This window comes from Candoia aspera, chromosome 3 (assembly GCF_035149785.1).
Source record: "Candoia aspera isolate rCanAsp1 chromosome 3, rCanAsp1.hap2, whole genome shotgun sequence".
Lineage (NCBI taxonomy): Eukaryota > Metazoa > Chordata > Lepidosauria > Squamata > Boidae > Candoia > Candoia aspera.
This window is the reverse complement of record NC_086155.1, coordinates 2,312,707-2,373,654: the sequence shown is the minus strand read 5'-3', so window position 1 is coordinate 2,373,654 and position 60,948 is coordinate 2,312,707. Positions and strand designations below refer to the sequence as shown.

General features: G+C 50.2%; 1 protein-coding gene across 1 annotated transcript; it reads left to right on the top strand.

Annotated features, from left to right (window-relative positions):
- The first annotated feature begins 23,524 nt into the window (after positions 1-23,524).
- Positions 23,525-49,695, top strand: XKR7 (XK related 7). Its single transcript, XM_063300021.1, has 3 exons — positions 23,525-24,159; positions 47,083-47,282; positions 48,588-49,695. The coding sequence occupies exons 1-3, from the start codon at positions 23,603-23,605 to the stop codon at positions 49,547-49,549; spliced, it is 1,719 nt and encodes a 572-aa protein (XP_063156091.1). The 5' UTR covers positions 23,525-23,602; the 3' UTR covers positions 49,550-49,695.
- Positions 49,696-60,948: the final 11,253 nt, after the last annotated feature.

The following is a 60,948-nucleotide window of genomic DNA, read 5'->3' as shown; positions in this document are numbered from 1 at the left end:
ATCAAGGCTTTCCGGTGGACAATGTCCTAGACCACATCCTTTGACAGAAGAAGGGGACAGCATGCCTCCTGTGCCCGCAGCTCCTCCATGCCCCTGCCCTTCGTTGTCCCTTGCGGTGCTTCCAAGGCTGTCCTCACTCCCATGTGGAGCAGTAGAAAGGGATCTTGGTCCCATAGAGCGTACTGGGAGCCATTCTATCGTGTCCTGATTCTGTGCCCCAGGAAGGATTCACGCTTCTCTTGACCAACTAGGCAGCAAACAGACTTTGGCTGGGATCTAATCACCACCACCCACCTCTTCAGGAATCCTTCCTGTACCCCAGTGTTCCTCAACCTTTAAGATGGGTGGACTTCAACCCCCAGAATTCCCCAGCCAGCTTTGCTTTGCTTTGCTTTGCTTTGCATGCTGGCTGGGGGAATTCTGGAAGCTGAAGTCCACCCATCTTAAAGTCCCTGAGGTTGAGAAACACTGCCCTGCCCTGCCCTGTCCAACAGCTACAGAAAACTGCTGGGAGAGGTTCTCTCTTGGTGTGGGCTGAGATATCATCAATATGCAGATGACACTCAGGTACATATCTCCACCCTGGATCCTTTGACAGATGCTGCAGAAGTCCCAGCCGGTTACCTGGAGGCTGTCAGAGGCTGGGTAGGGAAACGGACTCAGCTGGAGCGGCTGCTGATTCAGAGGCCGACTGATCTTAGGACTGTGCCACCTTTAGCTCTTGATGGGGTGTGCCCCCCCCCAAAGAAAAGAACCCTATAGCTAGAGAACTTCTGCATGGTTTGGGCTGGTGCACCAGCTCATGATTCACCGAAGATGCTCATACGTGCCCTCGCTGTCTCTCGCTTAGACTGCTGCAGTTTGCTCAGCGTGGGGCTGCCCTTGGATACCACCCAGAAACTTCAGCTAGTCCAGAATGCAGTGGCACGTGGGCTCAGTGGATGGTGGTGGGGTTGCACCGGCTACCAGTCGGTTTCCAAATGGAATTTTTATAGCCACATGGATTCGATATTTATTTGCACTGTATTTTATATTTGTAATTTAATGGATCTGCCGCCTTGTTTGGGGTGGGAGGGGCACCAGTTCATCTTGGGGGTGGCTAGTATCATGGATCTCTCCCCAACTTTTTCACCGCTTGGATTTTATATCTATTTTATCTTGATTTTTTGGTCTATTTATATTGTAATTTATATGTTGAATTCTGATTTTATTGTAAACCTCCCAGAGTCCCCTTCTGGGAGAGATGGGCGGTGATAGAAATTTGAAGAATGAATGAATGAATGAATGAATGAATGAATGAATGAATAAATAAATGCGTTTATTTTTTATGGGATTTTAACATTTATTGTTATAGTACTGATTTTATTGTAAACCTCCCAGAGTCCCTCTTTTGGGGGAGATGGGTGGTAACAAAATTTGAATAATAAATAAATAAACTAAATAAACTCAAGGTGCTGGTCACTACTTATAAAGCCCTACATCAGTGTTTCTCAGCCTTAGCAGCTTGAAGATGTCTGGACTTCAACTCTGGAAGCTGCCTAGAGTCCAGCTGGTTTCAGGTGCTCAGGCCAATTTTTCAGGTCAATCAACTTTGCAAATGAAGTGTTGCCTCCCAGAAGGTAGAAGGAAGCTGGGGGAGAGCGGGGAGACCGTAAGATGGGGGACCACGCTATAAAAGCCCAAGCTGTGATTTATTTTCCTGAGCTGAAGAACGGTTTCCAGCCAGGACCCACCCGTTTCTGCAGCCCGCATCACGCCCTGCATCCAGCAATGTTTGGTCCCAGCAGCCTGGGGGAGGTGGGAGCCGAAACCCAACACCCCTGAAAGGTCTGGGATTGGGGGAGGCTGGCCAAGCAACCCAGGAGCCATTTGCTCCTTGCACAGAAGGAGCCTGGGCTGGCTCTTATTACCAATCCCCTGAGCCCCCCCCCCCCCCCCGCTTCCTCTTTAGCAGCTGTTGACTGCCTGGGAGTTTGTCAGAGGCAATTCAGCATTCCAGAAGGGCCTCGTGAGCCTTTCCACAGAAAGCCACTCTGGGGGCACCATTAGTACCCGCTCGGCCGCGGTGCCACCTCTGCATTGAGGTCCGATATTGAGATCACGCTGCTCCCAGTCACCCATGGATCTCCAAGGGTCCAGGGGAAAAGGGGCGGTGGCAGGAGGGGGAGGCCAGCTCCTTTGGGGAAGATGCTCCGGTCTCCAAGCATTATTGGGGTGCCTGGGGCAGGAAATGCCAAACCGTTTGAAAACCTACCCACCCACCCCGATATCGGAAGCCTCAATCGTCCACTTGCTGGGTTTAAAGTTCTCAATGCTCCAAAATAAGAACTTTTCAGAGTGGCAACATCCCATAATCAGGGTGATGCTTGAGATCTGCTCAGCATGCAGAGTGCGGATTGTCTGTTGGTCATCATGAGACGGCTGAATAACAAAAGGGAAGCTGGGTAAACAGGAGCAATGCTTTCTCAACCATGGAGGTCCTGAGCACCCATCACCTAGAGCAGGGTTTTTCAACCTTGGCTACTTGAGGATGGGTGGACCTCAACTCCCAGAATTCCCCAGCCAGCATGGAATTCTGGGAGTTGAAGTCCACCCTTCTTAAAGTTGCCAAGGTTGAGAAACAGTGACCTAGAGGACAGGGGTCTCAGCTGAACCAATGCCCTGAAGCGTTGCCTGGGCCAAAGCAGATCACCAAGGGCCTCTTCTGCCTGCAGTTTCTCCCCCTAAAAGAGCCAGATCTAAGTGCTGAATTGGAGCAGCGGGAGAGAGGTGTTCTCCAGCTGAGATCCATCGCAGGCAAGAAGATCCAAAGATCTCCTCCTAGTTGGATTACTGAACCTGCCCTGCATGAGGATCCCCACTCCAGCTGGTGCCCCCAGTATCTGCCCACCTATTAATGAATGAGAGCCCTTTCAGCTGGTAACTCCACTATTATGGGAGCTGTGTTGGTTGCACTTGGCTTCCAGGCACAGTTCAAGATGCTGGTCCTCACCTCTGAAGTCCTTTCCGGCTTGGCTTCTTCTCACTTCGTCACTCACCATCCCAAGTAATCCGCCCACTTACAGGTTAGCTGAGAGAATATGCTACAGCAGGGTTCCTCAACCTTGGCAACTCCAAGCTGTGTGGACTTCAACTCCCAGAATTCCCCAGCCATTGTCATTCCAGAAGGCCATTAAGTCACCTTCCAAAGGGGCTTCGGAGCAGGGGGTGCCCTTTAATTGGCCACAGCCACAGGAGCCAGGATGTGATGGTGCAATGCCCTGTTTCTTGTGTAAAGGTTGCCTTATGAGTTTTCAAGATATAAGTCTGAAGGAAAGCTAACATTGAGAATAAATGAAAAAACGAGCAAGCCATTAGGGGGACCTGTGAAGAGACGGCTCAGCCCTGAGAAACGGGGGGGCCTGACCGAAGGCTCTCCCAGACCTCTGCTTCGATCTTGTTTAGTATAAGATGCAACAGAGAGAAACCTGGATGGGCTTTTCCAGATGCTGTTATTCCGTGGAGGCCCTGCCGTGCCTGGTCCTCGCCCTGCCCAACCTCCAGAGGCTGACCGTAGGAAACCTAGAGTTGTTCCTGGATAATCTGAAGGGCCAGGACGGGGACAGATTCTCCTGGAGAAAATCCCTCTACGCGGTTGCTGAGAGTCGACACCGACTTGAGGGCATATAATCGATAATCAGAGTTGTTACAAGTAGGCAATGTGTAAATTAGGGCCAGTAATAAATAAGGGGGAGAGGGGAACAGGTAGCAACTGAATTCGTGGGTCAAGGTGGAGCTGAGGCTGTAAATGGTCCAAAGACTCGTTGGGCTGAGGTAGGATTGGTTGAATACACAGACTTTTTCTGGAAACTGAAAAAGATGAAGCTTTAATTTTGGGATTTGACAGTTAGGATGGTATAAGGATATAGAAACAATGTGTTTTATAGTTAAAATAGGAGGTTAATGTGTTTTTATGTTATGTTATTTTTATATTTGTATCTGTACTGAAGATGGTTGGAAGTTAGGGTCCCTTTTTTTTCTATGTGTCTTTTTATTTCTGCACTTTTAAGTTTGTCTGTCCTTCTCTCTCTCTCTCTCTCTCTCTTTCTTTCTTCAAGCTCTTTCTATTCTTATATGTTTTACTTATATTCTGAAATTTAATTTCTGAATATTTCTTAAAAAAAAAAAGACGGCAGTGGGCTGGGTTCACACAACACACTACGCCAAAGCAAACAGAATGTGGGACTCCAGGCAAAGGTGAAAGCTGAGTGCTGCACCCAGATGGTGCCCTGGTTGCACCGGCTGTGGGCTGAACAGGTGGGCTGTGACAAGGCGTGATTTTCTCGAATGTAAAAAGTGGCTATTGGAGGAAGGGTGTGTGTGTGCGTGCCTTCGTTTCAGCATTGACTCCTGGCGACTGCCTGGACTACTCCCTGCAGCTTTCTTGGCAAGAGGAAGGAAGAACGCCAGAGAAATTTTCCCCAAACCTGGGGTGATCGTGGGAGAGGGTCAAAAGAGTCAAAAAGGTGGCACAACCATGTCAGCACATGTAAATATCAGGACTTTGATTGCACAGTTGTGGCCTCCATCTTGCCTTTTCTGACCCCCTCCCATAGATGCCCCTGCTGGTAGCATTTGCACAATTACAACCCATCTTCCTGAAGCTCCTTTGCCCACTCTGCTGGAGCCCTCTGCAAATGTTCAGGCCAAGAACAATTTTAATCTGGAAAACTGATGCCTGCAGGGCCCACTGCATGATCTAGGCTGGTGTTTTTTCAGCCTTGGCGATTTTAAGGTGGGTGGACTCCAACTCCCAGAATTCCCCAGCCAGCATCCATTCCCCACTGCTCAGCAAGCACCAGACCAGCTAGCAGATGCATCGTGAGTGGTAATGATCATTGTTTTGCCTACGGATAATAATGTCTTATGAAAGATGGCTCCCTAAATTTGGAAGTCAGAGAAGATCATAATCAGAGGAGGTCTGTTCTAGTTCACAAGAGATGCCATCCTTGGGGACCAGGAGCTGCACCTGGGAAGCCAATCTGAATCCTCTGCAGTGATTGGAACTGCAGTTCTGGCAGAGAGATTTTATTTTATTTTTTCCTTGTTTGTTTATGCATTGATATAGCCACCCAATTCAAACTGTGAGACTCTGGGCAGTCTGCAAAAGGGACTCCCCCATAATGAAGTAACACAAAGTAACAGAATCCATTAAAGCATGCTAAACAATGAAATAGAGAACAGAACTGGTAACTACTTCTTTTACATATAATTTTTATTGACACTTTTCAACAAGAAGATAAAAACTAACACAAAGTTAATATAAAGCAGGGAAAAGAAAGAAGAAGGAGGAAATAAAAGAAAAAGAAAAAAGTGCAAGAAAAGAAAAAAAATGGAAGAAAAATAGAAAAGGAAGAAAAACGAGAGGGAGAAGTGGCTTCCGATATTCTTCACCACAGTTATAATGAAGTTATAATGAAATATATATTTATATATTAACCTCTCTCTGTAATACATCATATTACTCTTCTTCTTATAATCTATCCCAGTGTTTCTCAACCATGGGAACTTTAAGATGTGTGGACTTCAACTCCCAGAATTCCCCAGCCAGCTATGCTGGCTGGGGAATTCTGGGAATTGAGGTCCACACATCTTAAAGTTCCCATGGTTGAGAAACGCTGATCTATCCTATCTAATGATCAAAACCATAAATTACAAGTTCATTTGTTTTTTTTCAAAAAACAAATTTTTGAGAAAAAAAAAGTTCTCTCTGACCGGAGAACCTGGAGAACAGCCTAAAGGCGTTTTGGTCAAGGAATGGTCCCACAAAAGCAGCCTTTCTCAACCTTTTGACCCGAGGGGAACCCTTGAAATATTTTTCAGGCCCCGGGGGAACCCCTGCACATTCAGGCTCAAAGATAGCCTGGAAATTACAAAATTATTATATTCGTTTCATGGGTAGGCCTGTATAGATGCATTAACAGTGTTCCTAAACTAAAAAATAAAGAGTGAAACTTGCCTCTTTAATATGAAGTTGCCTGAATTGGAAATATTTTTTTTAAATAAATCATGATCTCCCAGGCAACCCCTAGTGGCCCCTCACGGAACCCAAGGGTGCCACGGAACCCTGGTGGAGAAACTCAGTCTGAAGGTTTTGCTAGAATCTCTTTTCTTCTTCCTGGCTGGGGACAAGTGCAAAATCAGGGCCAGACAGCCTCATCTGAATCTTTCCCACCAGAGCTGGAGAGCAAGAGGGAACATTTGCACAGCGCACTCAGCACACATTATTTATTTATTTATCAATCAAATTTTTATCACCGCCCATCTCCCCCACACGGGGGACTCTGGGCGGTTCACAATAAAAACAGTTAAAATTCAATAAAATCATAAATAGTGTCAATAAGCAATAGATATACATATAAAATATAATAAAGTCCAAGTGATGGCAGATCTAATTCCACCCAAAGGGGACCGGAGCCGGTCCTGGAAGGACTAGGGAACCAACCAGCCCCAAGAGTGGCTTTTTCTCTCCCCGCTCCAGGCATGGTGACAAAACCAGGTTTTCAGCCGTTTCCTGAAGTCCAGAAGCAAGGAGGCCAACCTCACTTCCGGGGGAAGGATGTTCCAAAGGGCGGGAGCTGCTGCAGAGAAGGCCCGCCTCCTGGACCCCGCCAGATGGAGTTCTCTTGCAGACGGGGTCCACAGCATGCCCTCTCCGCATGACCACAATTAGTCTACTGATCACACTGTTACCCGGTGTGTTGAATTCACCCATGTGGTTAGTCAGTTAAAAAGTTCAGTGGGTCACAAAAACCCAGGCAATTGGGTTAATGGTGTAAACCATGGTTAAATGTACATTGCACACACAAGGGAGGGGAAAAAATCCATTAGCTATCGGAAAAAATGTCTTTATTTCTATAGCCCAACGCATTTGGAACTGAATTGGTCCTTCAGGAGCACTATAAACATACAGTATAAATAATAAATGCACGCATACGTAGGAACAGGATGAGAAGAAAAGCAAACAGTATTAGTGTACCATATTAAAAAAATACACACATGCGTCCTCTAAAAATTAGGGTTGTAAATGGTTTGAAAACAATTCGGAAAAGTGATTTGGGCCTCTCGTGAGCACAGCATCTCTGCTGTTCACTAAAGTAGCCATGGATTTTTTCAGTTTTTTCAAGGGGTAGCTTGGCTCATATAGAATGCTAAGGTCTTACTGCTGTGTTCACACAACACATTTAACCTGGTTCCTGAATTTCTTTGGTTTCGGAATGCATTGAACCATAAGCTGAGCCAAGGGGGTACGTTGGCACAACACACTATGCCGTGAACCAACTCACTGTGGTTAAAACCAGCCAAGCTTAGCAAGCTGCATCTTTAGCAGCTGATTCCTATTCCCACCAGGATCGCGAGATTGGGGCAGAAATGAAATCAGGCCAATAAATAATAAAATAAGGGTGTGGATGCTGCTACTCAAGTTGAACTAACTTGGTTAAGATTGTCACTTGAACACATGTAATGGGGCCTTAGATAGATGATAGAGATAGATGATTAGAGAGAGAGAGAGATGGATGGATGGATGGATGGATGGATGGATGAAAGGTTAAGTTGCACTACAGGATTCCTATTCTATGTGTGGGATATTAGGCTGAGGAAAAATTGTTTGGGAGGCTTGCTGGGAGAACTGGTAGCTGTGGAGGGGCCAGGAGATGTCATTTTTCCCTTTCCAAGTCTAATTGCAGGAGTGTCTGCAAGGAGGAGGTCAAATAAGTCAAGACTGCAGCCCCATCCATACAATTGAAGCCCCTCCCCTTTTCTGTGTGCATTATGCCACACATTAAAAAAGGGTGGGGCTTCAATCACAAGGCTGGAAGCAAGAGCTGGAAGTTCAAACATTTCCATTTCACAGGGGTGAGGGTGGGGGTGGGGGTGTCATGTACCTGCTTCCAGACTTTCTCTAATAACCTGCCCCTTTATTCTTTTTAATTTGGATATTTTAGTGATGAGGGTGAGTCAGCTTGCAAGGAAAACTTGCCATGTTAATGGTGATTTAAATATTTCAGCAGATGCATTGGGAAATTGTCAACAGGAAATGAGTACTTAGCCCAACAGCGTTTCAATCCCCCGGCCATTAGTTTTGCCAGAGCAAGCCTGGCCGGTCCTTTTGCATAAAATTCCCCTCCTGATTTTGCTTCCAGCATTAGTTTTCAGCAATTTAATGTGGGGAGGGGGGAAAGCTTTGTAGGGATTATTCTTACCCCATGGGGCTCAGATAAACTTGCTAATCTACCCCAAATCCACCCCAAATCAACAGCAGAGTACTGCACCCCCTCAAGGGATCTGCAAAGGGGTCAAAAAAGCCTCCATGGCTGTTTCTCCACTCCTTCTTCATGTGTGCCAAGCATGCAACACATGTGAAAAAAGGTGGGTGCTGTCACAGCCACTACCTTGACCTTTTTGACCCCCCTGCACATCCCTGATTCCCCGACGGGCGACCCCCTCTGTTGAGAAAGCTGAAACAGCTCTTGACCCCAGATTCTGAACACTCCTGAAGTGCCTTTCTTTACCCCTCCAGAGATGAAATAAAGTACACCGTTTATGGTGCTACAGTTACATTCACCCCCATCTCCAGCTGCTCGTTCATCAAGATGCATATCACAGGCGGGGCGCGCCGGTATCTAACCTTGAAGATGCCAAAAATGACAAAGTGACCCTGTTACACAGACTTGACCCTTTTGTCCTTGCATTGCAACATCGCACACAAGAACATCAGGAACTGAAGTTGTCTGCAAAATCAAGATTTTGCCTCTCTCCCCACTGACCCCCGTACGGAGAAGCATCTGGCATGAGCTGCAATGATGTCACAGGCATCGTGATGTCACTGCACAAACAGTGCAAAACAGAGCATTTGTGCCAGTCACTCTGATCTGACACAAACGGGATAATTCAGGAGAGGTGTGCAATGTTTCAGGAGGCAGCCATGTCATTCTCCCTCCTGGGGACATCATGATGCCCAGCAGCTCTTGACAACTACTCCACATTTAACCTGGAGAATATTCTCTTTTTCTCTCATGCACAAGACACAACTTCATGCCCCGCAAAGACTTTGTGTGGACCCTCCCTCTTGCTTTATGGTAGACAACTACAGAGGCGACTTGAGAGAAGGAATGTGAAGTGAAAAGTCCCCTGTGCAAGCACCGAGTCATGTCTGGCCCTTTGGGGGGACGCCGCTTTCGCGACACTTCCTTGGCAGACTATAGAGCAGGGTGGTTTGCCGTTGCCATCCCCGGCCGTCACCTTCCCCAGCGAGCTGGGCGCTCATTTGACCGACCTCGGAAGGATGGAAGGCTGAGTTGACCTGAGCCGGCCACCCGAGAGAGAATCCGGCTTCCGCTGGGATCAAACTCAGGTCGTAGGGAGTTTTCAGTTGCCATACTGTGGCCTACCACTGCGCCACACGAGGCAGTTACCAAACCATGAACTGAGCCCCTGAAGGGAAGGAAGAGTTAGAAAGAAACTCAAGACTGCCCTGCGTTGATTCCCTTGCACTGATTCTCTTGAGGGAGGGAAGGAGAAACATTACCAGGCTTTCAAGGTCGATTACTAGACCAGCCTTTCTCAACCTTTTGATCTTGGAGGAACCCTTGAAATATTTTCCAGGCCTCAGGGACCCCTGCACATTCAGGCTCAAATATAAGCCAGAAGTTACAAAATTATGATATTTGTTTCCTGTCTAGGCCTCTCTAGACACACTAACAGTGTTCTTAAACTGAAAATAAAGAATGAAACTTGCCTCTTTAATGTGAAGTTGTCCAAATTTGAAATGATTTTTTAAATAAATGGTGATCTCCCAGGGAACCCCTAGTGACCTCTCATGGAACCCGAGGGTGCCACGGAACCCTGGTTGAGAAACCCTGGACTAGAGGCTAAATCAGTATTTCTTCTGTTTCCTGACCTGGCCTACCTCGAAGGGCTGACACTTATTATGCTTTGCTAACAATATGAGAGAGAGAGATGGCTTTCTCTCCAACAGGTCCTGCCACACTTCCCAAGTGAGATAGCCAGAGATGAGGGTGAGATATGCCATTGCCTCCAAAACGGGGCTACAAAAAGTGGAACCTCCCAACCAGCCTTCCTTTGGGGTCTGGTGGGAGCAAAGATGTGGCCCTTGTTTGCCTTCTGAGAGGTTGGGTGGGCTTTGGGGCAACACTCTGGTGGATGTTTTGCAGAAGCTTCGGGTCCCTCTTTCACCAGGAACATGCCGGAAAGGTCTGCCCCAAAGGCAGAAAGAAGGGGGACAGGAGTGCCTGCAGGGGGGATCAAAACAGTCAAGATGGTAGCCGTGTGTACATGATCAAAGCCACCATCTGGCCTTTGTTGTCCCCCGACCCCATGCCCCTGACTGGGGACACCAGATCCCTGTGTCAGCTGGAGGGAACCAGCCCAGCCCCGAATGGCCCATCTCTTCTGGGGAAAATGCCAACAAATCTGCCCCAGGGTGGAGTATTCCAGGCAGAGGCTCTGGCTCATAGGTGGCCTTTCCAGCCTTGCAATTTGAATTTCCTGAGCAAAAGCTGCAGCAGGTTGAATTGGGTGCTGTCATGAGTGAGGATGGCGAGCAGGGGGCTCCCATCCAGGCTGTCAAGCGCATGCGTAGCACTGAGGAATTGGGCAGCCATTCAAAGAGACACAGATCGGGCCCGCCTTAGTCTTTGGGGTTTATATGTCTGGGTTTTCCCACGCTTCTTCAGTTTGTTAGGATTCTCTGTTATGTAGCAGTAATAAAACACTAGAGACCTATTCCTTGTCTCAGCGTGGTTCCTGGTTGTTAGGACAGGTGCCTTTCAAAAGCAGGGCTGTGCCCCATCATGGCTGTGACAGTCCCTTCACCGGGTTTCTCCTATCCCTTCTCTACTTTTTTTACTGCTTCTGTTTTGCTTTGGAGGACTTGAGTCTGCAGAGCAGGCCAGGAAACATGTTTGTGTCGCTGGTTCACATCTTCCCCCTTGTTTACTGCACGGCCAGCCCCTTCTTTCCTTGCCGGTGCCAGTCTCCCCCACTGCTGGCACCGGCTCCTCCATTTGGCAGTGCTCCTTGGCTGCCCCCTTGGCCGAGGAAAGAGCTCGCGGTGAGTCAGAGGCGCCCGCCTGCCTACGAGCATCTGACCTGAGCATTTCGCACACCGGTGCCAGTGAAGCCTTTGCACAAAAGCAGAACAACCTTCCAAACAAGAGATCTGGGAACTGGCACTCTCCACCCTTACCTCGAGCTCTCCTTACTCACTGGCAGAGCGGGCAGGGGAACAAGAGCTCACAAACTGCTCGGGGTTACCTTGTCGAACAACGCAGCTGCCAGAAGAGAAAGAAAAATGGGTTTGGCCAGGAGGAAGAAGAATCTCAGGCAAGCCCTGGACCGCCAAGAAGGATGGGATGGGCAGGAAGAAGTGGACGAGCAAAAGAAGAGGGGGAGGGAGGGAGGGAGGGGGGGAGGGAGGGAATGCCTGGCTTGGCACAACACCGTTACTGCAATAACTAGGGCTACCGGATCTGCTAGATCGGTGTTTCTCAGTCGTGGCAACTTTAAGATGTCTTGACTTCAACTCCCAGAATTCCCCAGCCAGCATGGCTGGCTGGGGAAATCTAGGAATTGAAGTCCACACATCTTCAGGTTGCCAAGGCTGAGAAACACTGTGCTAGACACTATCACTGATGACAAAAGCAGGAGTCTACAAGGGGGTCCTGAAAATTAATTCTGACAAAATGATGTCTGCTGGCCAATCTGAAGGCAACCAATTTTTCTGTATCTCTTTGCTGACATTCCTTTTTTTTGTTGTCGTTTAGATTTTTTATCCCGCCTTTATTATTTTTATAAATACAGGTAGTCCTTGACTTACGACCATTCATTTAACGACCATTCGAAGTTACAATAGCACTGGAAAAGTGACTTGTGACCAGTTCTCACACAATCCTTGCAGCATCCCCCTGGTCATGTGATCAAAATTCAGGCACCTGGCAACCAGTGTGCATTAATGATGGTTGCAGCATCCCATGGTCACGTGATCACCATTTGCAACCTTCCCAGGGGACTTCTGACAAGCAAAGTCAACGGGGGAAGCCAGATTTGCTTAATGACTGTGCGATTTGGTTAACTACTGCAGTGATCTGCTTAACAACCACAGCAAAAAAGCTCATAAAATTGGGTGTGACTCACTTAATGACCACATCACTTAGCAACAGAAGTTCCAGTCCCAACTGTGATCCTAAGTCAAGGACTGCCTGTAACTCAAGGCAGGGAACATCTAATGCCCCTTCCTCCTCCTATTTTCCCCACAACAACTACCCTGTGAGGTGAGTTGGGCTGAGAGAGAGGGACTGGCCCAAGGTCACCCAGCCAGCTTTCATGCCTAAGGTGGGACTAGAACTCAGTCTCCTGGTTTCTAGCCCAGTGCCTTAACCACTAGACCAAACTGGCTCTCTTTTATAAGAATTTATAGGAATTGTAACCAGTCCATACTCCAGGAAATAAAGCCAGACTGCTCACTTGAGGGAATGATATTAAAGGCAAAACTGAAATACTTTGGCCACATCATGAGAAGACAGGACACCCTGGAGAAGATGCTGATGCCGGGGAGAGTGGAGGGCAAAAGGAAGAGGGGCCGACCAAGGGCAAGGTGGATGGATGACATTCTGGAGGTGACGGACTCGTCCCTGGGGGAGCTGGGGGTGTTGACGACCGACAGGAAGCTCTGGCGTGGGCTGGTCCATGAAGTCACGAAGAGTTGGAAGCGACTAAACGAATAAACAACAATAGGAATTGTCTGGATTTTTGCAGCCAAGATTTGGTAGCTGTCAAAGGAAGTATTTGGACTTTGCAAAATACGTTGAATCAGAAACCAGCTAAATGAACTATTGGTTTGGACCTCACTACCTGAGGGACCACTTCTCCTGCCCTGTACTGTGATATGACCATTGTACGTGATTTTTGACCATTTATCAAAAATTGGGGCTGTGCAAAAGAACCCAGAACAATCCAAAAAACCCTTGGAAGTGTGCAAAAGTAGAAAGTCTGGCTGGCTGGACAACATCCTTAGAAACGATTAGCTTATGCTCCCTTGATGAAATGAGGGGCAACTGGAGGAGGAGCACCACTGAGCTGCGGGCACGGCTTGTCCAGGCCTTGCTGAAATACAAGGCAAAGTGGAAATTAATGCAAATAGGAACGTTAATTCATTTGGTTTTATGAAATAGCTTTCGTAGCCCTTTGCTAATGCTTCAATTGCAGCAATAATGTACAGGTGGTCCTCACTTAATGACCATTTGTTTAGTGATGGTTCAGACTTACGATGGTGCTGAAAAAACTGACTTACAACCAGTGCTCACACTTAGGACCATCACAGCATCCCATGGTCGTGTGATCACCATTTTCAACCTTCCTGGCCAGCTCCTGGCAAGCAAAATCAACGGGGAACCACATGATTCGCTTAACGACCATGTGGTTCACTTAATGATGTGGTGATTCGCTTAATGGCTGCCACAAAAAAGGTCATAAAATTGGGTTGGATTTGCTTAATGGCTGCTCCAGTCTCAGTTGTGGTCATTAAGCAAGGACTGCCTATATACGTCTGTGTATGTATGTATGTATGTATTTATTTATTATTCAAATTTTGCTACCGCCCATCTCCCCCAAAAGAGGGACTCTGGGACCATCTTTAAGAACCATCTTTGCCACATACAGTACATAGTGCTGCCCATAGTACAGATCCCATATTAAGAGAGAATGACTAGGTTCACACACTGTGCTAAAGCAAGGGTTTTTTTAACCAGAGTTTATTGAACAAATTTCAGGGACCTGGTTTTGCAACATACTACATCTTAAAACGTGGCTTATAAACAACGCAATCCATACATCTTTTTGCGCCAAACCAAAACCAAACAAATCTCATGAATTACTGGCCGTACCCACGTGTAACTGAACCATAGTTTATTTAATTGAGCTTTCTAGATTAACACAGCACACTAAGCCATACTAACCGCCAGGTGCTGTGTTCTCTATCTTAAAATATGTCTGGCAAGTTTGTAGCTCATTGTGTCATCGAAACACAGCCATCGTCTGTGTCCACCCAATTCAAACCAGTTCAGGAACAAGGGTAAAAAACTCATATATGCAACATGCTAAGACTTGCGCAGTGTCAACCTTTGGTTAGCGTTTTTTTTAGCATGTTGGACAATCCCACAAGTGGGTTAATTCAGGAAGTTGTGCGACGCCAGCCACACTCAGGCTGTCAGGCTACTGGAAACTCCTCAGAACTATCCATCCACCCGTTGGGTATCTTCCCCTTCTCCTTCTCTCAGTCTTGTGAAGTGGGGTGATTCTTTCTGGGCCCTTATCCACTCACATCCCATGCCCAAAGTGTGTGAGTTTCTTCTGCTGATCATGGCTGGAGGGAACAGTCTGCCTTGATTTGGCCCAGGAGTGATTGCTTCCTCTGCAACTCTTGGTATTCATCTTCAGGTCCATGATGCGAAGGTCTTTTTCTGTCTCAGGGTCCAGCTTTCAGAATTGTATCGTGCCATGGAAAGGTAATTACTACAGGTAGTCCTCACCTAACAACCATTAATTTAGCAATGGTTCGGACTTACGACGGTACTGAAAGAAAACAACTTACGACCTGTCCTCGCACTTATGACCATCACAGTGTCCCTGTGGTCATGTGATTGCAATTCAGGCGCTTGGCAACCAGTTCACATTTATGAATGTCACAGCATCCCACGGTCACATGATCACCATTTTTGACCTTCCCAGTTGGCTTCCGGCAAGCAAAATCAATGGGGAACTGTGTGATTCACTTAATGACCACATGGTTCACTTAACGCTCACAGTGATTCCCTTAATGACCACCACAAAAAAGTTCGTAAAATCAGGTCAGAGTCAATTAATGACTGCTTCACTTAGCAACAGAAATTCTGGTCCCAGTTGTGGTCATTAAGCGAGGACTACCTGTATTCTGATCTTCGTTGTCATAGAGATGTCTTTATCCTTCATAATCTTGCCTACATTTTTCGCTGCCATCCTCCCTAGGATTAATTGCTTCTTTACTTTTCCAGCACATGCTGTCCATCCTTATCTCTTCTTGAGCCCAGGTGTCATGCGCTGCCTACCTCTGAATAACGTTCAGACACTGGTTTGCAAAGCAGGCTCTGGTTTATCTCAGGGTAGGTACAACGTTGGTAGAAAAAAGCTGAGAGTGACAGGAGCGCGCCGGTGCGGGGTTTAAATACCCCGCGCCGGTCAGCGCCCCCTCGCTCTCGGTCACGTCACCCCCCTTTGTCCCATGCGTTGCCCTGCCATTGGTTGAGGGTTTCCAGGATCGCCCATCCTCAGGTTTTCATTCTTCTGCTGATTGCTTTCAGCTGGGCGATCCCCGTTGTATTGCCGCTGATGGCTTAGGTGGCTCCGTGATCCGTTTAGCTATTGTTTGTTAGCCGTTAGTCGTTGTGGGTTGATGGCTACTTAACTTGTACCCCTTCACCTATTTCCTTGTCATTGTCATGAGTGCCATTGCGCTGATGACTTTAGCTCAACGGCACTCATGACATACTGCCCCCTTTCCGAATAGTGTTCTCCCCCGGGTTTCTGGGTTTTCCCCATGGAGCTGTCAAAATGCCACATTTTTTTTTTTTTTTTTTTTTCAAAGTTCCCGCCGGAGTAGTTGTCGCCCCTCCCTTTGCTCCTCCCTCTACCACGTGCCTTCCCAGGGTGTGTCCATGGTGCGCATGCTCGGGTTCTGACCTGGCGTGCGCATGCTCCAGCCACACCCTGTTTGTTTGGCTCAGTTCGGCGAGGCGAGAGGCGTGGCTGGTCGGGTGCTTCTCAGCTCCAGGTAGGGCCCTTCTTTTCTTATTTAGAGTGCGTCGCCTTTGTTGTGTCTCTTGGGCGTTGCCCCCAGGTTGCCCTGTTGACTTGCTTGCCACTCCCCCGCGGCCGGGGGGCGGGGGGAGGGTGCTGGCGATCGTTTGTCACCACCCCGTGGGCCCGGGGCGGGGGGAGTGAGTCCCGGGGGGGGGAAGGTCCACCCAAGTCGCGGGCTTGGGGGGGGCCCTTTCCCTTGGGGCACGGGAGGCGGGGGGAGGCCTGCGGGGGGGGGTTTGGTTTTGCTGACCTTGGTTGCGGTTTGTCGGGGTATGCCCGGTGAAATGCTCTGGTCAGGTCAGGCGCGTTAACGTTGTGCGCCGCCACCCATTCCGGGTGGGGGAAGTGTTTCCACCTGACCAGATAGTGTAGGGTTCCTCGTTGCTTGCGGGAGTCGAGGATGTCCCTTATCTCGAAGTGGTGTTGCCCGTCGATCATGAGCGGTGCGGGCTGTGGCGTGCTTGGGTGCCATCGGGAGGTGGTTGCCGGTTTTAGGAGGCTGGTGTGGAACACCGGGTGGAGCCTCCGGAGGTTGTGTGGCAGGTCCAGGCGTATTGCTACCGGGTTCACTATTTGCGTGACTCGGAACGGCCCGATGTACTTAGGCCCCAGTTTTTTCGAGGGTTGGGTTGACTTTAGGAACTTGGTGGAGAGATAGGCCATATCCCCCGCCTGGAACGTCGGTTGTAGGCGCCGGTGCTTGTCGGCCTGCTCTTTGTAAGCAGCCTGTGCCTCCTTTAGCGCCGCCGTGATTACTGGCCATGCTTCCGCGATCTTCCGTCCCCAGTCGCTGGCGTCCACCTGGGGTTCCGGGGGTTGAGGTAGCTCCGGGATGGGGACGAAGTCGCGCCCCGAGACTACTTCGAACGGGGTTTTCCCCGTGCTCGTGTGGACGGCGTTATTGTATGCGACTTCGGCGAACGGGAGCAGGTCAGCCCAGTCGTCTTGGTGGTAGTTCGTATATGATCGTATAAATTGCTCTAAGGTGGCATTAAGAACCTCAGTGGCTCCGTCCGTCTGCGGATGCCAAGCCGTAGATAGGGCCTGTTGGGTCCCCGTCAGCTTCAGGAAGGCCCGCCAGAATTTGGAGGTGAACTGTGTGCCCCTGTCGGTCACCACACGTGCGGGACATCCGTGTAGCCTGTACACGTGGATGAGGAAGAGTTTGGCTAGTTGTTGTGAGGATGGGACCGACGTGCAGGGGATGAAGTGGGCCTGCTTTGAGAAGTAGTCCTTCACCACCCAAATGGCCGTTTTCTTCTGGCTGGGTGGGAGGTCCACTATAAAATCCATAGAGATTTCCTCCCATGGGCGGGAGGGTTCTGCCACCCGTTGCAGTAGCCCCGCGGGTTTGCCTGGTGCCCGTTTGGCCCTAGCGCACGTTGGGCAGGACGCCACGTAGGTTTTTACGTCTCGCCTGAGCGCGGGCCACCAGAATTGGCGCCGTGTTAGGTGTAGGGTCTTGAGGAACCCAAAGTGTCCCGCTTGCTTGGCGTCGTGTGACCTATGCAAGATCGCCTGGCGTTGCGAGTCCGGGACGTAGATTCTGCCTTCCCCCCATGCCAGGTCTTGCGCCATCGTTACCTTGTCGGGGTTTGCCAGGAACCAGGGGTCGGTTTTGAGGGCGGCGGCGAGGTCCTTGCGCATTCCCCCTGGTAGTTGCGGTTGGCTTCTTTCCGTCGCCGGTTGTCCCGCCGTCGGCTGCGCCGTAGCGTCGAGCTGCCTCCGTGCGCCGCTTCGGGTGGTCACGGCCATCCCCAGTTGCGAGGCGGATAGGACCGTCCCAATGGTGTCTGGGGCGGGCTCTTCGTCTTGGGGCAGCCGGGAGAGGGCGTCGGCCAGGAAGTTCTTCTTGCCCGGCATGAACTTCAGCTGGAAATCAAAGCGGCTGAAGAATTGGGCCCATCGGACCTGTTTTGGGCTAAGGCGTCTAGGCGTTCGTAGGGCCTCGAGGTTCCGGTGGTCCGTCCAGACCTCGAATGGTTGGGTGGCTCCCTCGAGTAGGTGTCGCCATGTCTCTAGTGCCGATTTCACCGCGAAGGCTTCTTTCTCCCAGACGTGCCATCGCCTCTCTGTCTCGGAGAACTTCCTTGACAGGTAGGCGCATGGTTTCAGGAGCCCCGTGGAGTCTTTTTGTAGCAGGATGGCTCCCAGGGAGAAGTCTGAGGCGTCGGCTTGGACCACGAACGGCCGTTCTGGGTCCGGGTGCGCGAGGATTGGCTCCGTCGTGAACAGCGCTTTCAGCTTGTCGAATGCGGTCTGGCACGCGGGAGTCCAATTCAGCACTGTGCCTGGGTTCTTGGCGCGTCGGGTGTCCCCCACCCCTTTGGTTTTGAGGAGGTCCGTTAAGGGGAGGGCTATCTCAGCGAACCCCCGGGCGAATGACCTGTAGAAATTCGCGAATCCCAGGAAGCTCTGTAGTTGCCGTCTGTTGCGGGGCCGCTCCCAGTTTAGCACCGCTTCGACTTTTGCGGGGTCCATTTCGATGCCGTCCCCGGAGATTCGATACCCCAAATAGTCTAGGCGCTCTTTGTGAAACTCGCACTTTGTAGGCTTTGCATAGAGCTGCGCCCTTCTGAGCTTGTCGAGGACTTGCCTGACTAAGGTTACGTGTTCCTCGTGCGTTTTTGTGTAAATGAGGACGTCGTCGATGTAGACCAGGACCCCTTTAAACAGATGTTCATGCAGTACCTCATTGATGAGCTGCATGAACACCCCAGGGGCCCCCGCGAGTCCGAAGGGCAGTACCTTGTACTGGAACGCGCCTAGGGGGCAGTTAAACGCCGTCTTCCATTCGTCCCCCTCCCTGATTCGGATGCGATAGTACGCCTCGCGAAGGTCCAATTTGGAAAAGACTTTGCCCGTGGACAGGTGGGCGAGCATGTCCTTCACCAGGGGTAAGGGGTATTTGTTGGACAGGGAAGCCGCGTTTAGGCCCCGGTAGTCGGTGCAGAGCCGTAGGGTCCCGTCTTTCTTCTCCCGGAATAAGACGGGGGCTCCGACCGGTGAGCATGCTGGCTCTATGAATCCCCTGTCTAGGTTTTTATCGATGAACTCCCGGAGGGTTGCCATCTCCTTCGGGGTCATCGAATAGATCTTTGGTCTAGGTAAGGGGACGTCGGGCAGTAGGTCGATCCGGCAATCCGTCTTGCGGTGGGGGGGTAGTTGGTCGGCTTCTGCCTCTCCGAAGACCTCGGAGAAGTCGGCGTATTGTTCTGGTAGGTCTGCTGTGGTAGCGGCATTGTCTTGTGTGGTCGCCTCCGCTCGTCCTACCGTGGGGTTGCTTTTGCCAGCTGGTACTGGTGCTCGATACTCGCCGTCGCCGAATGTGAAGGTGCGGGTCGCCCAGTTGATCCGCGGGTTGTTTTTCGCGAGCCATGGCATCCCCAGGACTGCAATGGGCCGTCCGATGGGCGTGACTACGAACGATGTGCGCTCGGTGTGAGTGCCCATTTGCAGGGTGACCGGCTCGGTTTGTAGCGTGGCTGGTTTCCCTCCCGCTGTAGAGCCGTCCAGCTGGTGGAATGCCAGCGGCGTGGGGAGGGGGAAGCAGCGGAGGTCGAGTTTGGCGACTAGGTCGGGGTGGATGAGGTTTTTTGAGCACCCCGAGTCCACTAGTGCCGCGGCCGTGGTGGCTCCGTTGCCGGCAGAGAGTTGAATTGCTGCCAATATTACGGAGCTTTTGTCGTTTCGTTGAGGTGGTCCGCGTTGCTGTTCCACCGCCTGCCTCGCCACGCGTCTCAGAGCAAGCGGGGAGCATTTCCCGCCGGCTGGTCGGGGTCGGTATTGTCCTCTTCCCCCCAGTAAGCGTCCCAGCCCTCTTCCGGTGTCGCTGTGGCCACGGTCATTCGGCGGTGAGGGGGCGGCCCCGGGTTGGGTGGTTTGGGGCTAATTTTCGGGGCGGGCTTGGGCGCGCTGGTCGGCGGTCGGTTGGCGAAGCAATCCGCCGTCTTGTGCCCTAATTTGCCACACCTCCCGCAGGGCTCCCGGTTGAACTTCTTTTTTGGGTATATGGGGCCGGCCATCCCCCCGTGTGGTGCGGGTACCTTTTTCCCGACATAGTTTGTGTCTTCCGTGGTTGTCATCAGGAAGGTGCGGTGCGCGTGTTCGGCTTTCCCCGCGAGGTGGATCCACCCGTGTAACGTTTCTGGGTCGTCGCGGTAGAGGGCCCATTGGAGAACGTCGCGGTTGAGCCCCCTTTTGAAGATTTCCAGCAGGGTGGTCTCAGACCAGTCGCAGACCTTTCCCGCGAGGGCTTTGAACTCCAGGGCGTAGTCAGGGACCGTGCGTGTGCCCTGTTTAAGTCTCTGGAGTGCGCTTTTCGCCCGTACTTTAGCTAGGGGGTCTTCGAAGTAGTTTTTCATCTCTTTGATGAAAGCAGGGAAGGTGGCGAGGGCGGGGGAGCTGGACTCGTACAGTTGGACGTACCAGTCCGCCGCCCTGTCTTGGAGTTTGATCGCCACGGCGGCGATCTTGTCGGCCTCGGAGTCATAGGAGTGTCCGTGCCTCCCCATGAACTCCCTAGCGTTGGTCACGAAAAACGAGAGTTTTGAGGGGGTCCCATCGAAAAAGATGGGGAAGTCCTTTGGGGCCCGGGCGTTTTGTGCGGCCCCGCCTCTCGCTTCCCGGGGTGTGGTGTCGGCCGCCTGTGCCGTCTGCTGGCTCTCTGCTGGCCCGTGTGGGTTCGGTGCTTCGCTCGGGGTGTGGGCTTGTGCGGGGACGTCGTTGGGTGGCGCGGGGGGCATGAGCGCCTGGAGCATGGTCCGGAGTTCCGTCAGCTGAGCCCGCATGGCCGCGAGTTCAGCTCGTGCCTCCTCGTCCACAGCCCGCGCCGCCGCTGGGGCCGGTTCCGTTGGCGCGTCCTCGGGGGTGGGTTGCCGGTGGGGTTCATCGTCCCTCCGCCGCGGGTCCGCTTCCTCCTCCGTCTGATGGGTGTCTCCGTCGTCCTCCTCCGTGTCGCTCACCGTGGGGCTGTCGCTCCACGCCCGTTGCTGGGGTGCGATGTGGGGCGCGGGGTCCTCCGCTGGTTTCGGAAGTCGTGCTGCTCCCTCCCGCGGTCGGGTTGCCTCCGTCGCCATCTCCCCTTGGGGTTGGAGCTGAGGCTCGGGTCGGGTGGGGTGGGCGTCCATGGCTCCGGGAGTCCGCGGTGCCTCTGGCCTCGGTCGGTCCTCCTCTGTCTCTTGCCGCGCGGCTCGCCCTCCTTGCCCGCGTCGTTCCGGCCTCATCTTGCTGGTCTTCTCGCCGTCTACTCCTCCCGCGGCTCGTTGTCGTCCGGTGGGGCTCGGCGAGGCTGAGTTTATGACTCTCAGCTTTATGTCATGCGCTGCCTACCTCTGAATAACGTTCAGACACTGGTTTGCAAAGCAGGCTCTGGTTTATCTCAGGGTAGGTACAACGTTGGTAGAAAAAAGCTGAGAGTGACAGGAGCGCGCCGGTGCGGGGTTTAAATACCCCGCGCCGGTCAGCGCCCCCTCGCTCTCGGTCACGTCACCCCCCTTTGTCCCATGCGTTGCCCTGCCATTGGTTGAGGGTTTCCAGGATCGCCCATCCTCAGGTTTTCATTCTTCTGCTGATTGCTTTCAGCTGGGCGATCCCCGTTGTATTGCCGCTGATGGCTTAGGTGGCTCCGTGATCCGTTTAGCTATTGTTTGTTAGCCGTTAGTCGTTGTGGGTTGATGGCTACTTAACTTGTACCCCTTCACCTATTTCCTTGTCATTGTCATGAGTGCCATTGCGCTGATGACTTTAGCTCAACGGCACTCATGACACCAGGGAAGCCAAGCCATTTCCCACCTTAGTTTCTTCATTGTCAACTGTCCATTCACCAGACATGCTGGTTGTGACACTACTTTTGTGTTAATATTTAACACTAACCCAGATTTTCCCATTTCTGTTTTTTTTTACTTTCTTAATGTACTTTTTTGCTAACATGTGGTGTTAGCTGAATATCTCAAAACCTCCCATTTTCATTCCAGCTGTCATTTCTAGTGGTGCCATCCTTAAAATATACTCCCTGTTTGATTGAAATAGGTGTGGGGACACCATGCATGTTCTTCCTTTCTTATTTTGAACCATTCTGATCATCCAGATTCAGTTCTCACAAGAACGCCTACCCTTTGCAAAGACTTCTCAGAGGAAACATCCAGGCCTCTGACCCACCAGAGCCTGACCCGCCCCAGCTGCACCGTGCCAGGCCCTGTGGCCGGCTTAGGGCCTCTTTCTGCCTTCCCAATGCGATGCTGTTCTGGAAGGACCCACCCCTGCACAAGACCCTGACTGCAACGTGATGGTGGGAATTGCAGCGGTCGTGACTTACCCAGTCCCAGTCTGTGCACGGAGGGCCTGGATGGAGCTCCAGCAGGCCATCAACTCTGGAGCCAGGATGCTTCAGCCCACATAGTGTTCAAAATATGGGAAACTGGATGCTGCTTTTTACTGGCTCCAACAATAAGGTTTACAGCTAATTTTCCTCTCAGTGAATTTGAGAGGAAAATCTCGCCTCCAGTAGGGGGGAAAGTGGAAGGCAGAGGGGACTGAAAACATTTCTCTCTCAAATCTCCTCTGAAGAAAAGTGAGGTGGCAGAGCTCAGCACCCTCTTTCCTAGCCAAGTCTAGGCACGATGCTTGCCGGATTTGGGGTGGGGGGCAAGAATGCCAGGCTAGAAATGCCAACTAGAGAGCAGAGCAGGGGCAGAGGAGTTCCCCCCACCCAGCAAGAAATATGAGGGCCCTGTGTGGGTTTCCTTACCTCGTAGCAGGACCAGCTCCTCCTAGCCCAGCCCTGGAATTTTCAGGAGAGGCTGTGGGACTGCCTTGACCACTTGCTTTACTGGCAGGACGCCCCCCCCCCATTACCTGCCTTAATTTCTTTACAGGGACAGACCTGACTCGTTCTGGTTCTGGCTGGAGAGGATCTCAACTGTTTCTGACCAGATCTCTCCAGGCTGAATTCTCCTTGGCACGCTAGCCTTGCTTCAACCATGCCTTGAATTAATGGACCCCCTTTGGCAGGGGTGGGGGGGTTGTAGGACTTTCCCGTGGGTTCGGCAGCGGGGCCAGGACTCAGCTCTCCTTTTCCCAAGGGGCCCCGGTCTGCCCACCTGCAGGACCCCCTTCCCCGGTGATCTGGGCTTCCTTCCAACCTTGGCGGTGCTCTGCCCGTCTCCCCCGGAGAAATGGCCCGGGCCAGCACCGACAGCCTGGACCGGAGCGGAGCAGAACGCCCAGCCCAGCCCAGCCCAGCCTCGGTCGGGGAGTCGCCGGGTGGCTTCCGCGGGGCGAGCGGGGGCTCCACCAGGGCGCAGATGGGGGAGCGGCGGGGGGGACAAGGGGGGCGCCAGCAGCCCCACCTAGTCCCGGGGAGGAGGGGAGGGGCGCGGCAGCGGCAGCGGCGGGGAGGAGAGGGGAAGGGGAGGGGGCGTGATCGAGGGGAGCGGGGCGGGGAGCGGGGCGGCCCGAGCGCGCGGCGGGGGCGCGGCCCCGAGGAGCCTCCCGGGAGGAGGCCTGGCGGGCTCGCTCTCCGGTTGCAGCGCCCGCCGTCCGCGCCTGCTGGGGGCGGCGCCGCGGAGGGGGCGGGGTGGGCGCTGCCCGGCCTGCCGCTCCCCTCCTCCGCCGCCGCCGCTCCGGCTCCCCCCGTGCCCGTCCCTCCCGCTCGGTCCGCCCGGAAGTCTCGGGCTGTGCCTCCCTTTCCCTCCCCCTCCCCGCCAACATGGCCGCGAAGTCGGATGGCCAGGCGGCCGCCGCGCCCCGCTGCTCCTCGCCCGCGCCGCTCCTGCGCCGGGAGGGCTCCGAGGGGGGCAGCCTGGCGCGGGGCTCGCGACGGGGCCCGGGCAGCCCCGCCGCCGCCCCGCCGCCGCCGCCGCCGCTGCCCGTGCCGGTGCCGGGGCCGCCGGGCCGCGCCTACAGCCTGCGGGACTGCTGCTGGGTGCTGGGCGCCCTGCTGGTCTTCTTCTCGGACGGCGCCAGCGACCTGTGGCTGGCGGCCGACTACTACCTGCGGGGCCAGTACTGGTGGTTCGGGCTGACGCTGCTCTTCGTGCTGCTGCCCTCGCTGGTGGTGCAGCTGCTGAGCTTCAGGTGGTTCGTCTACGACTTCCCCGCCGCGCCCGCCGCCTTCAGCACCAAGGACGGCGCCGCCGCCGGGGCCGCCGCCGCCGCCGCCGCCGCCGCCGCCGCCGGGGCCGGGCCCCGCCTGGGCTGCTGCCGCCTCTGCGTCTGGATCCTGCAGGCCCTCATCCATCTCCTGCAGCTCGGCCAGGTCTGGAGGTAGGCGCCGCGCCGGACGGGCCGGGCCGGGCATGCCGGGGGCCGCCCGTGCGCCTCGCCCGCGGGGCCTGGGAGGGACCCGCCGGGCGGGGGAATCGGGAGCACGTGGCCGAGGCGCGGGCGGCGGGCCCTGGGGGGCATCCGCGTCCCCAGCCGCCCAGCGGCGCTCCTCGGGGAGCGGGACCCCCGCCCTTGGAGCTCCGCTGCAGCGGAGCCCCGGCCAGAAGGGCGGTTGTCTCCTCCGGGTGGGGAGCCCCGCTGGGGGCGACCGATCTAATCTAGAGCCCTGCGGCGCGGCGGGGGGCAGCGGGGCGGAGGCGAGCCGTAAAGGGCCCCGTGCCTCCCCCGTGCCTTCCCGGAAGGGCAGAGGGCAGAGCGGCCCGAAGGTAACGCGCGGGGACGGGGGACGCGTCGGAAATCCAGCAAGCTTCCCCACCTCTCCCTGGTCCGTGGAGCGACAAGGGGAAGACCGATGGGGAGGATCCCTCCCCGGTCTGCTCCACAGGAATTTGCTAGCCAGCCTGGAGTGGGGAGAGCGCCGGAGGGCCGTGGATCCCTGAGCCCGCAGCCGGCTGACGGCTGAGCAGGGATCTGGAGCTGCCGTCCCCGGGGCTGCCTTGTGAGCCTGGCGTGGTGGTTGCTCTTCCCTCCCTCCTTCCTAAGAGGACCTGGGGCGGCCTGGAACTGGGGCTGTGCGAAGTGCAATGACTGGGATTCAACTCCGAGAAGGTGCTCTGAAGAATGCCGGGGCACAAAGGGAGCTCCTGTCCGCAGCTTGGAGACGCAGCTGCCTTCAGGAGCTGCGGAGGGATGCTACCTTCATTCCCCTTGGTGCTCCAAAACACCTTCTGAATTGTTTCCACAGTGCTGCCTAGCTCTGTTTAGAGCCAAAGGACCCCTGGAGCTTTCCCCAGCATGGTTCCTCCAGATGCAACTCAGATCTCCCCACGACCAATGCAGCCACACTGCCTGAGTGGGGCAGGGGTTCAGATTGCAGCCCAGCACATCTGGAGGACACCATGCTGGGGCAGGCTGCCTGCGTCGCCTCCTCCCTTCTGCAGACAGGCCTCGTGCGTCCAGGGCAGCTCAGGGAGGGAGCCGGTGGTGGCCATCTCTCCAGGATCCACCAGCTGGGTTGACAGCCTCCTGCCTGGGAAGAGGGTCACAATCCATTTCCTTCCCTAGCCAAGGCCCACATCTCCACCCCCGCCCCCTTCTCCACTCAGTTCCTTCCTCCCTCTGCCTTTTATCCAACTCCCCAGCCCCCCCCCCCCCAAGGCCGTGAAACCTGAGGAGAGGCCCTGGTCGGGGACAGAGGGGAGATGGGGGTAAAAAAGTCCTCCCAAGTCCCTCTCCAGCTCCAGTCCTCAAGGCTCTTAGAGCTTTGGTTCCAGCCGATCTATTTCCTGCCTGCAAGTCCTCTGGATGTCCCCATCCCCAGACCACTCAGCCTTTTCCCCACACTTGCACTCCCTCGCTGCAGGCTGTGACAGTGGTTGAAGTGGATCTTCCTGCAGCTCTTTTGGAGCTGGGCAGGGACAATGGTGAATTCCTGAAAGTCTGCCTCTTGGCGGACCCTGCAGCTGCAGGGCTGAGTTCTCGCCCTTGTGCTCAGAGTAAGCTGAGGCCTCGCCTGCCCCGGGTTTGCACACGCCTGTCTCCTCCTCTCTTGTTGGACTCTAGTTGGGCAGGAAAAGACACTGGACAAGGCAGAGCCCAGAATCCAGCCTCTGTTGTCTCCCTGGGCGTGTTTCTGTTCTTACTGAAAAGCAGGCAGGGCCTGTTTCCCCCCACCCCACCCCACCCCACCCCACCCCCTTTTTCCTGATGCCCGACCATTATTATCATTGTAGCTGCTGATGTGGGGAATCGACAAGGGAAAAGCAAGGGAATGTGCTCTTCATAGAGAATTGCAGTCTCAGTGGATTTCATTGGCTTGCAACATCGCATAAATCTGAATTTTCCTTGCATTGGGGGGACGCCCTGTGCAAGGCTTGCAAAAAGAGCTGGCTGATTTCCTTTTGTGTGGCTCACCGTTGGCGATTTCTAGGGATGTTGTTCTTTGCTCTTTGGATGTTAAGAAACTCTCCGCCCACCCGAAAGCTATTTAGCAACATTAAGAACGGTAGGACAGTTGCAGGTCCTTGAGGCTCAACCTGCTGCTTAGGAATGGAGTAACCTGTTAATTGCCAGCTTAAGGAAATGGTCGAAGTTCTGAAAGGGTGCTAATTCGAAGTTGGGCATTAATGAAAATTGAGGATTTGATTGGAGCAAGGAGATGGTTGGTCTAGTGGTTCAGGCAACAGGCTAGCAACCAGGAGACGGTGAGTTGTTAGGCATGAAAGCTGGCTGGGTGACCTTGGGCCAGTCCCTCTCTCTCAGTCCAGCCCACCTCACAGGGTTGTTGTTGTGGTGAAAATAGGAGGAGGAAGGAGTATGAGGTATTGAGTTATTTATTAAAAAAATAATAAAGGCAGGATAGAAAATAAATAAAAGAAAGAAAGATGAGGCTCCAAGTGGCTTGTGGGGCCAGATTCATGCTGGAATGCAAAAACATTATTTTGAATGGGAGGAAAAAATGGCATCTACTGCACCCCACACACGTGCTGTGTTTCCACAATACATCACGTCATCCCCTTAGAGGTCAGACTTGCCCCAGCCCTGCGAGCCTTTTGCAAGGCATTGAAAATCTGGTTTTGCCATCAAGCCTGGGGCCCTGGTAGTATGGGAGAGCCCATTTCTGGGTCATGCTTATGTTAAACAAGTGTTCTCGGCTGCTATGCTATTTTTGTTGTTTCTGTTCACTTTAATCTGTTGGTTTTATCCTGTTTTTAAGTGTGAGCTGCCCAGCATCATGCATATGAGATGGGCAGCCATATACATCTATTAAATAAATAAATAAAACACGCTCAACCTGGTCAGAGAAAGACCTGACAGCTGCATTTGAAAATAGACCAAGATTGGTTTCCAGGTGGTGATTTTTGTGAATGTATGTGCCTCGGCATGTCTGAATCCACACCATTTACTTAGCCGATACTTCAGTGTATTCTGGGAACCAAGGAAATGAATTAATTCAGAACCCAAACTGGGCGAGCTTACTGTGAAAAAAAAATCAAACTGGATGGCAGCCCCTTCCAATTCTAGCATTTATTTTGTAAAGTGCTGAATGGCTGTGTTTGCAAAACAGGCTTAATTGGGCCCGTTAAGAACCTAACCGTTGTTTTTGTATAACCCACTAAACTTGGTTCCTGTTCCACTTAATTTGGCTGTTTGGTGGCTTGGCTTGGGCTACAAGCCCATCTCTTGGGGCTGCTCCATTCAGTGGTTGCATTCAGACCACACATTTAACTTGGTTACTGAATTAGCCTGTTTTCTGAATTCACATGATCCACTCACTGCCACAGCAAGGATTGGCGGTGTGCCACAGCACAGGGAATGGCATGCATTTCCTGAAGAGGCATTTGGGATAAAAGCTGGGTTTCTACTTCCCTGCAACTTCCTTTTTTCAAAGGCTAAGCGTCTAGCCTGCATGACCAGCAATATACATGCTGGGCTTTGCCCCATCCTGCAGCAGTAACAAAACCACGATTTATTTATTTATTTATTATTCAAATTTATTTACCGCTCATCTCCCCCAAAAGAGGGACTCTGGGCGGTTTTCAGTGAAATCAAACTACGACCATAAACGTTACAATCTCATTGAAATCAAACACATTACAATTATAAAATACAATAAATAAATATAAAATCCAAGAGGCTATAAAATTCCAAGCTGATTAGTAAGTGGAATGATTAAGTGCTAGCTTACACCTTATACCAGTGTTTCTCAACCTTGGCAACTTTAAGATCGGTGGACTTCAATTCCCAGAATTCCCCAAATTGCCAAATAGAGCTTGTTTTGGCACGGAATTTGAATTTTACCTGTTGTAGGGATTATTGTCCTGAAAATAAGGAGCTGTGGACTCAAAGATCCTAGGCAGATCAAAACACAGCACACTGCTGGATTAAAATGGCACATGGCACCAAGTCAGCCTACTCTTCTTCTCTTTGGCCCTCTTCGGGCAGGGCATTAAGCCAATTAAATCTGTCTGTCTCAAGAAGATCCTCAGATCATGGCTGGCTCTTGAGCTGTCTCTCAGCATCCTCCTAATCTTGGGATTTGTAGAATTTGCTTGGCTGCCCTGCTCAATGCAGTCTGCTAAACCCTTTGGCGAGGCTTGGAGATTTGGTGCCGAACAGCAAGAGTGGACACGATGAATTATTCCCCAAGGAACGCAAAACTGGCTTGCTCGCTTTCACCCATGCACACATGCACAAAATTCTCCGCTCATTGCCTGGGGTGCATAATACCAGTCTGCCGCCTGCCAGATGTGACAGATTTCAACTCCCATGATACCCAGCCAGCATGACCAACAGGTGGGGATTATGAGATCTGAAGTCTTAGGGGAGGTTGCAATCAATTTCAGGGGAGAGGATTTTGCACGATGAAAGGCCCGGATGCAGCCCCTTCTTCTGTGGGGGCAGGGGGGAGAAAATTTTGGCATCAGGGCTGGGGGGAAAAAATCACATTGTCAGAGGTCAAGCAGCCCATCACAACAACAGCCGCTTCCAGTCAAAAGAAATTTAGGACCAAGTGTCCAGGCAGGCACTAGCTTTTTCCCTGACGTGGTTGAGGGGGTGCTGTGAATCCAGGCACAGATTTCCCTGTTGGGGTACATTTTGCTCATAAAGTTTCCATTTACTGTGCCTGGAGTTCCCTGCTGAGCTAGCTCCTATGTGGCCTTTCCAGCTTCTGACACAGGAGACTTTGGACAGCCGAGCTTCTGTGCCGACGTGCAAACGAATGGGCTGTCCAAGTGGGACCGGAGCAGTTCAGAAACGGAGGAGAAGTAGGTCACCGTCATGTCACTGTGTGAAAAGATGGATTAGACCAGCAAGGCCTGGCTTTCTAGCCTGTGAGGTCAAGCTTCCTGGTGGAATCATTTCTTTCTTCTGTTTTCCTCCAAGAGGGGAAAGTCACGCAAAGAGAGGCCACTGGCACCAGGACCACGTGCAATGAAGCCCCAGAGATCAGCTTTGGAGAAGTTTCTCCAGAAAGGTGGAGGGAGGCAACCTGGGGATGAAGATCACTGTCCTTCTGAGCCCTCTCAGGGTGCAAGCATGAGAAGGACTGTGAAAAAATAGTCTTTTGAAGAAGGGTGTCCTCTCTGATGTACAATAAGCAGGGAACTGGTCATCTTGCATTTCTTGCTTTGGATGGATGTTGATGTGCTGCTGTTTCATAGGCTCCCGTTTTGGGTTCCTTGATTGCAATGAAGAATTCCAGCTGGGTGTTGGTGTAGGTGCTGTCTTAAGGCTGGCAATTTTTTTGAAGGGCACAGCTGGAAAGCAGGATATAACTTGAAAAAATGCCATCATATCAACATCCAGTGCACCTGAAGCTTTGGATCAGGACCAGTCAGGTGGGGCACATGGAAGGGCATTGCTGTTCTCAACTGTGCGGTTCCCAACTGCCCCCCAGTTCTGGTGGCCCCTGGAAAGGACAGGCAAAGTCATGCTAAGCCACTCAGAGGAGCTCGATGCCTTCTGGGGCTCCTGGTCTCAGCTGGAAAGTGTGTCAGTCTTTGGGCAGAGGCCCAGGTCCTTTCTTAATTTTTTAATTGTTTCCATCTCCCCATACATTCTGATGCTGCGAATGGAACTACACTTGCTCAGTTAAGGGCCTGGCAATCCTCACACGTGGGAGAATCCAGGTGTCCTAACAGCCAGGAACCACGCTGAGACAAGGAATAGGTCTCTAGTGTTTATTACTGCTACATTAGACAGAAAATCCTAACAAACTGAAGAAGCGTGGGAAAAACCCAGACAGATAAACCCCAAAGTCAAGGCGGGTCTGTTCTGTGTCTCTCTGAATGGCTGCTCAACTCCTCAGTACTACGCATGCGTTTCCCCCCCTGGATAGGGGCCCCCTCCTGCTCACCATCAGTACGCATGACATCAGGGGCTGCATGAAGGTTTTATGAATCAGGGTTGCAGGGTTACAATGTCTGTGCGTTTACCCAGAACTGAGACTCACTAAATTTATTTATTATTCAAATTTAATTACCGCCCATCTCCCCCAAAAGAGGGACTCTTTTCAGTGAACCAAGTCTCAATAAAGCTGAATAGGGTGGCATTGCTGGGCATCTTGGCCTAGATTTCCTTTCCCCTTTATCCCATCTCTACTGTTTTCTGCACCCTTTCCTCCCTCCGCCCTTCTTTCCTACCTACCTGTCTGCCTGCCAATCCAAAGCATCTGCCGTTTTCAAAATCTTTGCAAAAATCTATCAATTGCACACCGGGCAGAGCAGACCTTCCCTCCAGTCTCAGTTGCTGGTGACTTTGCAAACGCACCAGTGGAGTTTTCTTGGCAGCTCCGTGGAAGAGGTCACTCTTCTCTCCTTCCGGAATCCTGTTCCAACTTTCTCTTTGATTACTTTGGCTCAGGGGAGACTATAGCTTTAGAATAAAAAATGAATTTAATTTAATTTAATTTAATTAATTTAATTAATTTTATTTTATTTATTTATTCAACTTAGGCCCCACCCAACTCTAAACAACCGTGTTTGGAGTCTACCAACTTGTGTTGGGCTACACCTGCCATCATCCCTAACCAACAGAGCTGCAATGTTGTTTTTTTTCCTCTTTAGGAATCCTCAGCAACCTTGTTTTTGTTCAGGATGAGTCAGGAGAGCTGCACTTTATAGATCTGGTTGCCTTTGGAAGGAAGTCACTGGAGGCTTCCTTGGCATTTTCATATTTGAGTTTGTTTACTGACATACTGGATAAGCAGAGAAGGAGATAGAGAGTACAGGTGGTCCTTGCTTAATGACCAGAATTGGGACTGGAATTTTGGTTGCTAAGTGAATCCAACCCAATTTTATGACCTTTTTTGCAGTGGTCGCTAAGTGAATCACCATGTCGTTATGCAAACCATGTGGTCTTTAAGTGAATCATGTGGTTCCCCATTGATTTTCCTTGCCAGAAGCTGGCCGGAAAGGTTGAAGAAATCCTGAGAAATCCAGCCCTCTCCTGCTCTTGGAAATGATGATCTTTCTCAAAATGAGTGGGAGGAAGCTTCCCTTCCGGGCCTTCCAAGAATTTCCTACAATTTAGGAAACCTCTCTTGTTCATTTGGTCAAAAACGTCATTGCCAAGAAGTCCCTCAGTTATATTGCACAAAGTCTTAGGATATGTAGGATTTGTACTGGGCCAATCAATCCGTACGGCCCTTGAGTGAGATAACCACAGCAGCAAGCGGGACGATGCTTGCCTTCTAGCTGTAGGTGTTGAATAATTCTCTTTCCTCGCTTCCTGCTCCTGGAGCGAATGGGGCTGTTCCTAAGAATAGGACTCAGCTGCCAGCTGGTGTCCTGGGCCAGTCTGATCTCGCTGCCAGTGGGTTGCTGCGTATTGAGTACTGAAACGTGTCATGTTTGGGAAGTGAGACTTTGCCCAAATCTGGGTGGACTTTCTTCGGTGATCAGTCCTCTTGATAGACTACCCTGCAATCCGTTGGCTTTCCCCCGGTGGTGCCAATTGTGGGCTGGGTTGACCTTCCTCGGTCAAGTCAAAGGTCACCCCAACAGAGAGGAGCAGATGGACGGCTCTCCTAAGCGGGTGGGCGTGTCTGCTTGAGCTGAGTTTGGCTCCCCACGATATATGGACTCACTGTGGAGCCCTTGGTGCGCTCTGAGCCTGGCGGTTGGCTGGCAGGTGTTGCGTTGCCCGACTAGGCAATATCTTCAGTGCACTGCTAATGTTGCCCAGTCGGGCAACGCAACATCTGCCAGCCAACCGCCAGGCTCAGGGCGCACCAAGGGCTCCACAGTTCAACCCGGAGCCACAGAGGCTCTCACCTATTGAACGCATAGAATTCCTGGCGAGGCCCTACAGAACAATGTCTTTGGAATTTATTTATTTCGTGTCCAGGTCAAACTTTGCTCTGTCAAAATGTAGCCACCGCCACAGCTTTGTCATTAGCTTGCTGTAGAGACAATTGTCATTGTTTGGAACCAGAGTCCTTGAGTATCCACAATTATCCTTAATCTTGGTCTGGAAACTAACTTGGCTCCTACGTGGTACAGGGTTGGTCTTCACTTAGTCGAAGACCTCAGGACAGGACTCCATGCCGAACTCCAGTACCCAAGCCTGGTGCCTGCCGGATATCTATGCCACTTGGCTGCCCTACTCTATATATAGGCAGCTGAAGCTTGGCTGTTGCCTACCCCCAGATCCAGAGGATCACGAGCTGATTGTGTGAAGGCGATGCTGCCAAACCAGATGGAGTCTGGGTTTGATCTTGATCTAGATAAGGGCTGGGCTCATATATTGTATTTAACCATAACTTGGCTTGCTTAGTTGTGGTGTAGACTGCATTCCTACATCACGCAACAGCCTGGTTTGCTTAACTGTGGTTTATTGAATAAGCCACCTTTGGCTGGGTTTGCACAACAAGCTAAACCATAAGCCATGGTTTGTAAGTCACACTGGCTTGGTGTACACAGTGTGATAAATCAAAATCAAACAAACCTCATTGTTGTTCTCTGTATCACATGGGTTATGGCATAGTGCTTTAGGTGAACCCAGACAGAAGTGGCATGTGTTTAATCATGGTTAAAACAACATGGATTTTTTTTCTGGTTTTTGGATTAGTGCAAGGTGTGATCCTAGTACATGTGGTTACAAACCACTGTTTATTGCTTAGCATGTCATTGGAATCAAGCAATTGTGTTTTTTTTAACAAACCACAATTGAGTAGAACTATAGCATAGTGCACTGTTTTTCAACCTTGGCAGCTTGAAGATGTGTGGACTTCAACTCCCAGAATTCCTTGCTGGCTGGGGAGTTCTGGGAGTTGAAGTCCACACATCTTCAAGCTGCCAAGGTTGAGAAACACTGGCATAGTGCACTGGGTGAAAAAGGAGAACCCCAAATGATACATTAATAAAGGGAGGGGCCTCAAAAATATCCAGATGGCAACTGCACCCATGTAGTTGAAGCCCCACCCTCCTGTATGTGTATTGCATGCACAAAGTATTATTTAATATTGTATCCCTTAGTTAGATTTCTTTTCTGTGGGAGCTCAAGACATCAAATGTAACGCCCCGTCCTCCAATTTTGCCGCACCACAAAGGCTGGGCTGAGAGATACTAACTGGCCCAATGTCAACCCATGGATCTTCATGGCTGCAGGGGGTGGCCACAAAAAGCCAAGAGGGCAGCCACCATGGTGCTATTGACCATTAGGGCCACCATCTTGACTTTTTTGACCACCCCCTGCAGACACCCCTGGCTGAGGATGCTGCTGACCTGCTTCCAGGCTGCGTGACTTGGACTCGCTAACCTGACATCTCCTCCCAGTGAGCAGATTGCAAGAAAGGGGGGCCCTCTGTACCTGGTGGCGGGGGGGGGGGGCGCCTTTGCTGCGTGTAATCAATGCTTTCCCCAGGACATTATTCTGGCAAATTCACACCTTAGAGATCTGTCTAATTATCTGACTTTGCAATATGCATATTGAGTTAAAATGGCTGCAGCCTCTTCCTTCCTCCCCAGACCCCCGCCCCCACTATTTAACACTATCCCAAAATTGCCTTTTAGGAAAAACCTCCTCTGAATTGTTCAGGCTTATATTTACATTTCCCTTGCTTCCCCATTACTTTTTCTTTATCACTCCCGCCCCATCTTTTTTTTTTTCTTTCGACTAATGAATTGGGTTGATGGTGCTTTGATATTTTTCCTGAATACTCAAAAATTGGACCTGGTAATTGGAAGAATTTAAAAACACCGGCTGGCCAGCCAGGAGATAGAGCTGGGGAGAGGTACCTGGATCGGTCTGGATTATTTATATCACCCTGAAGAAGGTTAATAATGAGCGTCTTTAGCCGGGCTCTTGCTATGCGTGGCTAGCCTCCAGGCGATGATTAGAATATGAAAATGCATTTCTCAACAGGTCTGCTCGGGAACGTGGCATTTAAAGTGGCAAGAGAATCAAGCAAGTTGCCCTTGCTGCAAGGGGAGGGGGGATCCAACATGCTACAGAATGCAACGAGGCGAGGGGTTCCCGTGTCTGGGACACCCGGCAGCAGCGTTGTTGGAGACAAATGCTGATGACACCCTGACATTGTAAGGCTGGGAATTGCACCATTTGGGCCTGCCGTGGTGGGTCCTGCGCGTGACGTCATTCTGATCTCACTGTGGCTTCTAAGCACGGATGGTCAGTGGTCAGTGGTGCTGTGACATCCCTGGAAGGGATGGGGCTGAAATGTTCAGCAGTTTTCATCTTTGGCCTTTGAGGAGATTTAGGGGATGATATGAAGTCTTGCTGAGATCTTGAGCCATTTTCCCCCTTAATCCCACCAAAATGGGACAATCACACCGTTTTGCAGCACTGGGATTTTAAGGAGAACGGATGCCTTGAAATGTTCACTTCTATGGATTCTTGTTGGCTGTTGAAGACCTCCCTGACACCCGCAAGGAGGGTTTCCCATTATTCATCCATTCTTTCGAAGTTTGGAAGCTGCCAACGAGGGGCCGCCTGTAGCCCCTAGCTGCCCATCCTGTGCTAAGCCACGTTAACAAATCCAGTTTTCTAAACAAGGAAGGATTTATGGTTTAGTGTGGTGCAAAGCCAGGCAAGTGTGGTTTATTCAGTCAATAAGCCACTGTTAAACAAGCATTTTGGGTGAACCCAGACCTTGCCTTCCGAGAATTATGAAAGTGGTACAAAGGCCACCCTACCCACCATAAATAAAACTGTCCTGGGAATCTTTCGTAAAGAAACTTTGTGGAAATAAATGAGAGGATGGGAGGAAGGAAGAGAGGAAGAGCCATGCAAGAGAGTGGGGTAACCAGAAAGCCATGGGTTGCCTATCCTGGGTGATGGATACTTCCTGCTGAGTAAGCAGAGACTGTAGAAGGAACATAAAGCATATTCCAGGGACAGAGTTCCCTGTATGAACAAGCAGGGAGAGCCAATAAGAGTTTGCCCCTGGAGATGGTGAGGGTGTTGAATGGAAAGTCCATAAGGAAATTCCTCTCCAAATCAAGACTTTGTACTCAGCTAATTGAGAGCCTGAGCAGTGGGGCCAAGAAGAAGTGTAAGCCTTTCTACTGCTTTTACCTGAAAATGAGTGGACTGGGGTAATACAAGTAGTCCTCGTTTAGCAACCACAATTGGGACCGGCAACTCGGTCATTAAGCAAAGTGGTCTCTAAGTGAAACCAAACTGTGCTTATGATCTTTGCTTTACAGACCTGTGAAGGTCGTAAATGTGAGGATTGGTTATAAAGTTACTTCTTCATCACCATCATAGCTGTGGATGGTTGCTAAACGAGGCAGTTGCTAAATGAGGACTACCTATATTTTATGACGAGTGAGGCCTGGGATGGGGGAAAAATTAAGATCAAAACTGGATGAAATTTGCTATATTAGAAAGATCTCTCTTGTACAGAGAGATTTAAGTGAATTTCTAAATATGTACATTTTCGTATGTTGTTAAAGCGCGGCTAAGGGACCATCAACAGGACTTTCAGATGATCCCGCACTACAGCAGTAGAAAACAGTGTTGAAGAGAGAGAGGTTCCTCTGAACTTTGCATGATTCCCTGAAATCACATGCTTCTCTTCCATTTATTGTAAACTGAAAAGCCCTCTTTGTACATCAGAAGCAGGAAATGCTGTCCTGGAAATGTCAGAGTTCTTCTGGAGGTTGCAACGGTCACAAAAGCCCTCTGCGACCTGGTGCTCATCAAACAGACTGGGTGGGGATGATGGTAGTTGGTGCCCTGTAGACTTGGAGTGCCCCAGATCAAAGCACATGGATTGTGTGGCAGTGAGGCAGAGGGCATCTCTGGTGGAATTAAGTAAAGGAGGCACACCTCACCCTGAATGCCCTTGTGATGCTTTGTCAGCTGGCCGGGGGTATGGGTGGTGGTGGGGAGAAGCGACCCTGTAAGATTTCCTGCAGAACAAATGTAGACCAGTTATGCACAGATCCAACTAACCAAGCTGAGCCCATTGGGCAAATGTAGTGGCCAGGATTGGGACTGACTAGGTTTGCTGAGCTGCCTGAATACAGCCCACATATATTATATTTCGTCAGCTAGGCGTTCAGATTGAGGGCTAAAATGGAAGCTCAGACGTTCTTATAGGTAAAAGGGACTAGAGCAGCCTTTCTCAACCTTTTGACCCCGGAGGAACGCTTGGAATATTTTTCAGGCCTCAGGGAACCCCTTCCAGGCTCAAAGATAGGCCAGAAGTTACAAAAATATTATATTCATCTCATGTGTAGACCTGCATGCATTAACAGTGTCCTTAAGCTAAAAATAAAGAATGAATTTTACCTCTTTAATGTGGAGTGGCCCAAATTGGAAGTAATATTTTAAATAAATCGTGATCTCCCAGGGAACCCCTAGGGACCTCGCGCGGAACCCGAGGGCATCACGGAACCCTGGTTGAGAAATCCAGGGCAAGAGACTCTCCTAACTCAGGGACATCTCCTCCTGCAAATAGGACAGTGTCCTCACTCGCCCAGCCTGGTTAACTATGTGAAGGGGGGTGGGTATTCACATGACACCTTACACCCCCCTGACCCAGTTCAGCATATTATATGGCCATTGTCCCAATTCCTGCCAATGTCCTTTTCCAGATCTGCTTTTGGATACATGGAGATGGCTACTAGACTCTTCTTTTTTCATCTGGGTCCCAGCCTTGTTCCACTCTTTGCATGGATGCACAACTTTGGATGAGTGATGGCTTGCACATCTGAATGTGTGAACCCCACATATATAACCCCAACAAGGAAAGTTAATGGAGAAGCGGTCATGGGATATCTAAACAAGACTACCTATAGCAGTGTTTCTCAACCTTGGCAGCTTGAAGATGTGTGGACTTCAACTCCAGAATTCCCCAGCCAGCAAGGAATTCTGGGAGTTGAGGTCCACACATCTTCAAGCTACCAAGGTTGAGAAACACTGCTCTATAGACTGGGCTGATTTCAACACATCTGCCGGACTCCACTTAAAGGACAGCTGCCTGTCCTCGTGAGAATTTTGATCTGGAATCTCACTATTTGGACCGTATTAGCTCACGTCATTCTATGGTTTTCTTAGAGTCTAAAATAAGTTTATGGCTTATGGCAGGGGCATCCATCCACACACACCCTCTGGTTTATGGCTAGTTTGATCTGAAGGCATCCACACTGCTGATATATGGCAGGAAGCAGATGAAGGCTCTGGCCATTTGTATCAGAGCTGAGATGAAAAGGTGGGGAGAATCTAAGAACACACACAAAGGGAAGGGATAAACAGAGTTATGGCTTGGCTGGCAAGGAAACTGTCAATCCTGTGATTACATCTTGAAAAAAGGACTCGCCAAGATTCGTATCAGCCCCACGAGGTAGACCAGACCAGGGAATCGGCTCCGCAGGAAGGCTAAAATTACTTTATTGAGATCGGCTTTAATAACACAATCTTGCAAGCCTGATTGTGCTGCTTCTTACACCCCGGTGAATTAGGGTGGCGTCTGCCTGAGATGCATCTCATTATTCTGGACTTTAAAAAAATGTTTCCATCACAGTTTCAGCCCTTTAAGTAAATGTTGCTGTGTATTTCTGTAAAGGTCATCTTTCTTGCACTCTACAGCAGTGTTTCTCAATCTTGGCAGCTTTAAGATGGGTGGACTTCAACTCCCAGAATTCCCCAGCCAGCTTTGCTCATCAGAGGGAAGCTTTGCTGGTTGGGGAATTCTGGGATTCTGATGCAGCTCACTTCATCAGCTGTGCAGAGTGGCTAGAAAGTCTTTAACACACTGCAGTTGTTACCTGATGAGGTGCTTGGAATCTGTCTCACCTGCATCTGCATCTCCACCCGGTCCTCCTCTCCCTTCCGCCCTGCCTCATCCCAATTTAAATCCTACCTCCGTCTAGCTCCTCTGTGCATCTGATGAACGAGCTTCAGCTCACAAAATCTTTTGCCTTTTAATAAAAGTTGTTGCCAGATTCCTGGTTTTTGGCTACCAGAGAGTAACACAGCTCTTCTCCTACAGTGAAACTGGTTAATATCTCATGTGCTTGAGCATTGAAAAGTCATGGCTTGGCTCCAAGGTGTCACTAGGGCCATCTTTTTTGTCCAGTATCCAGCTGCCTGACACGTAGAGTCATGGAGTCATAGGGTTGGAAGGGACCTTGGAGGTCTACTCCAACCCCCTGCCCAAGGTAGGAGTCCTCATACTAACTTGGACAGATGGTTGTCCAATCTTTTCTTGAAAAGCTCCAGAACTACAACTCCAGGAGGCCAGCTGTCCCACTGCTTCGTAGTTCTCGCTGTCAGGAAATTCCTCCTTGCTTCCACATTGGATCTCCCTCTGACGAGCTCCCACCCGTGGCTCCTTGTCCCACCCTCTGGTGCCATGGAGAGTAAGTCGACGCCCTCTTCCCTGTGGCAGCCCTTCAAGGATGGGAAGACAGCCGCCATGTCTCCCCTCCGTCTTCTCTTCGTTAAACTAAACACACCCAGTTCCTTCAGCCGTTCTTCGTAGGATTTGGCCTCCGGACCCCCCATCATCTTTGCTGCTCTTCCCTGCCCTCTTCCTAGGGCCTCGGCGTCTTTGCCAGGTGGATGGGAAGGATACAAAGGAGTACAGAAAAAGCAGCTGGAACATTAGGGGACCTAAGAATGAATGGAAGGGTGACTACTTGGTGGTAATCTGGTCAGAAAAAGACCTCTTTATTTCAAGTACATGCCTTAAGCAAATTTATTCATAAGTACATAAAAAAAATAATGCCACTTATGCACTGCTTTATTCCTTGCTCTCAGTTTAAATACAAGGCCCACTCCCTCTTTGCACTGAAGGTATTGCCTAGTCGGGCAATGAAACGTCTGCAAGAAAACAACCAGGCTCAGAGAGCACCAAGGGCTCCACAAAAAATTAAGTTCTGGCCTATGCCCACTGTTGAATTTAGCAGCTTGAGCCAAATAGTATGTTCTGAAAGGCTGTATTAAGAAATTTTTTTACAAATGAATCTTAGCAGTAATTGGGAGTTAATTGCACTGGGATACAAATTTTTACCATGGTGTTATTTGTTGACCAGATTGTCAACCCTTCCAAGGGACCTCTGTAACTCTTAGCAGAAAAGAATCAAAACTCTCTAACAGCCATGGAAAAGAAGGATGAGATTCTCCAAGAAAACGGTCCTGTTAAGGAAAAACATCGCATGCTCATTACTCAGTTTTATTTCAATTATACAAATGGTGAATAAAGTGACTTTCAGAAAAACCAGTGCTGCTCGCTCAGAGCTACCCTGAATTTGTGCCCCTGGAAGATCTCGGCTGCTGCAGAAATTGTGAATCACAGCTGAGAACGGTGCCAGCTGGCAGGGACCCTCCTCTAGTATCCTGGGGATTGGGTATCGGGGTCCATCCATTGCTACTGACTGCTGGACCCCTCCTTTGTTGACTCTGTCGGGCCTCTGCCGTTCAGGGCTGGATTACTGGCATGCATGCTCCCCAGGCAGCCCTTGGTGGCAGTTCAAAAGCTGCACCAAAGAGAGCTTTTGACCAGAGCTGGCTGGAGGGCGTCTAAGATACACCCTGGGTTTTTGAGACCTAATCAAGAAGCTGTATTTGCCCTGATCCATCCTTCCCTGCTGGGTGTCCTCCAGATGTGTGCAGAATACCAAAGCCAACACCCAAGATATCTATGGTAGTCCTCACTTAATGCCCATTTGTTTAGTGATGGTTCAGATTTACGACGGTGCTGAAAAAATTGACTTATGATCGGTCCTCAAACGTAAGACTGTCACAGCGTCCCTGCAGTCATGTGATCACAATTTGGGTGCTCGGCAACCGGTTTGCATTTATGACCACTGCAGCATCCCCTGGTCATGTGATCGCCATTTTCGACCTTCCTGGCCGGCTTCTGGCAAGCAAAATCAACGGGGAACCACGTGATTCGCTTAACGACTACATGGTTTGCTTAATGATTGATTTGCTTTATGACCACCGCAAAAAAGGTCGTAAAATCGGGTCGGATTTGCTTCATGACCGTTCCGCTTAGCAACCAAACTTCCGGTCCCAATTGTGGTCGTTAAGAGAGGAGTACCTGTGAAGGATTCCAGACTGGGAGAGGCTGGTCTGGGTTTTGGGGTCCTGCAAAGATCCCCTTTCTTCTCCTTTTTCTGGCTTGAGCCCAGGGGCCCCTCAGTGTCCCCTCCTTTTCAAAAATTGAGATTGAAGAGGTTCTGAGCAAAGCAGTGGGGGAACTCTTTCACGCTCCCTCTCCAGGCACACCTGTCCTGTGGTTTGGACCTCGGGATCAGCCCTGGCTCTTTGAAAGAGCTCTTCTTAAATTAAATTAAAGTGCTGCTTTTCTGCTTGCTGTTCCTGCTGGATTGTGATACATTCCACACACTGTGTTGGCTTTGGACCACTGACTTCATTTGCATTGCATTTGGGTTTTGTGATCCCCTGAGATAACCCAGCGATTTAGAAATGCAAGGGATCAAAAAGCAGAAGCGTGCAAAGAAGCAGGTCCATAACAGTTTGTTTGGATTCACACAACACATGAAATCCCAATCCACAAAACACAATTGCTGTGTTCCAGACCTAAACAAACAAACAAACCATGTTACAGCGAAATATAATGTTCTGGGTCACACAGCCTGTGGAAACAGTTGGTTCCCTCAAAACCCTGTGCTGAAGAGGTTGTGTGAACACAGCCCAACGCTTGAAAACATCTGCTGACTTCGGGAAGATGAGTAAACAGCTGTGCAACTGCCCCCACCCCCCCAACCAGTGGTGCTCTGGAAGGCTGTGCTTGTTCCAGACTCCCGATGCTCAGCAGAGAAAGGTCACGGGCGCTGGGGAGATAGATTTTTTAATGGGTTTTGGAAAATTTCCCAGGCTTCCAAAAACGTCCAGAATGTTGCTGATGCAATGAATTGCTTTCAGAAGCACTGAATGGAAGGAGCCAAGAACCAGCCCATCTTTCAGTCCTTCCTTGAAAGATGTGTGTGGCTCAGCTGCTGTTTCTCAAAATGGAAAATAATAATATATTCCAGAGTAATGAATGGAGTTGGAGGTGGGGGGGGGGAGAAGCCCTTTCCTTTCCTTTCATCCCAGATGGGCATTTCAATCTGCAGCTCTTTTCCAGGGCTTCAGATCCACCCCTAGACTGGCTTCACTCAACACCCTCAACCCATGTTTCTGAACCTTGGCGACTTTCAACTCCCGGAATTCCCCAGCCAGCAAGGTTGAAGTCCACACGTCTGAAAGTTGCCAAGGTTCAGAAACACCACCCTAGATAATGCACCAGATTGAGGAAAGGTGGGGTAGAGCTGATGCCACAGTGCCTTCAGTCAACTGAGCACCAGGATCAGTTCTTTAAGAAGATGGCTTTGCAAAGGGGGAAGCATTTGACTCCAAACTTCAGCTGCCATGCCTTCAAAATTAGCCCTTTTATTTCTAGCCTGCCTTTCTATGCTTCTGGATTGTCCACTCGAAATCTGATGAGCCAGCTTTGTTCTGCTTCAGCAACAATGCCGTAGCTCATGTCGCAGAATCAGCTGGCAGGCTCACCACCACCCCTCTCACCACCACTGGTATCATCCAAAGGCTGCATCAAGACCCCAAGCCTGTCTCCTTCTCTTGTGCTTTCCCTGCTCCGTTGGGACCTGGGTTGGCCCAAAATTGTCAGCTGAGGCTCTGCTCTGCAGATCAAAGGAAAGCCCCACTTGTTCCAAAGGGATTTACTCTTGCGTAAGCACACATTGACTTTAAGATTTTGCTCTCCTTTCTTGTAGCTAGGGCATTTTGGCATTAGCTGAATATTTCAATTTTTACAACTTACCAGCCCTGCTTTTTTGCTATTCAGGTGAGAAATCAAGAGAAAGCGGATGTGAAACTTTCAGCTAATGGAGACTTTCTGCTTGACAAAGAAGTTGGGGTGGTTTTTTTGAAGGGGGGAGCAGGTATCGCTGGGTACCTAAAATGCCGAAGAGGGAAGGGACAGGAAAGATTTTGGTTTTGGTGCTTTACAGCAAGAATGAAGCAGCTGGGAACGCAGCTACGCTGATCAAACAACCTTGGCCAATGACCTTTCTGCATCACAGAAATTCTGGGAGAATAGATGGCAAGGAAAATGCAAATCCAGGAGCAAGATCTATCCAAGTGCATCTCCTTAACTCAGTGAATTAAGCTTGATTGCTACAGAGCAAAACTGTGGAGTTGTTAATATCTAAACTCCAACAAGCTTTGCGAGGTGGGGAGGCATTTCAGGAAGAGGCACAGCTGCATCATATTCCCCAAATTTGCAACAATCTAGATTTCATCAAAAGCCTGATTTTTAATGATGCACATTGTTTTTTTTAAAAAAACTATTTTTGGTCTGATTTTGTTTCTCTCTCTTGCCCTAAAAAAATCCCATTGCATCTCCATCGTGAGAATTCGGAAAGCTATCTACAGCCACTCTTTGTTCCTCCCCTTTTTCCTCTGATAGTAAGAGAGATTTTGATTGATTGTTGCTGGGAATATGTTATGAGTCTCAGGCTGCATTTGAACCTCTTTCTGCTCCTGAACAGCCAGGGAGGGACCCCCCCCCCCGCCTTACTGTTAGCTCTGAGCATCAGCACTGTGCCAGATTTAGGAGGTTGCATTGAAGTGCCATGTCTGACGGGCACAGGCGGACTGCTGCATTGGGGCAAGGGCACTGTGTCTTCCTCAGCATCCTGCTGCAGCAAGAGGAGGAGGAGAGAGCCAACAGATAAGCTAGTTCACACAACATGCTAAACCCGGGTTAGGAAATAATTCCTCGGTTCACAGAATGTGTGTGTGGGATGCTGAGCCAGGAACCAGCCAATCAACTTGTTTTTGTGTGTTAACCAACCTAGCCCATGTGATTAGTTAATGCTTCACTGACTGTGTTCGCACAAAACACTGAACAAGTCTGTTAAAGACTTACAGGTAGTCCTAACTGAACAACCATTCATTTAGTGATGGTTCAGATTTACGACGGTGCTGAAAAAAACAACTTACAACTGGCACACTTATGACTGTCGCAGCATCCCCACAGTCATGTGATTGCCATTTTTGACCCCACTGGCTGGCTTCTGGCAAGCAAAATCAATGGGGAATGGTATGATTTGCTTAATGACCACATGGTTCACTTAACCCCATGGTGATTCACTTAATGACCACCACAAAAAAGTTCGTAAAAATTGGACTGGATTCACTTGATGACCGTTTTGCTTAGCAACCAAAATTCTGGTCCTAATTGTGGTCTTTAAGTGTAGTGGCTGCAGGTTAGTTTTAAGCTTGTGTGTGTGCGTATGTGTGCGCCTTAGCAAGTTGTGCAAGCTGTTTTAGATCATTTATGACTCAGTGTTTTGTGCGCACATGAGAAGGCTATTTCTGTAACTAAAATAAGGTTGACAGCACCTCACCAACCTTAGCTGGCCACAGAAAGCAAAACAAGGTCAGACTTTGTTAATGCTTGGGTAGGAGACCACTTGGAAATCTCTGAAGTATGAGCTTAGACTGCAAAGCTGAAAAAAATAATAAAAATCCAGAAGAAAACAGTGGCAACGTATTTCTGCCCTGTTGCCAAGATAGAACATGGGCTATTGCGCAACAGTTAGACCACTCAGGTGATTGCTGCTGAAGTTTCCTGTGAAATATTAAAGGTGCAGGTGTGTTGCTGTCTTTTGCATCTGGCAGAATTACTTAGGAGAAAGTCCTATCGAAATCTGAGGGCTGTAAATCAAAGTAGGCTTGCACAGGATTACTTGTCTGTGCCACTGGCATTAGTTAAACCAGAATGGAACTTAAGTTATTCACAACTACTGTAACCATCTTGATCAAACCCTTTAATGTGCAAAAATTCTACATTTTATTTACCTATTAAAAGTGCTGCCTATTTTTCATTTTAAAACACTAAAATAATCCCACAGCAATATTATCATGCACAGAAGCACATACAATAATATTCTCCACCACTTAAAATAAGGGAGGTGATTATCTCTAAGGATTAGCCTTTTTTTTTTAATTGCTCCCCGGCCTTTTATCACTACTATCATCACAAAAAGGTTCCTCTGTTCCTTTCATACTGAGTCTGGACCAACCACTTCTACAATTTCCATGCACTGCAGCTCGGTTGTAAATTGAATTTCTGGTTTCAAGATTTTTGCAGGTTTAATTGGTCAAAGCTGAATCTATGCACATCAGTTCAATGGAAAAGATGATTTTAGAAATGCTTAAAATGAAACCTATAAATTATATAACAAGATTATGCCAATGCCTTCACTACAGGTAGTCCTCGCTTATCAACCATTCGTTTAGTGATGGTTTTGGACTTACAACAGTACTGAAAAAAAATGACCTTATGACCTTATGACCGGTCCTCACACTTATTACCATTGCAGCATCCCTGCAGTCATGTGATCACGATTTGGGCACTTGACAACTGGTTCACATTTATGACTGTCACAGCGTCCCATGGTCATGTGATTGCCATTTTCGACTTTCCTGGCCAGCTTCTGGCAAGCAGAATCAATGGAGAACCATGTGAGTCACTTAATGACCACATGGTTCGCTTAACACTTGCGTTGATTTGCTTAATGACTGCTGCAAAAAAGGTCATAAGATTGGGTCAGATTCATTTAACGACCACTTTGCTTAGCAACCAAAATTCCAGTCTCACTTGTGGTCGTTAAGCGAGGACTACCTGTCCTGAGGTTTCTTCTTCATCTTTCGTCATCACTTCTTAACATGATGGCTTGGATTTCAACTCCTATAATTTCCAGGCAGGCTTTCTGGGGATGATGGGAGTTGCACCCAACATTTTTTGAGGGTACTAAAGAAAGTCCTCCTTCCAATTATATTCCAAAACTGCCCCTTATACCTGGAATTCCCTCTCACAGTATATGAAATGCACATTTCCTGCAAACTTCTCTGATGCTTTGCGTCTGTTGGTAAATTTAGACTATCATGGCTATAAATCTAGAAAACCATTATTAGTTAACCCAAGCTAGGTATTTCCAGCTCTGGTGTGGGCTGGTCCATGAAGTCACGAAGAGTCGGAAGCGACTGAACAAATAAACAACAACAGGTATTTCCAGCCAGATACTCTCCAGATCTTTCGGGACTTCCAGCTCCCAGAATTCAGAGCCAATCTTTGACCAAAACATGGGGTGAATTCTGGGAGTAATAATCCCAGCACATCTGGACAGCACAGACTCATCTAATATTGATTTAGGCATAGTAAAGCATGCACAGAAGATGGCAACCAAGTTGATCTGGGTTGTAGAAAGTGTGTCTAAGTTCAGCGGAGAAAAACAAATCTGGGTGTATTTTCTTTGGGGAAGAAAAGTCTTAGCTGGGGTGTATCCAGATGTGCACGTGTGTCGGGTGTATTAATTAGATCCATTGGTGATGTTCATCAAGCAGGGTATTTAGGCTAGAGGAGTGCTTTTCAAACTCGGCAACTTTAAGATTGAAGTGGACTTCAACTCCCAGAATTCCCCAGCCAGGGTAAAGTCCAACATACTTGAAGGAATCAGGGCTCAGAAGGCCAAGTTCCCTGTTTCTTGCTGATAAGGCCAAAGGACCTGTTCCTACCAGGGGAAAACCACCCAACATCAGGTTTGTCCATTACCGAAGCAAGGACTTCCAGCCCCTTGCATAGGCTGGGTGGGGGAAAAAGGCACGAGAATTTGAACATTGCTTCCACAGAAACAAGACTCGTGTTTTGTACACAGAAGCCCTAGGAATTCTTTCAGGATGGCTTCTCAGTTTTTGCACAGTCAAACTACCTTATTCTTGCCAGGTTGTTTCGCTGGTTACCGTCTAGTCTGCGGGGAGGCACCCAGCGGTGGCACTGTTTGCCCCAGAGCTCAGGTCATGTAGGAAAGGAGAGCCTCAGTTTAGGTGGGAAAAGGCAGCTTTCCGGATGCGACCCCCATTGGGAATTTCAAGAGCCCTGCGTGACTCGCCAAACGGCCCCTGGGGGAGACTTGCCTGATCACAGAATGGGTGCCAGGATGGGGTCTGGCCAGGCAGGAAACATCCAATGACCAGAAGGCAGGGGCGTCTCCGGAGGAATAAAAAAAAGTCAAGGTGGCAGTTACACAGTCGGGACTGAAGTTCTGTATCGTTTTTGTGTGTGCATTGACCTTTAAAATTAAATATATTCCCTCCTATTATTAAACTGATGGAGCTGGCCCAAATGGCCAAGTTAAGAGCGCTGATAAGAGAAAATACTGTTTCTGGATTTGTTTCTGCTCGGCAACCACTTTAGACTACTTGCTTTGATTTTGGGTTTTAATGATTAAATGGTTTGTTTTGATAGAAATAATGTTACTAAGGTTTAACAAATGGTAAGAGATTATACTTGTAAATGTATTCATATCTGTATTGGAGAAGGTCGGAAGTCACCTTCTGTTTCTGGTCTCTCTCTGTTTCGCACTTTTATCGTTTTTTCTTTAGTCCTGTAGTCTGCCTGTTCTATAGTCTATATTTTGTATTTTAACTGTATTCTGAAAATGAATAAAGTTCTTATTTTAAAAATTAAATATATTTCCCCCCACTGGATACCCCAGCCAGCAGGTGAATTAGTCTTTCAGGATGCCCTCTACGGAACCTCCCAACGTTGTAAATAAACGTCGTGCCAGAACTGGTTCTTGGCTTCCTTATAAGAAGTCAGGTGGGGCGGACAGTCCCCAGGGCAGGTGACCATGGCAGACATTCCCTGCCTCGGTTGAATGGCCCGTTTGACCTCTTCCCTGCCTTCTCCAGCCGCTGCCCAGGGCAGCAGAGCTGCAGTTACCCCGTGGCACAGGCTCACCCCTCTGAGCACATTACCTGCTTTCCTTTGCCTCCCCCTCCTTTGTGCAGGTACCTGCGAACCCTCTACCTGGGTCTCCAGAGCCGGTGGCAGTCCGAGCATCGCCGGCGCCATTTTTACTGGAGGATGATGTTTGAGAGTGCCGACATCAGCATGCTGCGCCTCCTGGAGACCTTTCTCAAGAGTGCCCCCCAGCTGGTGCTGCAGCTGAGTATCATGGTGCAACAGAACCGGATTGAGCCGCTGCAGGGTAAGTGGGGCGCACACCAGGCGTGAGGGGAGGAGTCAGAGGGAATGGCACGGGAGGCGTGGGGAAGCGGAGGAACGCCGGCTCAGCCCGCAGGGCGAGAGACCCGGGCGAAAGCGTTCTGAAGAGACTCCCCTTGATGAACTCAGCATAAATGGGGCTGCGACGTTTCCAGGACCGTTTCCAAGGTTCCGTATGCGTCCCAGATTCAAGATGCCTTACTGAAATCCATGTGGCTGTTCCTTCTTTGGCCATGCTAGTTGTGTGAATAACTGTGTGTATAACTCCCTATCCCAGTTCCAGCTTGGGATTCTGGGAGGGTCTTACGCAGGTGCAGAAGGGTCCATGTGCGTGTGTCGGAAAAGTGAAGAGGGTAGCTGGGATTTACACAGTCGTGGCCACCACCTTGACCCTCCCCCACAGACACCCCAACGTCAGGTGAACAAGTACGTTCTTGAGTTTGCTGCCATGAACCAGGGATAGGCCATTTTTATGAAGGTGCAGGCGGAATTCCTGCACTCCAGCTGTCTAAAGCTTGATGCACTCCCAATACGTTTGCTGGTGGGCAACGGAAGTTGGGTGGGAAAGGCTGCTTTGCTAACTCATTGTGATGGCCGAGTCATTCCTTTGACAACCCTCGGCCTGTAAGGTGAACTTTTTCACAAGGGACTGTCTCTTCCTAGGACAAGGCTGATTTCTGCTTTCCATACTTCTACGTCCTTCCCTTACTGCAGTATTTCTCAGCCTTGGCCACTTTAAGAGGTGTGGACTTCAACTCCCAGAATTCCCCAGCCAGCTATAGCTATAGCTGGCTGGGGAATTCTGGGAGTTGAAGTCCACACCTCTTAAAGTGGCCAAGGTTGAGAAACACTGCCTTACTGTGTTTCTAAAATCACAGTAGAGGCAAGCACACACCGAGCCCCAGAGAACTGGAAGGAGCCGTTCAGGCCACTGAGTGAATCCTCAGCTCGTGGCACCCCCTGTTCTTTTCCATCAACATCTCTAGATCTATCACTCGATTTTGACTCATCTCTGCCTCCTTTCCTTGTGTGTACACTGGTGCAGCTGTTTGGTTGCTACCCTTCCATCTTCTTTGGAGAAGAAGATCTGTGGTCTACCTCCAGGGTGTTCTCTCCTTGTCTCCTCTTGGGTCCCCTCCAGGTCAATCCTCTTCTTCCCGCTCCCCATCCAGTCCTGCCATCTGGCCTCCTCCAGCTTCAGCTCCATTTCTTTCCCAGGGATCCTTCAGGAACATTCCTTCTTCTCCCTAATTCTTTGCTTCGCTTTGTCTCTTTTCTTCTTGGGAAGGTCTCTCAGCTTCTGCCTCGCTGGTGTCGCTGGCTTGGACTCTGGCCTCTTACCAAAAGGTGCTGCGGGACTCCCGAGAAGACAAGAGGCCCATGTCCTACAAAGGTGCGGTGGTCCAGATCCTGTGGCACCTCTTCACCATCGCCGCCCGAGCCATTGCCTTTGCTGTCTTTGCTTCCGTGTTTCAGCTCTACTTCGGCATCTTCATTGTGACCCACTGGTGCATTATGACCTTCTGGATCATCCAAGGTGAGACGGACTTCTGCATGTCCAAGTGGGAGGAGATCATCTACAACATGGTGGTTGGGATCATCTACATCTTCTGCTGGTTCAACGTCAAGGAAGGCCGTAGCCGTTGCCGCATGTCCATCTATTACATCATCACACTGTCGGAGAACGCCGCCCTGACGGGCCTCTGGTACTGCTTCCGGGCACAACACGTGATCTCCGAATTCTATGCCTTGATCGTGGTCTGCGTGGTGGCCTCCAGCTTCGCTCTGGGAGTCTTCTTCATGGTCATCTATTACTGCCTCTTGCATCCCAACGGAACCATTTTTGGGGCCCAGACCACAGGCTGCCTATGTGGGGAGGAGTCCACCGCAGTCCCCAGGGGCGCGGGGCCCCCACCGGACGTGATCACCAGCCCGCCACGCTCCTTGCCGAGGACTACAGGGGCAGAGAGGGAGGGGCTGCCCGGTGACAGAGACAGCTGCGGGCCAGTCTTTCAGGTCAGGCCCAGCATGCCCCCCACTCCCGTTGCCCGGGCCGCACGGACAGAGGGGCCTGTCATTCGCATCGATCTGCCACGGAAGAAATACCCTGCCTGGGATGCACATTTCATTGACAGGCGTCTTCGCAAGACCATCCTGGCTCTCGAGTACACCTCCCCAGCTACGCCGCGCCTGCAGTATCGCAGCATGGGGGCGTCGCAGGAGCTGCTGGAGTACGAGACCACTGTGTGAGGTGGCCCGGAGGCCCCATGACCTCTGGGCCCGGTGTGGAGGGACCCTTCCTGGGGCCCTGGCTGGACCTGGGTTCGAGCAGCCTGAGTGAGCAGGCCCTGGGGCTGTTGCAGTCCTTTCCGGGAGGGGCGGTGCGGGTGGCAGTCCAGGAAACATCAGGCCGTTCCAGTCCCGTGTTACTCCTTTGGTTCGTCACCCCTCCTTCGCACAGCACTGGCTGCTCCTGGCTGTCCTTCGCAATGCTGGTCAACTGGTGCTATTTGCTTTTCTCCAAGCTCACCATATGGGCTATGCAGTGGGTGGGTTGGCCCCCCACCAGTACCCCCACGGGCAGGCCCCTGGTTTCTCCTCCTGCCCAGGTTGCGTTTCAGGAGGGACACCACTTCCCAGCCACAGCCTCTCTTGAAATACCTCACTGTGACCTGAGCCAAGGCTGTCAAGGGCTTCTCCTCTCTCTGGTGTCCAGGAAAAAGGAGGGCTGAGGGTGGGTGGGTGGGTGGCACGAGCAGAGGGTGGCACCTCCGTGATGGGCGGGGGGGATGGGAATTGCAGAGCCCAAGGGAGCCCTGGAGGGGGGGAAAAGATGGCTGCTGGGCAGGAGGAGGAACAAATTTTAGGCTGTGGGCAACCTTCTGGCGTGGGGGGACAGATTTGGTACCAGGACTGGGATATCACTGGGTGCTTTGCTTTTGCTGGAACAGGGCCAGGGGGCTGACGAGTTCTCATGCAGGAAATCAGAGCTGGCATTGAAAAGCAGGACTGTTCACCCTGTTTTCTATCCCCCCCAAGCTGAGCAGAAAGGTCCCCCAAGGCAGTACACCATCAAGCATCAGCTGTTTGAGAGGTCCTGGGGGTGCAGGCGCTGAGCTTGGCGATGGGTCTGGAGTGCCATTGGGTGTCCTCATTTCACGGGATGTGGGGAAGATCAATTGCACCCATTCCTACGCTGATTTGTAAACCTCCGTGTGGATCCCCTGTGAACAAGAGGGCTTCCAGAAAGAGCCGATCCGATTCTAGGACCCACTGACAGAACGTGTGCCATTAAAACCCAAGTTGGAGTGAGTATTAAAGGGGGGGCGGTATTGGGTTTATCACTGCAGGAGGGTTATTAGTATTAGCTTTCCAATGGGCAGGCTCCAGATGTGGTGGGAATCCAACTCCCAGGATTCACTGCTCACTTGTCCAAAGGAATTTGGGGCATTCTAGGAATTGCCATCCCAAGAGACACCACCAGGTAGAGGAACACTAATTAACATTCCAGCTCCCCCCAAGGAATCCTGGGAATTAGCTAAACAGTGCCATATTAATGGTGGTTCTCTAATCAGGGCATCTCAAGCTCACAGCCTTCTGGATTACTGGACTACAGTGCCCAGCACTCCAGCCAGCAAGGCCATTGGCCATACTGGCTGAGAGTCATTGGGACTGTAGTCTGAGATAGCTCCAAAGCTGGTGCTACCTGGGTGTGTCACACTTCAATCCCCACAGCGCTCAGCCAGAATGGCCAAAGGTCTTGTTGGCAGGAGTAATGGGAGCATTACTTTGCAGGACTACCCTTGGTTAGCAGGTAGTATGAATATAGTAGCAAAAACAATGGAGTGTGTTTTCTCTGTCTAACCCAGTGGGGACCTTGAGGAGGTCAGTGGTGGCATCTGATAACTGCTAGCGCATTTCTAAGGAATCTCTGGTGGGATGACTGGAGCAATGTTGGTCTCCTGGAAGAGTATCCAGGAAGAGCATGAACATGTTCTCATTTGCATGGCGCTTTTGGGGAATTGGAACAACTAAAGGGACAGACCCCTCAATTCCAATTGTGTAGGGCAGTGTTTCTCAACCTTGGGAACTTGAAGATGTGTGGACTTCAACTCCCAGAATTCCCCAGCCAGGTTGAGAAACACTGGTGTAGGGGATGTACACTGGGGATCCACAAGTCAAGATGGCAGACCCAGCTGTGCCACTGAAGCCCAGCCCTGCATGTATGCAGATGTGACACACGCAAAAAGGGGTGGGGCCTCAATTGTGCAATCACGGCCACCCTCTTCACTTTTTTTATGCCCCGCCCCCCCATGCACACCCCTGAACAGCAGTGACTTGACGTAGAGCTCTTGAGGAATCATTTGGTGGGAACTGAGCACTAAGTCGCTGAAATTAAAAGTGTGGCAAGATCGTGACTCTCCTGCAAGACGCATAGCAAAAGTGATTATTTTTTTCCTTCGTCTGAATTCCTAGATGCAGACCTGATGGAATTCAAGGGGGCTTATGTTGGAAAGATGCCTATAGAATTGGACTGATAAAGTTCCAAAAAATGTAGGGAGTGACTCTTTTTAATTCTTTGATTTAATTTTTTTTTTAGTGTAGGTATATTTAAAACTAGGGGACCCCACATTTATACTATAAGCCCAAGTGTTAACAGGTGTGTGTGACATCTAACAGGGACTAAATTTATTGGAATGAAAATTGATTAGCTAGGTTATGAAATAAGTTCTTGAACAAATGCAAAGTCTCCTCCAGTCCAAGTTTAGCCATTTTCCTTTATTCTCCCTCAAGCAAAGAAGAGTTTAATGTGTTGGTAGCTTTGCAGTCTATAGGTCTAACCTTTTAAAGAAGTGTTTTTCCGGGAGTTGAAGTCCACCCATCTTACAAGTTGCCCAGCTGGAAAAACACTGCTTTTTTAAAGGTATTTAATACTAAATCAGACCATCTAGCTTGACGTTTTCTGGGATGACAGCAGACAGAAGAACCCATAACCATCACCCCAAAGTGAAGGGCAAGTCTGTGCATGCTCTAATCTCCAGGATTCACCTTATGCGGCACAGAGATTCGTATGACACAGAGACTCTTAGACTATATACTGCAAAGCTACAACTTAAGATGGGTGGAATTGGTACAAATTAGAAAGTTGGCATTTTGATGGGGCTGAAGATACGTGCAGAGTATGAACTTGGTTCACCCCTTCCGTCAAGCCTCAACAAGGGCTAGAAATTCAGTTGGGGAGTAGGAGTAGCAAAACTGGTCCATTATTGAATTGTGCAGTGCCAAGACAGCATTGTTACACACCCCTAGAAGGTCCTTTTCCCAGTGTTGTGTCTGTGAGTTTCTGGAGGTTAATAGCAGTGATGGCAACCCAGCAAATTTTCGGCATAAAAATGTTTTTTTCTCCTTAGGGAAAATGATGGAGGCAGGAAGCAAATTCTTCAGCTAGGAGACAGGAAAACATGGGCATTATCCAGACTGCCACTCGATAGGGCGTTCTGCTGGTGAAATAAATCTGTACCCCAGATCAGCAGTAGGAAGGGACGTGTTGGCTAAAAGGGACAGGGGAGGATATTGGTGGCTGAGAAAATAAAAAAATTGTCTTGCGCCTGAAGATGAAAACAACGGCATAAATAATTCTGATCTGTTTGATTTGCCTCTCCCATCACCAGCAGGCTTGAGAGAATCCCTCCACCACAGCTGGATTCCATTCAAGGTTAAAACTATCTACCTCAACTCCGGCAAAGCTGGGCAGACTTTGGCCTTGTACAATCGCCACCAATACCCTGTGTTTTATCGATGGGACCAGGCTACAAAAGAGTCACGGGCAGGCAGGTGCTATGAATGAAGGAGCAGGAGAGGCTGAGATAGGCTTAGCCAGGAATTTGAAACAGGTGCCAGAACCAAGTTCACAAATCTTTGGGTGCAAAATTCTTCCTTGCTTTAGCAATCCAGTATTTGGGGGGGCAGGATTTTAACTGATAGGCAGAAGTCCTGGATCATTTCTTACAAATGATTTAGAAACTGACGGTAACATCCCAGGCAGCCTTCTCTTCATCCTTGCATTCAAAATAAAGCTGAAGTTGCCCTTAAATTGACCTCAGTTGACCTCCAAGTGGTTTTCTAGACAACCAAAAGGGCTTTCTTATGGCTCACTAGGTCCCACCCTGCTTGTTTTTGTCAAGATCAGCCAAGGCAACAGTTTAAAATTCCACTGACGCATTTAGCACTGAGAAGTTTGCTTTAATAAATCTTGCAGGTGATTGCAAGATTCCTGCATGCTGGCCACTCTTTCACCCCTTTCTGAGATCCAAATCTTGGGATCTGATGTTCGGCACGCTTTGCTGTGTTCCCCTATTCTTTAGCCCGGTGTTTCTCAACCTTGGCAATGTTAAGACGTGTGGACTTCAACTCCCAGAAGTCCACACATCTTAAAGTGGCCAAGGTTGAGAAACCCTGATCAAGCAAGTGTTCAGTGACGGAGTGGTTTGAAGGCCTTGCAGGGAAAGGACTGTGCATTCTCCAGAACGAGCCACGGGTGCTTTGAGATTTACCTGGAAATTGTGAATCACAGAATGCACTCAGACACCTCAGGTTTCCTGAGGGCCCAGCCAGGCATGACAATCATTGAAGCTCGGGTCTCACTGCCTGCTATTTTTGAAGAACATCAAGATCTCGTTCAGCGTGGGAATAGCATCCAGGAGGCTGAGGCATCCTAGCTGGTGGTTGGGTCACCCTCGGTGCAGCAGAGCCAAGTAGCCATGGGACCAAGTCTAGGAAAGAGTTTGCTCAGCCATGGAAGCTCATCCTCCAGCTTTCAGACGGGGTGAAGGGTCATGGGATGCCTTTTGGGGAATGGGGGTCACAGAGATGTACTGTGCTTGAATGAAATGGTGATGGAATCTGGAGGCTGGGAACTTGCTTACGTTGTAGAGAGGAGGGATTTCAGTTGGGTAGACATTAAGGGGGAGATAGGAGGTGACACGATCCAACAGGCAAGAGGAAGGATGGAAAAAGCACCATCAACTGCTGGAAATAATGGTGATGGGCTTCTTTCATCCTTCCTCTCCCCTTTCGATTCCACCTTCCCCCCCATAATGGGGTTGCTCTGTATAGGGAAAAAAAAAAGGCAGGAAAATGATGGAATTGTAGCCTTGGAAGGGATCAAAGGGATCATCTAGCTCAACCCTCTGCAATGTTCAGGAAAACCAGTTCAACCTTCCAGGAGAGGTGGATCTCCAGCATCTTTTGAAAAGCCTCCAGAGGTGGAGAACCCACAACCTCCACAGGCTGAGTGTTCCACTGGGGGACAGACTTTCCCATTGGGCAGTTTTTTCTCTATATTTAAAGGAAATCTGGGAATCTGCGACTTACATTTGTTACTGCTGGTCCTAGTTTCTGTGGCCGTGGAGAACAATTCTTGTCTGTCTTCCCTGCAACTTCCCTTTGTTTACATAAGAGATCAGCTTCATGTCTCCCCTAAGTCTCCTTTTCTTCAGACTGGGCAGGAGCAGTGAGAAAGCTCAAACGGGACAGGGTGGGACTCTCCACAAAGGAAGCAGGGTGGCAGAGCAACGTGACCTTCCTTGGGTTGTTTTGGGAACATCCAGAAGGCCCCAACCAGCCCAAACTAGGCAGAGAATGGAGAATGGCTGTCTGCTCAGGACCAACCCTGCTTATTCTTTGTCCTGATGAACAGACTGGACAATAAGCCGCCTTCCAGGGGGCCCTTGAAGGAAGCAGCGAGCAGAGTGTTGGTGTCATCTGTGGCAGACAGGAGCCCCTGCCATCTGTTTCTGAGCCAATGGCAAAGGCTGGTGGCAGCTGGGTCCCCAGATTCCGCCTACTTCCCAAGGGAAAGGGGAGCGCTCCAGCCATCTTGCTTCAGCGTTTGGTTATCCATCCGGGAGCCCTCTGAATGGTCAAGTCGGTTCCCCCCTCCACCCCCCCGGACAAGATGGTTCGGAAAGCTGGCTCTGAAATTCACTCACACAGAAGAGGGAGGAAGGGGAAAATATTTATTTATTATTCTGCCTTTATTATTTTTATAAATAACTCAAGGCGGCAAACATACCTAATACCCCTTCCTCCTCCTATTTTCCCCTGTGAGGTGGGCTGGGCTAAAAGAGAGTGACTGGCCCAAAATGCCTTTTGCATTTTTCCAACCAGGGGGAGTGGTGGGGGAGGGCTGGAGAGCGTTTTTTTTCTGAACCCACCCCCACCCCCAAGTTTTCAGGCATTGGCATAACATTCTGCCCCAAAGACACATTTTTGCAAGCCTTTTTCTTAATGGCGTGCATTTTTCTGTCCTGCCACCGACGTGCACGTCTGATATGCCGCTCGTTGTGCTCGGAGAGCTGTGCTGCAAGCCTGAGAAAAACCCAAATGTGGAAGCATAACGGCGTCGTTAAATTGCAAATCTGACGAGCTCTGATTGCAAAGTAAAGCAAAGCAAAGCAAAGCAAAGCAGTGGCTTCCCCAGTCGCTTGCAGTAAATAACCTTATTTCTTCTGGAGGTTAATTTCTTCCATGAATAAAGTCTCCAAGTAGAATTTGAACCCTGATGACTTCATGGATACACCCATGTAGTTTTCATGGCAGCAGTGTGGAAGTGGCTTGTCACTGCCTTTTTTTCCTCTCTTTATTCCTTTTTGGTGTTATTCTTTCACTTTCCAGTCTAGCCTACAGACACTGACTTTCCTTGTGGTCTCCACTCCTGCTCCTAACCAGATCAGAACCTGTGTAGCTCTTTGAGACCAGCCAAGTTCTGAAATCCTACTCTTTAGCTGGGCTAAAGCTGCTAAAACACCTTGAGTGCATTCCCACCACAGCCTTAACTGGCTACTGAGCTAAGCCATCTTTCCAGCTCGTGCAGCAACAAAGCCGCAAAATATGAACCACAGTTAACACATTTAGCATGTTTTGAGGAAGCAGTTACTGGGTCATTACCTGACTGTTTAGGCTTTTTGTGGGGCTCAATATGTTGTGTGAATCCAACCCATTTGGTTAGTTGCTAGTTCAGTGCACTGCACTAACCCAGAAAATGGGTGAGCTCAGTAACCAAGTGACATGGGGTGTGTGAATGCAGCTTCAGGATCTCCTGTTTGCCGTCGTGGTTATAATGCAGCCTTCCTAAACCTGGTGCTTTTCACGTGTTTAAGGACTACGATGCCCAGAGATTTTAGCCAGGATTTCTGGAGGACACCAGGCTGGCATAGGCCGGGGTGTAACTGGTGTGGTTGACCCAGCTGCATAAAGCTTCCGGTCTCTGCTGGATGACATGCCGCCCTCTGAAGCAGATGGGCAGGTCATCAGGGCAGTGATACAGTTGTGTAAGCATTTGTGCAGTTTCAAACAGGCTTTTACCTTCCCTCACCCCGTGCCCGTACTCTGTGACTACAATGGGGACGCATCCCTGTAGGCTGAAGGACATACAGGTGTGTTCATATAGGTAGTCCTCACTTAACAACCACAATTGGGACCAGAATTTTGGTTGCTAAATGAAGCAATCATTAAGCGAATATGACCTGATTTTATGACCTTTTGTGCTGCAGTTGTTAAGCAAATTACCATGGGTGTTAAGCAAACCATGTGGTTGTTAAGCAAATCACACGGTTCCCACTGATTTTGCTTGCCAGAAGCTGGGTGGGAAGGTCGAAAGTAACTATCATGTGACCAGGGGATGCTGCGACAGTCATAAATGTGAACTGGTTGCCAAGTGCCCAAATTGTGATCACATGACCGCAGGGATGCCGCAATAGTCATAAGTGTGAGGACCAGTTGTAAGTTATTTTTTCCAGCACGGTCATAAGTCTGAACTGTCACTAACTGTATGGTTGTTAAGTGAAGACTACCTGTATAACACAGCTACCCAGGTTAGAGAAAAGACCTTTTCCACAGATGCTAAAACTGGCTGATGTCTACCTTTGTTAAGGTTTTCTATGGATTAGCAGGTTGCGCAAATCCAGCCTGGGGGCTTTGTTTATAGTTTAATGCAATGTTTCTCAACCTCAGCAACTTTAAGACAGGTAGACTTCCCAGCTGGGGAATTCTGGGAGTTGAAGTCCACCTGTCTTAAAGTTGCTGAGGTTGATTAATGTATTGTGCAACTTCAGAAAATGGATGAACCCAACCAGCTGAGGCTTCCAGATAGTCTTCAAGGGCAGCCCCATGTAGAGCGTGTAGCAGTAGTCCACCCGGGAGGTGACCAGGGCATGAGCGAAGAAGAAGAGTGAACTTACAGAGAAGAAAAGCAGCCAGCAACAGCCAAGACACAACGAATGGGGGTGGAATTTGTGGGAACCAGTTGGCCTGCTCTGAAAGTTGTGTGTCCTCGCTCCCCCGTCATCTCACCTGCCCCCAGTCTGCAAGGATCCCGTTGAAAGGATCCGCTGAGGGCCAGCCCCAAGTGTGAGACAGCCAAAGGGGCACAAGCAGACCAGGCGAAAGGTTTCCCCGGTGCTGCCCCACCCCCAGTTCAAGAGATGGGCACCTGCAGAGTGCAGAAAAGCTGCTCTTGCATCACCCTGCCATGCCCAGAGCCAACCCTTGGGAACTTGAACTGCCAGGCTGTTCCCAGACAGCTCTTCCTTGTTGTTTCCTGAATGGTTTGGACAAGCTGAGAAAGGGGAGGGAGAGAGGGAGGGAGTGTGTGGTCAAGAAAGTCGAGACGGCAGCCGAGAGGCTGAGATCAGAGCTTCACCTGTTTTTTATGTGGACTCTTGGCCATACCCTGAGGACACCCCAGGAAGCAAATCAAAGGGGGGGGAGCGGATAGGAATTTGGGGCTACGTGCCATCATTTCTTAGAGCAAAATGTCCGGTCCCCCCTGGCAGCAGATATTTTCTTGGTAAGGAGGGCAGTGCCTTCTCATGGCCTTCAGGTTAGATCAGTGTTTCTCAACCTGGGCAAGTTTAAGACTTGGGGAATTCTGGGAGCTGAAGTCCCCAAAATGTGTCTTAAACTTGCCCAGGTTGAGAAACACTGTTCTAGTCTTTGAGGCTGCAAGTTCTCCCAATTTTTGCAATTTTCACTGAGCAACTGCAAGTGGAATTCCCTCTCCACCCCCTGCCCATCCCTAGCTGGCCACCTTCCCATGGAGAGCCTGCAAAGATGCTCAAGAGAGCGAGGAGGGGAAGGTCAAGAGATGGATTGTGCACCAAGCAAACCTCTCTCTCCCCTGGTGGGTCTTTGGGGTTGTGCTATTCTCCCTGATGGGGAGCGGGGAGGGGGGGGCATACGTCATGGGATGTTTGTGTACATACACCCTGCATCCATCTTGGAATGTGGTGACCCAAGGTAGGCCCCCGTAATGACCAAGGGGGCTTGCTAAAGCATTCTAGTCTCTCCCTCAACTTTTTAACGTTCTTTGATCTGTAACGGAAGTGGAAAACAGCCACATAAAGTTGTGGGGTAGGAGCCCTGTTTGCTGGTTATTGAACAAGCCACCCCTTATTCCCTGCAAGGATGTCCTGAGCAGGGCCGCAACTAGGGTCTGTGTCACCCGGGGCAAACATGGATTCTGTGCCCATTTTGGTGCCCCCCAGTGCTCATTTTGGCGCCCCACCAGGGCAGCGCTCGGGGCACATGCCCCGGTTTCCCTCCCCCAGTTGTGGCCCTGGTCCTGAGGACACCCAGCTTTGGGGGGGAAATGCACAGAAGAGATCCCTAACAAAAAATTAAACCAGTCTTCTCCAACCTGGCGCCATTGGGCTGGGCTGGCAAGAGTCAAGGGACAAGGGGAGGGGTGGTGCAACCCATGAGAAGGTCAGTGGATGGTGGAAGGCTTTGTGGGGCTATAATACCATTTTGTGCTGCTATTCCTCCCCCGCCCGCTGCCTCCCCACTTTCAAGCCTGCCTTGGAAGAGCAAGGACGGCAGGCAGAATTTTGGACCTGGCATTTTGGGGTCTGCATTGCAGCCTGGTTCAACTGTGGGGAGGCGAGGTGCTGCGTAAGAACGTGGCAAAGATCAGGAGGAGTCTGGGGCACTTTTTGCAACTAACCCATTTCATGAAAAGGCAGAGGCGTCCCTGAGTTGCAGATACTTTGCCACCATCGATGAACACAACTCCGCTCCTCCTCCCATGGATTTCTTTTCTAAAGCCTTGTTCTGTGGGTCTGGGCGTCCTGAGGGCTCTGCACACGCACCCCAGAGCTGCGATTGTTGGCATCCCGGGGTTGGGGTGCCCTGGGATCCACTGGAAATAGGGCGGGCAGGGCTGGCTGTTTGGAGAAGGAAGCGGGCTCTCCAGGTTCACCACATTCTGAATCCAGCTGTTTGGCCTCTAGCTGTGGCTGACTGCAACACACATCATCCCCACCCTGTGCTGGGAGGGGATGCTGGAGGTTGTCAGGTTGGGACACCCCAGGATATGCAAGGGTCCTGCTTGACTTGGCTGGCCACTGTGAGGTATGCTGGGTTGGAAGACGGGCAGACCGGAGCTGGTTCGTGACCTTGCAGGCATCACTCTGATATTTTTCCCAGGCCCCCAAACACCCTCTTTTCGGCCTCCACCCAGGGCCTGTGATCTTGTCCTCCTCCCTGCACTGCGCATACATCCGGTACGCCTTCCGCACACTCTCCACGCAGATACGTGAGGGGCAAGGCGGAACGAAGTTCTGTATCAAGACTCTTTTGTATACCACAAACTTTTTGTATATTTTTAATTCTGCTGCAACATGATAATAAATTCATTTCAATAAAAACTGCCTTGATGGCATTGGTCTGCATCCTCCTGCTGATTTCCACCAAGCACCCTTCCTTTTTATGAGCTAACAGGATTAGTATTTGCCTAGGCAACGGGGGGGGGGGGTGGAGGGCCCAGTGAACTTCTTCACACAGTATGCAATTCCCTTGTGGAACTCACCACCACAAGATCCAGTGTGGCTGCCTGCTTGGAGGATTTAGAAAGAGGCCAGGCAAATTTGAGACATCCTTATGGCTGGGAATCCGGTGAGCCAAACCCAGTCACTAAGTCCAGAGGGGATCAATCTCTGAATATCAGATCGAAAGGAGCTCCATTGTCTTTTGAGTCCTGCTCAAAAGCTTCCTAGAGGCCTCTAGAGATGCGGACATCTGGCTGAATCCTGCATCAGGTAATCCTCGACTTATGACCATTTGTTTAGCAACCATTTGAAGTTACCGCAGCACTGGAAAAAGCAACTTATGACTGGTCCTCACACCTATGACTGTCACAACATCCCTGCAGTCACATGATCAAAATTCAGGCGCTTGGCAACTGGTTCACACTTACAACAGGTGCAACGTTCTGGGGTCACGCGATCACCATTTGCAACCTTCCCAGCCGGCTTCCGACAAGCAAAGTCAATGGGGGAAGCCAGATCTGCTTAATGACAGCAGCAAAAAAGGTCGTAAAATCAGGCATGACTCACTTAACAACTGCCTCACTTAGCAACAGAAGTTCCAGTCCCAATTGTGGTCGTAAGTCGAGGACTACCTGTAGTTTCTTTGTTGGTATTTTAGCAGAGATGATCCAATGATTTAAGAACTTGGTAATTTTTATTTTGTTCTGAAATAAAACAGGTCCCATAGATTCGGGCAAGGAGAAACTTGTAGGAAAACAAATGCTACATTATATATGCAGAACCATCCCGGTGGGTTGTTGTTTTTTTTAGGTGCATATTAAA

Bases quoted from the DNA above. Each gene is read 5' to 3' on its own strand.
- XKR7 (XM_063300021.1), top strand. From the start codon at position 23,603: ATGGCCGCGAAGTCGGATGGCCAGGCGGCCGCCGCGCCCCGCTGCTCC. The intron at 24,160-47,082 runs GTAGGCGCCGCG...TCCTTTGTGCAG, and splicing joins CAGCTCGGCCAGGTCTGGAG to GTACCTGCGAACCCTCTACC. The intron at 47,283-48,587 runs GTAAGTGGGGCG...CTTCTTGGGAAG, and splicing joins CCGGATTGAGCCGCTGCAGG to GTCTCTCAGCTTCTGCCTCG.